At 53.0% G+C, this 57,865-nt stretch overlaps 3 protein-coding genes and 1 long non-coding RNA gene across 4 annotated transcripts; 2 read left to right on the forward strand and 2 right to left on the reverse strand.

Moving 5' to 3' along the window:
- Positions 1-13,495: 13,495 nt before the first annotated feature.
- On the forward strand, positions 13,496-31,446 carry LOC117006686 (speckle type BTB/POZ protein). The gene is made up of 9 exons (XM_033079242.2): positions 13,496-13,602; positions 14,478-14,599; positions 17,321-17,472; positions 18,180-18,307; positions 22,881-23,058; positions 23,691-23,746; positions 24,275-24,397; positions 28,395-28,537; positions 31,091-31,446. Exons 1-9 carry the CDS (start codon positions 13,525-13,527, stop codon positions 31,233-31,235), a joined length of 1,125 nt encoding a protein of 374 aa, XP_032935133.1. The 5' UTR covers positions 13,496-13,524; the 3' UTR covers positions 31,236-31,446.
- Positions 31,255-32,920, reverse strand: LOC117006247 (myosin light chain kinase 2, skeletal/cardiac muscle-like). Its single transcript, XM_042779912.1, has 3 exons — positions 32,904-32,920; positions 31,785-32,004; positions 31,255-31,710 (listed from the first exon to the last, which is right to left on the reverse strand). Exons 1-3 carry the CDS (start codon positions 32,918-32,920, stop codon positions 31,255-31,257), a joined length of 693 nt encoding a protein of 230 aa, XP_042635846.1.
- Positions 32,921-37,628: 4,708 nt separating this feature from the next.
- LOC117006562 lies at positions 37,629-38,643 on the forward strand. Its single transcript, XR_004420007.1, has 3 exons — positions 37,629-37,934; positions 38,235-38,267; positions 38,386-38,643. It is a non-coding gene; the product is annotated as an uncharacterized LOC117006562 (long non-coding RNA).
- Positions 38,644-40,820: 2,177 nt separating this feature from the next.
- Positions 40,821-43,054, reverse strand: NXPH3 (neurexophilin 3). The gene is made up of 2 exons (XM_033078612.2): positions 42,761-43,054; positions 40,821-41,582 (listed from the first exon to the last, which is right to left on the reverse strand). Exons 1-2 carry the CDS (start codon positions 42,827-42,829, stop codon positions 40,890-40,892), a joined length of 762 nt encoding a protein of 253 aa, XP_032934503.1. The 5' UTR covers positions 42,830-43,054; the 3' UTR covers positions 40,821-40,889.
- Between the last annotated feature and the right edge of the window lie 14,811 nt (positions 43,055-57,865).

The raw sequence follows: 57,865 nt of genomic DNA on the forward strand, positions 1-57,865 counted from the left end.
CTCCCGGTTTTTTTCTGCCTCCAAATCCCAATTTTCTCCCGTTCTGACTCAGCCACCAGCAGGGGGAACTCTGCCTTCAACCATTCCCAAAAAAACACCGGGAGAAACCCGGAAAAATCCGCTCCTGTGCTCTCCCCGCTCCGGAGCCAAGCCCAGCTGCAAATCCACATTTCCTCCAGGTTTTATTTTGTGTTTATTCCATCCTGGAGCCGGTTTGGAGCTGGGATCCTCCCCCTGCTGCTCCCAGGGAAAAATTCCCGCTGGGATTGTCCCGAGGGATCAGAACTGAGCCCGCAGCTGCTCCGGGCTTGGGGATTGAGCCGAGCCCGGCACCCCCAGGAGGGAATTTGGCAGCTCTGCCCCCTCTCCTTTCATCTCCCAGCTCCTCCTGCAGCTCCAGCAGCAGATGGTTCAAAAAAAAACCACCAAAAAAAAATTAAAAATCCCAAATGTTTGGAGAGGATTGAAATTTTGGGGGTTTTGGAGGTAATTCTGGAGGAGTGAAGGTGGGGAAGGAATTGTTGTTGGTCCCCTGGTGTTCCTCTGAAATCCCCCCAGGAGGTTTTGGGGACAGCAAGGGAAGGTTTGCAGGCTGGTGAATGATTTCATGGTTTGATGCTTTGCTTCCCTGCAGGTTTGGTTTAATTGTCCCCACATGGAAGCAAATATTGGGATTTTTTTCCCTTCAGAAAATCCCAGTTTGGAGCCCCCAGGGGCACCTGGGGCAGGAGCTGAGGCCTCTCCCCATGGGCAGCAGAAAACTCTGCTCCAAACCCCCCAAAACCAGAATATTTCACAGCAACAAACCCCTTATTTGTTCATTTTTGTGGCTGGGAAAACAAACCCCAGGAAAGGTTTGGGTTGGGAGGGAGTGGGAGGGAAAAAATCTGATTTGGGGGATTTGGGGACAACACCCTGAGCCCCCCCAAACCCGCAGGTTTGGGGAGAAGGAAACAATTCCACAGCAGGATCGGCTTTTAATGAGTCCAGGATCAAAAGCAGCCTGGAAAACAAGAGCAGCCTCATCAGGAGCTGCCGCTAACGAGCAGCCAAGCCCCGCTCAGGGCTGGGGGAGCTGCTGAGGAGCCAGGCTGAGTTCCTCCTCTCCTCCAAAATCAGCTTTGATGCGCCTCCAAGCCAGGTAAAAATAGCAACCCGGCAGCTTCCCTGCAATTAAAACCTCCGGGGCAGCGCTGCTTTGAAGCAATGTTTGTTTTTTTCCCCAAACAAAAGTGGATTTTGGTGGTGGCAGCGAGGATGGATGAAGGTTTCTGGAGGGAATTTGGGGTGGGAGAAGTGCAGAGCTGGGAGCTGGGGCTGGGCTCAGCAGGAATTCTCTGCTCCTGGGGTTGGCACTGTGCTGGATTTGTCAGGGTTTGGGATTTGGGCGCCTCCAGCACAGAATTCCAGAGTGGATTTGGCTTGGAAGGAGCTCAAGGCTCATCCAGGGTCATTCCAGCTCGTCTGGAATTCCATCCCAGCCCCTCCTCACCCTCCCAGGAAATCAAAATCCACCTGAAGGAGAATCCTGAACCCTCTGCATTCCTTGGAATGCAAGGAGCCGTTCCCCACACGTGTAAAACAGACATCAATATTTGATTTATTTCTGTAAAAGACACCGATGTTTTATTTATGCACACAAACAAGCTGCTTAACCTCTGTCCCCTTGAGGGAGGGGACATTTCCCTTCCTCCCTTCATTCCCAGGGAAGGGAGGGTGGCACTCTGCCTCTGCCTCGGGTTTTGGGATAAATCCCTGGGTGTCAGTTCCCAGGTTTTGGGGTGAATCCCTGGGTGCAGCTCCCAGGTTTTGGGGTGAATCCCTGGGTGTCAGTTCCCAGGTTTTGGGGTGAATCCCTCCTGCAGCTCCCAGATTTTGGGGTGAATCCCAGCTGAAGTTCCCAGATTTTGGGGTGAATCCCTGGTTGCAGCTCCCAGGTTTTGGGATGATTCCCTGGCTGCAGCTCCCAGGTTTTGGGGTGAATCCCACCCCCAGCTCCCAGGATTTGGGGTGAATCCCTGGGTGCAGCTCCCAGGTTTTGGGGTGATTCCCACCCCCAGTTCCCAGGTTTTGGGGTGAATCCCTGGGTGTCAGTTCCCAGGTTTTGGGGTGAATCCCTGGGTGCAGCTCCCAGATTTTGGGGTGAATCCCTGGGTGCAGCTCCCAGATTTTGGGATGAATCCCTGGGTGCAGCTCCCAGATTTTGGGGTGAATCCCTGGGTGCAGCTCCCAGATTTTGGGGTGAATCCCTGAGTGTCAGTTCCCAGGTTTTGGGATGATTCCCTGGCTGCAGCTCCCAGGTTTTGGGGTGAATCCCTGGGTGTCAGTTCCCAGGTTTTGGGGTGAATCCCTGAGTGTCAGCTCCCAGGTTTTGGGGTGAATCCCTGGGTGCAGCTCCCAGATTTTGGGGTGAATCCCTCCTACAGCTCCCAGATTTTGGGGTGAATCCCTGGGTGTCAGTTCCCAGGTTTTGGGGTGAATCCCACCCCCAGCTCTCCATCCCCCTTCCCTGCAGGTTTTGGGGTGAATCCCTGGCTGCAGTTCCCAGGTTTTGGGGTGAATCCCACCCCCAGCTCCCAGGTTTTGGGGTGAATCCCTGGGTGCAGCTCCCAGGTTTTGGGGTGAATCCCTGGGTGTCAGTTCCCAGGTTTTGGGGTGAATCCCTGGGTGTCAGCTCCCAGGTTTTGGGGTGAATCCTTGGGTGCAGCTCCCAGGTTTTGGGGTGAATCCCTGAGTGTCAGTTCCCAGGTTTTGGGGTGAATCCCTGGGTGCAGCTCCCAGGTTTTGGGGTGAATCCCTGGGTGTCAGTTCCCAGATTTTGGGGTGAATCCCTGGCTGCAGTTCCCAGGTTTTGGGGTGAATCCCACCCCCAGCTCCCAGGTTTTGGGGTGAATCCCTGAGTGTCAGATCCCAGGATTTGGGGTGAATCCCTGAGTGTCAGTTCCCAGGATTTGGGGTGAATCCCTGGGTGTCAGTTCCCAGATTTTGGGGTGAATCCCTGGCTGCAGCTCCCAGGTTTTGGGGTGAATCCCACCCCCAGCTCTCCATCCCCCTTCCCTGCAGCTTTCCCAGCCCTTCCACGGCTCAGGGGCTCCAGGCTCTGCCCATCCTCAGTCCCCGTGTGAGCACCGGGGTGAGGTGACAGAGCCGGGGCTGCTGTGACAGGAGAATCTCCCGAGGGGCAGGAGCAGCAGGAGCTCTGAGAGGGATGGGAACACCCAGCACCAGCGGGAGAGGATGGATTCTTAATTGGCTGTAGCTAAAAAATGACCTCTGAACAGCGAAACCCTCAGAGCCGGTGCTGTCCGCGCTGTTTAACGATTTAAATCTAACACGAGCCCAAGGCAGCGAGGATTCCATGGCAATAATTCCATGGCACAGCACTCCCGGTGCTGTCCAGATGGGAAATGAGCTCCACAGGTGCCCCTGGCACGGGCACGGCGAGCAGCACCTTGCTCTGGCTGCACGAATTAAAACCTCATTAAATCTCCCCCGTGATTGAGCCGGGCTTTGTTTGGAGCGCGGTTTGTTTGGGTTCCTAACAGAGCCGGCGAATCCAGGAAATCATGAAATCGCTGCGTTTTCATCCTCTCCTGATCGGGGAGTTTAATTAGCGCTGCATTTTCAATAGCTCTGATGCCGACGTGCCGCAGATCCTCCCTGGATAAGGGGATAATGATTGGAATCCTGTCCTGGAGGCTGGGCTGCTCCTGCTCATCGCGGCTGGCAGCTCAGCCTCTCCCTAATTACATTTCTGGAGTTTTAGTAAATTGAAAGGGAAAACGCAGGAACAAAATAATTAAACCCGAAGAGGAAGTGAATATTAAAAAGCAGCAGCTAGTTAAAATTCTCGCACGCAGCTCCTCTCAGAGCTGGGTTTAATCAGCTTCCCGTGGAAATCAGATTGAGAGGGGTGGCACCTCCAGACCTGGGCTTTGTGTCCCTTGTCCCCGGGAATTGTCACCTCCCTGCTGCCATCCGGGTGGGAATTGTCCCTGGAGCTGGGAATTCGGGGCTCTCCCTCCCCACACACCAAAATCCCCATCGGAATATCCAAGGTTCCAACACCTGGAACCGTTTGTTTATCACACAATTGTGTCCCAGACGCGAAGAAGTGACAATAATTCTCTTTCAGGGGGACAGAGCTGAGCCTGAAGAACTTTTGCAAAGGGAGGAGAGGTGAAATTCCACCTCCTTTCCCACAGATGCCCAATTTAATTTCCCACTTCCCGGGAACAAGAGAATTTTGATCAGGAGAAGCTGAAACAGAACTTGACTTCCCCAGTGCAGAGTGACACTTGGCCAGCGCTGGATTAAAGGAGAATTTCTGTTTGTTCTGCTTGCACAGAGGAGGAGGGGGGGGATCTCTTTGTTGTCTGCAAAACCGCTGCTGTAATTTCCTCTGCTACTCCAGCTCTGAGCAGAAACACATCACTGAAAACTCACATCTTAGGTGGGAATAAAAATCGGGAATGGGGAGGGGGTGAAAAGCAGTTTCCAGGGGAAATGGGAATGCAAACACCAACCCTGCTGCTCTGTCACCACAGGCAGCACTTGGGGACACGAAGGAATGCAGCAGCATCCAAGGATTTCAGGGTTTGGAGCAGACACTTGCCAGGAAAACATTGTGGAGAATATTCCCAATAATCCAGGAGCCAGCTGGCAGTGGGATGTGGAAGCCCCTGGCCAGCAGCAGCAGTTCTCACCTGGGAGAAGGAGAGAGAAAACAAAAATATTTTGCATTTCCCATCTCAATAAGCGTGGCTGTGCTGTGGGAGCCTCGGTAATTTGGTTATTGGGGTGGTTTGTGATGGAATTAATTCACCCTGAGGCTGGAAGTGGCAAGAGGGGAAGGCTGGCTCTGGATAAGCTTCTCTATAAACATTCAGGTAATTAAGGATTGGTAATAATGACATCTTTGCCTCACTGGTTACAAACCACTACAAAGTACCAGAAAGAGCCATACCAACTAATTAATTGCTTCCTTTGCTGAAAGTGTAGAAATAAGTAAAAAAGTTCTGTGTCAGGGTGGGTGTGGGGGAACTTTGTCAGCCACACACGAGCCTGGGCCAAGAAGAAAGCAAGGCCTGACTCGATAACGCTGATAAAACAGGGGTGGAGTCTTATTTTTCATTATGTTTTTGGAGGGTTTTGGTTAACATTTCCTCACAGAGTTGTGAGGGGAAACAGCACCCGCCATTTCCTTGGGCAGTGAGGCCCTCATGGAGCTGTGAGGGAAGGGGAAATGGTGCTCGCCATTCCTCAGGCAGCCAGGCCTTCATGGAGCCATGAGGGAATGGAGTAATGGCTCCCACATTCCCCAGGCAGCCAGGCCCTCATGGAGCCGTGAGGGAAGGAGAAATGGCTCCCACCATTCATCAGGCACATGTCCCCTCACAGACCCATGAGGGAAGGGAAAATGGCGCTTGCCTTTCACTCAGGCTGGTGTCCCCTCATGGAGCCATGAGGAGAGATGGCTCCCGCCATTCCCTCAGGAAGGTGTCCATGAGGGGAGATGGCTCCCGCCATTTTCCAGGCGGGTGTCCCCTCACGGAACTGTGAGAGGAGATGGTTCCTGCCATTTTCTCAGGAAGGTTTTTGTGAGGGGAGATGCCTCCCGCCATTCCCTCAGGAAGGTGTCCATGAGGGCAGATGTCTCTCGCCATTCCTTCAGGAAGATGTCTGAGGGGAGATGGTTCCCGCCATTCCCTCAGGAAGGTGTCCATGAGGGGAGATGGCTCCTGCCATTCCTTCAGAAAGGTTTTCACAAGGGGAGATGGTTTCTGCCATTCCCTCAGGAAGGTTTTTGTGAGGGGAGATGGCTCCCGCCATTCCCTCAGGAAGGTGTCCGTGAGGGGAGATGCCTTCTGCCATTCCCTCAGAAAGATGTCTGAGGGGAGATGGCTCCTGCCATTTCGCAGGCAGGTGTCCCCTCACGGAGCCATGAGGAAAAGGGCCATGGCACACCTGCAAACCCCCCTACAGACGGAGGGAAGGCGCAGCCGCCCGCGAGGGCCGTGTGGGGCAGGGCTCTGTGGCAGACATAGTGACGGTGGAACAGCACAGTGACACAGGGGACAGCGAGGGGACAGCAAGGCACACGGCGCACGCTGCGCGGCGCTGCCGGACGAACATTCACCAGCGGGGCAGGGCACGCCTGCCACAAAGTGATCTGTTTGTGAAAGCGCAGCGGGGACGGCACCTGCCACAAAGAGAGATCTGAGGGACAGCGCGTGCGCAGCACCGGCCCGGCCGCGCGTGCTCGCGGCCCCGGGAGAGCTCTCGCGTTATAAAGGGCGGTGGGCGTGGCCGGCGGCGTCAGCCCCGCAGTGCGCGTGCGCAGCCGCGAGCGGAGCGCCGGGCAGCGCCATCTCCCGGCCCCCCCCCGCCGGCCCGGCCCTGCGCGCATGCGCGCTGAGCTGCTGCGGGCACCTGCGCAATAGTGATCCCCGGGTCGCGCTCGGCGGAGACCGGCCCGGGAGGACATGCTGCCAAATAGTGATCCGTGGCTGCTGGTGGTCTCCTGAGGGGGCTGCGGGGTCCGGGGGCTGTCCCCACACACCGCACCTGCCCCGGCAGCGCTCCCCGCCTCCCTCCGGCCTCCCAGCAGCGCCGCACCGCCGGTGGGGCCGCTCCTCGGGCCGCGAGGTGAGAGCGCAGGGGAAGGAGTTGGTGGTGGGGGGGGGGGCGGTGAGCGCAGGGCCTGAGGGACGGGGAGGGAGAGAGGGGGGGCAGCGGGGAAAAGTTGGGGGAAAACATGGAGCGAGCATTGCTGGAGAGGGGCAGAGGGGCTGTGGGGTGCCTGGAGCCGTGAGGGAGCCCCAGAAAGGGGAGCAGGCCCGAGGGGCAGCGCTGGGATGGGGATGGAGCAGGGCAGGACTGACAGGCCGGGCCTGGCCGGGACCTGCAGCACCTCCCCGGGCAGGAGGGAAGCGGGAATGGCCGGGAATGAGGGCCGGGAATGAGGGCCGGGATCGCCGCTGCTGCTGCCCAGGCCGGGGTCGGGCCTGCGAGGCTGCTCGGAGGAAATGGTGCATCATCCTGCAGCGTGCTAAAGGGAAATAATTCCCTTTGCCGGCTGCGTTCCTGCCGCTCCCAGGGGACAGCAGAGTGCCTGGAGTGGGACAGGGATTGCCTGGCCCTGCCCTGAGTTCTGAGAGGGGCAGGAGCGGCTCAGGTGGGAGATGTGCTGTCAGCACTGCTGGACGTGTTTGTGTTGTGCTGCTAGAGCAAAAGAAACACTTTTCTCTCATTTTCTCCTTTTTTCACTTCGCCTTTGGAGTTCCATGTGGTGGCTTGTCAGAGTCTGAAGAATGACACTTATTTATGCTTTACAAAACAGAACTCTAAACCCTGAATTATTTAAGTAAAACATCCACCCGATTTCTCTTGCAGTGACATTTTCCAACCAGCTGCCCGCAACGATTCGGTGTCATTTTATCCCTGGTTTTGTTGTCACCTGAAGAAACAACAGATTTTTATTTTTTTTCCCCTTTTTGGAAGTTTGTTAGGGTGGGACTGAGCTCGGGACAGCCCAGCAGGAGTGCTCAGAGATGTCCTGCTGTCCCTGCCTCCGTGACACAGAGCTGTGCCCATCAAATGGACACAGCCTGGAGTGCAGAGCCTGTTCTAAATCCGCCTCTTTCCACCCCAAAATCTCGGGGATTTGGGCACAAACACAGGTCAGGGAGGGGGGTTAAAGTCAGGCCATCACTGCTGGCCCAGCCCACACCAAAGTTTTACAGAACATTGTTCCTTGTGCCAGCCTCACTCCACATTCCTGCTGTATTCCTGATGAACCAAACCCAGTAAACCCAGCAGCTGCTGCCCCAGTTTGCACTGGGGTTAATCTGGTTCTGCAGGGGCTGAGCTCGTTCCCAGCGGGGTTTTTCAGTGCCAGCCTCACTCCAGCGTGTCCCTGTGGGGTTTGCTGCTCACTGCTGGCCCCTGGGAGCTCGGGATCGTCCCAGTCCCCAGTGGTTTTATCCCTGCCAGGTGGGGCAGGCGGCTGGGAATGCTCCAGTTCCTGTGCTGGGGGAGTTCCTGGGGGTTCTGTGGGATTCCTGCTCCTTGGGGATTCTGTGGGATCCCAGCTCTGTGGGAATTCCTTGGGGATTCTGTGGGATCCCTGCTCTGTGGGAATTCCATGGATCCCAGCTCCTCAGGCATGCCGTGGATCCCAACTCTGTGGATCCCAGCTCTCTCAGGAATTCTGTGGATCCCTGCTCTGTGGATCCCAACTCTCTCCCAGGAATTCTGTGGGATCCCTGCTCCTCAGGAATTCTGTGGATCCCAGCTCTGTGTGATCCCTGCTCTGTGGGAATTCCCTGGATCCCAGTTCTCCCTCAGGCATGCCATGGATCCCAGCTCTGTAGGAATTCCATGGATCCCTGCTCTCTCTCAGGCATGATCCCAGCTCCTCAGGAATTCTGTGGATCCCATCTCTGTGGGAATTCTGTGGATCCCAGCTCCTCAGGAATTCCATGGATCCCAGCTCTGTGTGATCCCTGATCTCTCAGGCATGCCGTGGCTCCCTGCTCTGTGTGATCCCAGCTCTGTGGATCCCTGATCTCTCAGGCATTCCATGGATCCCAGCTCTCCCTCAGGCATTCCATGGATCCCAGCTCTGTGGGAATTCCATGGATCCCAGCTCTCCCTCAGGCATGCCGTGGCTCCCAGCTCTGTGTGATCCCAGCTCTGTGGATCCCAGCTCCTCAGGAATTCCCTGGATCCCAGCTCTGTGGATCCCTGATCTCTCAGGAATTCCCTGGATCCCAGCTCTGTGGATCCCAGTTCTGTGGATCCCTGATCTCTCAGGAATTCCATGGATCCCAGCTCTCCCTCAGGCATGCCGTGGCTCCCAGCCCCGCCGTGGCTCCCAGCTCTGTGGATCCCTGATCTCTCAGGCATTCCCTGGATCCCAGTTCTCTCAGGAATTCCGTGTATCCCAGCTCTCCCAGCCCCGCTGTGGCTCCCAGCCCCGCCGTGGCTCCCAGCCCCGCCGGCCGTGCCGCTCCTGGAGGAAGGATTATGTAAGATCTCTGTGACTCCTCCAGCCTCGCTCTGCTCTGCCGGGCTTTGCCGCTCGGTGCAGGGAGGAAACACGGCAGGAACGTGTCAGAAAATGGAGAGAGCCCAAAACAAACACCCGGGAAGGGCCCAAACCCCCGACAGAGACAGAGCTGCTCCCTTCCCTGTGCAACAAAAACGTGTGGACAGAGCTGCTCCCTTCCCCGTGCAGCAGCACCAGCAGCACCTGAGGGGCAGGAACCTGTGGGATTGAGGAGCTGCAGGAACAGCTCAGAGGCTGATCTGGAAATAGATTCCATCCTTTTGTGGTTTTAAATGTCCATTTCCTGACTGATGTAGGGGGAGAAGGAGTTGGGTGATCTTTGGGTGATCATTGAGTGCTGAGCTCTTCTCTCCCTGTGGCAGGAGGGATTTTGGGGATTTAGGGAGAAGTTCTTCCCCCCCAGAGGGTGGTGGGGCACTGGAGCAGGGAATGAGCACATCCTGGGGGCTGCAGGAGCTCCCAGGGGTGGGATTTGGGGATTTGGGGATTTTGGGATGTGCTGTGCAGGGCCAGGAGCTGGGGGTGATCCCCATGGGGTTTGTGCTGTTCCATCAGAGCTTCTGGAAGTCTCTGTGCTGCTGAGGAGGAGGAAAACACAGAGCTGGAGCTGGGGGAGAGGGGGCTGGGCTTGTTTTGGGGTTTTCTCCACGTTTTCAGGGCTGGAAAGGCCCCAAAGCACCGAGTGTGCCTGGGGAATTGTTGGGAATTCCTGGCAGGGAATTCTCTGGCTGCAGGCACTGCTGGGACCTGAGGTGTCGCTGGCCTCAGAGCTCCAGGGATCTTTGAGCATCTGTGGAGTTTATAAAGTTTATTTTTAGGCATCTGTGGAGTTTATAAACTTTATTTTTAGGCATCTGTGGAGTTCATCAAGTCGGGATGATGGCAGGGATTGAACATTCCCATCTGGGAGTGCAGCTTTGGCCGTGGATGCAGCAGAACCTGCTGATTCCAGAGCAGTCAGGGCTGCAATTCCCACATTAAAGCTCAGCTTTTCTCAGCCCGTGCTGCAGATCCTCCTGGGAAGCTCTGGCCTGGGATTTAAGCAGGGTTTTAGGCACAAACACAAAGTTTAAGTTGTGCACTCGAGGCTGGGCCTGGTGTCACACTGGGGCTGTGAATTAAACCCAGCAGCTTTGATCCAAGCTGGGATAAAATAAATCATTTTCCAGCAGCAGGGAACGGCCTTGTGCACACCTGGGGCAGGGTTAAACCCAGCTCAAGGCAGAGTTTAATCTGCAGTGGCTCCTTTTAGGTGTTAGGGGTCTTGTAAGGTCAGCAATATATGTGAAAATGCACAGGAGTGCTCAGGAGAGACATTTAATTGTGTCCATTCTATTCATTGTATTAATTGCATTAATTAATTTTGGGTCAGCTCCGTGGGGTCACTCCCTGGCCCATCCCCACAGCTCTGCCCTTTCATTCCCTACCTTTTTCCCCCTTTTTTCCCCGTTTTTTCCCCTTTTTTCCCCCTTTTTCCCTCTTTTTTCCCCCCTTTATTTCCCTTTTCCTTTCCCCCTTTTCCTTTCCCTGAGTAAATCTGGAAGAAAACTCCCCAGGAATTTTCCTGCCTTTCCTAGGAGTGAGTTCCTTTATCCTGAGAAGATTTTTGGAGTAAACCTCTATGATTTTTGGGGTAAAACTCTGTAATTTTTGAAGTAAAACTCTGTGATTTTTGGGGTAGAACTCGGTGATTTTTGGAGTAGAACTCTGTAATTTTTGGAGTAAAACTCTGTGATTTCTGGGGTAAACCTCTGTGATTTTTGGGGTAGAACTCTGTGATTTTGGGGTAAAACTCTGTGATTTTTGGGGTAGAACTCTGTGATTTCTGGGGTAGAACTCTGTGATTTTTGAGGTAGAACTCTGTGATTTTGGGGTAGAACTCTGTGATTTTTGGGGTAGAACTCTGTGATTTTGGGGTAAACCTCTGTGATTTCTGGTCTCTGTGTGGAACTCCTGTGCCAGGTGAGGTCTGGGCACTCCCAGGGTGACAAGGGGACATTTCCTGTTCGGATCCAACATCGGGAAGTGCTGGTGGATGGGGTGAGAATTGCTCTGGTTTTAACTCACTCCCAGCCAGGAGATGCTGTTTCAGTGCATTCCAAACTTATTTTGTTGGTTTTTTTTATATATAACTCAAATAAAAGCTGCATTTTCACAGCTCACAACCCCTTGTGTGGCAAGGAGTAAAGAGGTGCAAACTAAAACCCAAACCACTGAAATCACTGCGATTTCAACAACAAAATCCCATTTCTCAGCCTGCTCTCATGCTTCATTTCCCCCCTCCTCCTGCTGCAGCCTTTCCATCCCTGAGCATCTTGCAGCTCAGCATGCAGACAGGTGGCCAGTCCCCAAATCCCTGCCTGCTCTGCCCGCTGTGGGAGGTGCTGCAGGACACAAAGCCACGAGCAGAAGGCTCAGCCTGGCTGTTCCTGTGCCAGACCCTCGGTTCAGGCTCAGCTCAGACCCTCAGTTCAGGCTCAGCCTGGGCTGTTCCCTGTGCCAGAGCCTCAGTGCAGGCTCAGCTCAGACCCTCAGTGCAGGCACAGCTCAGACCCTCAGTGCAGGCACAGCTCAGACCCTCAGTGCAGGCTCAGCCTGGCCTGTTCCTGTGCCAGACCCTCAGTGCTGGTTCCACCCTGGGCTGCTCCTGTGCCAGACCCTCGGTGCAGGCTCAGACCCTCAGTTCAGGCTCAGCCTGGGCTGTTCTCTGTGCCAGACCCTCAGTGCAGGCTCAGCTCAGACCCTCAGTTCAGGCTCAGCCTGGGCTGTTCCCTGTGCCACATCCTCAGTGCAGGCTCAGACCCTCAGTGCAGGCTCAGACCCTCAGTTCAGGCTCAGCCTGGTGTTCCCTGTCCCAGCCCCTCAGTGCAGGCTCAGCCTGGTGTTCCCTGTCCCAGCCCCTCAGTTCAGGCTCAGCCTGGGCTGTTCCCTGTGCCAGCCCCTCAGTTCTGGTTCCATCCTGGGCTGTTCCCTGTCCCAGCCCCTCAGTTCAGGCTCAGCCTGGGCTGTTCCCTGTCCCAGCCCCTCAGTTCTGGTTCCATCCTGGGCTGTTCCCTGTCCCAGCCCCTCAGTTCAGGCTCAGCCTGGGCTGTTCCCTGTCCCAGCCCCTCAGTTCAGGCTCAGCCTGGGCTGTTCCCTGTCCCAGCCCCTCAGTTCAGGCTCAGCCTGGGCTGTTCCCTGTCCCAGCCCCTCAGTTCAGGCTCAGCCTGGGCTCTCCCCTGTCCCAGCCCCTCAGTTCAGGCTCAGCCTGGTGTTCCCTGTCCCAGCCCCTCAGTTCAGGCTCAGCCTGGTGTTCCCTGTCCCAGCCCCTCAGTTCAGGCTCAGCCTGGTGTTCCCTGTCCCAACCCCTCAGTTCAGGCTCAGCCTGGGCTGTTCCCTGTCCCAGCCCCTCAGTTCAGGCTCAGCCTGGGCTGTTCCCTGTCCCAGCCCCTCAGTTCAGGCTCAGCCTGGGCTGTTCCTGTCCCAGCCCCTCAGTTCAGGCTCAGCCTGGGCTGTTCCCTGTCCCAGCCCCTCAGTTCAGGCTCAGCCTGGTGTTCCCTGTCCCAGCCCCTCAGTTCAGGCTCAGCCTGGTGTTCCCTGTCCCAGCCCCTCAGTTCAGGCCCCAGCCCAGCCCTGGGGCTGCCCTGGAGCCTTTCCATGGAGCAGCACCCTGGGGGTGTGTGCAGGGCACTCAGGAATTTAACCCTGCAGCTGGTTTGGTTTGTCCTCATTGTGATGGTTTCTGTCTCCGTTTCTGTGCTGGTTGTTGTTGGCTCTGATGGTTTCTGGTCTCCCCCCAGGTGCAGCTGAGCCCGTTCCCTGCTGCCTGTTGATGGTTGTTTTGGTTCTGATGGTTTCTCTCTCTCTTGAGCTTGTTCCCTATAGGTTGTTGATGGTTTCTGATGGTTTCTGGTCTCCCCCCAGGTGCAGCTGAGCCTGTTCCCTGCTGTGTGTTGATGGTTGTTGTTGGTTCTGATGGTTTTTGTCCCCCCAGGTGCAGATGAGCTCATTCCTTGCAGGTTGTGGATGGTTGTTGTTGGTTGTTGCTGGTTTCTGATGGTTGTTGATGGTTTCTGATGGTTCCTCTCCCCCTCCAGGTGCAGCTGAGCCGTTCCCTGATGGTTGTTGTTGGTTGTTGCTGGTTTCTGATGGTTGTTACTGGTTTCTGATGGCTGTTGTTGGTTGTTTCTGGTTTCTGACGGTCTCTGCTCTCCCCCCGCAGGTGCAGCTGAGCCGTTCCCTGATGGTTGTTGCAGGCTGTTGCTGGTTATTGCTGGTTGTTGTTGGCTGTTTCTGGTTTCTGACGGTCTCTGCTCTCCCCAGGTGCAGCTGAGCTGTTCCCTGCAGGCTGTTGCTGGTTTCTGATGGCTGTTGCTGGTTTCTGATGGTTTCTCATGGTTCCTCTTCCCCCCAGGTGCAGCTGAGCCGTTCGTGCCCCGTGCCCCGTGCCCCTGCCCTGCCCCAAGCTGGCGATGTCCCGGGTGCCGAGTCCCCCCCCTCCGGCCGAGATGTCCAGCGGGCCGGTGGCCGAGAGCTGGTGCTACACACAGGTCAGTGAGTAACTTACTCCAGGGTTACACACAGGTCAGTGAGTAACTTACTCCAGGGTTACACACAGGTCAGTGAGTAACTTACTCTGGGGTTACACACAGGTCAGTGAGTAACCTACTCCGGGGTTACACACAGGTCAGTGAGTAACCTACTCTGGGCTTACACACAGGTCAGTGAGTAACCTACTCTGGGCTACACACAGGTCAGTGAGTAACTTACTCTGGGGTTACACACAGGTCAGTGAGTAACTTACTCTGGGGTTACACACAGGTCAGTGAGTAACTTACTCTGGGGTTACACACAGGTCAGTGAGTAACCTACTCTGGTGCTACACACAGGTCAGTGAGTAACCTACTCTGGGGTTACACACAGGTCAGTGAGTAACTTACTCTGGGGTTACACAGAGCAGTTACACACAGGTCAGTGAGTAACTTACTCTGGGCTTACACACAGGTCAGCTGAGCCCTGGAGTTACACAGAGAGCAGTTACACACAGGTCAGTGAGTAACTTACTCCAGGGTTACACAGAGAGCAGTTACACACAGGTCAGTGAGTAACCTGCTCTGGGGTTACACACAGGTCAGTGAGTAACCTACTCTGGGCTTACACAGAGAGCAGTTACACACAGGTCACACACAGCGGTTACGCTGTAGTTACACACTGCACTTACAGCACTTACACACTGCAGTTACACAGAGAGTTACACACTGTAGTTACACACAGCACTTACACTCAGCAGTCACACTCAGCAGTTACTCAGCAGTTACTCAGCAGTCACACAGTGCAGTTACTCAGCCGTTACTCAGCTGTTACTCGGCCGTTACTCAGCCCTTACTCAGCCCTTACTCACCCTTTCCTCCCCCGTGTCCCCCAGATCAAGGTGGTGAAGTTCTCCTACATGTGGACCATCAACAACTTCAGCTTCTGCCGGGAGGAGATGGGGGAGGTGATCAAGAGCTCGACCTTCTCCTCGGGGGCCAACGACAAACTCAAGTGGTGAGAGGGGAGGGGCTGGGATGGGAGATGGGATTTGGGATTTGGGATTTGGGATCTGGGATCTGGGATTTGGGATCTGGGAGATGGGATCTGGGATTTGGGATTTGGGATCTGGGGTCTGGGATTTGGGGAGAGCAGGGAGGGGCTGGGATGGGAGATGGGATTTGGGATCTGGGATTTGGGATCTGGGATCTGGAATTTGGGATCTGGGATTTGGGATCTGGGATCTGGGGAGAGCGGGGACAGGCTGGGATCTGGGATCTGGAATTTGGGATCTGGGCTGGGATTTGGGGTCTGGGGAGAGCAGGGACAGGGATGGATTGGGATTTGGGATCTGGGATCTGGGGAGAGCAGGGACAGGGAGGGATCTGGGGTTTGGGATTTGGGGAGAGCGGGGACAGGCTGGGATCTGGGGTTTGGGATCTGGGGAGAGCAGGGACAGGGGATGTGATCTGGGATTTGGAATCTAGGGAGAGCAGGGAGGGGAGGAATCTGGGATTTGGGATCTGGGATTTGGGATCGGGGGAGAGCAGGGACAAGGAGGGATCTGGGATGTGGGCTGGGATCTGGGGAGAGCAGGGACAGGCTGGGATCTGGGATTTGGGGTGGGATTTGGGATTTGGGGAGGGATCTGGGGAGAGCAGGGACAGGGATTTGGGATCTGGGGAGAGATTTGGGGAGAGCAGGAACAGTGTTGGGATCTGGGGAGAGCAGAGACAGGGGTTCACCTTTGGGGTGGGATTTGGGGTCAGCAGGGACAGGGAGGGATCTGGGATTTGGGATCTGGGGAGAGCAGAGACAGGGGTTCAGCTTTGGGGTGGGATTTGGGGGTTGTGGGACACAGGAACCCATGGGAACATCCAGGGATAGGGGTTCAGCTTTGGGGTGGGAATTGGGGTGGGATTTGGGGCACCCCTGGGCTGTTCTCCCCGTGCTGAGCAGTTCAGAATTCCCCACACACAGCCCAGGATGAGCTGGAGCTGTGGGCACAGGCAGAGCTCTGTCCTTGGGCTCTGCTCTCCTTTGCTGCTGTCACCTCTGTCACCTCTGTGCCCTCCCTGCCACATCTGGCTCTGAGGTTTGCTCCCTGCCTGTGGGAGCTGTTCATTATCCTGGTGCTTTTTGTTCCTGCTGCCTCTCAGGTCGTGGAGGAGCCTCTTCCTGCCTTTTCTTCACACAGGAGGAGTTTTTCCTTTTAACCCTGCTTGTTCTTATTTTTTTTTAAAGAACAACCAACCTTCCAGAAATCCCTTGTTCCTTGCAGTTGCCTCCTGTGGAATTTTTTCTCTGCAATTGTTGCACTTCCTCCAACCCATTCCTTCAGTTTTATTTATTTCATTTTCTTTTTGTGAGGATTGGTGTCTCAGCCATCCCAGCCCTTCTCCCTGGGGATTTTTTTGGGGTTGCCCAGAATTCCTGGGTGGTTTTTTCAGTGTGAGGGTGCAGCTGTTCCCCAGCTGTGCTCCTTTCACCCCCTGTGCTCCCCTGGGGCTGAGGAGGTGTCACCAGCCCTGCTTGGCTGTGGAAATGTGGGAATCCCAAATGGAAATCCCATCTGTAACCCTGTCCTGTGGGAATCCCACATGGAAATCCCTCATGGAAATCCCTGCCCTGACCCTGTCCTGTGGGAATCCCACATGGAAACCCCACATGGAAATCCTACATGGAAATCCCACATGGAAATCACACATGGAAATCCCATCTGTAACCCTGCCCTGAGGGAATCCCAAATGGAAATCCCACATGGAAATCCCACATGGAAATCCCATCTCTGACCCTGTCCTGTGGGAATCCCACATGGAGATCCCACATGGAAATCCCACATGGAAATCCCACTTGGAAATCCCATCTCTGACCTGTGGGAATCCCATATGGAAATCCCTGACCCTGCCCTGTCCTGTGGGAATCCCACATGGAAATCCCTCATGGAAATCCCTGCCCTGACCCTGTCCTTTGGGAATCCCACATGGAAATCCCACATGGAAATCCCACATGGAAATCCTATCTCTGACCTGAGGGAATCCCACATGGAAATCCCACATGGAAATCCCATCTCTGACCCTGTCCTGAGGGAATCCCACATGGAAATCCCATCTGTAACCCTGTCCTGTGGGAATCCCACATGGAAATCCCACATGGAAATCCCTGATCCTGCCCTGAGGGAATCCCACATGGAAATCCCATCTCTGACCCTGCCTATGTGGAAATGTGGAAATCCCACTTGGAAATCCCTGTCCCCCTGCAGGTGTGACAGTCCCATTTCTGTCCCTCCCCTGCAGGTGTTTAAGAGTGAACCCCAATGTCCCTGTCCCTGTCCTGTCCCTGTCCCTGTACCTGCAGGTGTGACAGTCCCCCTGTCCCTGTCCCTGCAGGTGTTTAAGAGTGAACCCCAAAGGCCTGGATGAGGAGAGCAAGGATTACCTGTCCCTGTCCCTGTCCCTGTCCCTGTCCCCTGCAGGTGTGACAATCCCCCTGTCCCTCCCCTGCAGGTGTTTAAGAGTGAACCCCAAAGGCCTGGATGAGGAGAGCAAGGATTACCTGTCCCTGTCCCTGTCCCATTTCTGTCCCTGTCCCTGCAGGTGTTTAAGAGTGAACCCCAAGGGGCTGGATGAGGAGAGCAAGGATTACCTGTCCCTGTCCCTGTCCCTGTACCTGTCCCTGTCCCTGTCCCTGTCCCTGTCCCTTGCAGGTGTGACAATCCCCCTGTCCCTGTCCCTGCAGGTGTTTAAGAGTGAACCCCAAGGGGCTGGATGAGGAGAGCAAGGATTACCTGTCCCTGTACCTGCTGCTCGTCAGCTGCCCCAAGAGCGAGGTCAGGGCCAAGTTCAAATTCTCCATCCTCAACGCCAAGGGGGAGGAGACCAAGGCCATGGGTGAGTGAGACCCCTGAGAGGGGACAGAAATCCTTCTGGGCTGGGTGAGACCCCTGAGAGGGGACAGAAATCCTTCTGGGCTGGGTGAGACCCCTGAGAGGGGACAGAAATCCTTCTGGGCTGGGTGAGACCCCTGAGAGGGGACAGAAATCCTTCTGGGCTGGGTGAGACCCCTCTTTGTGTGAGTGAAACACTTCTGGGGAGGGAGAAATCCTTCCTGGGGTGGGGGAAACCTTTCTGGGATGAGTTAAACCTCTCTGGGGTGAGTGAAAACCCTTCCTGGGGTGGGGGAAACCTTTCCTGGGGTGAGTTAAACCCCTCTTTGTGTGAATAAAACCCCTCCTGGGGTGAGTTAAACCCCTCCTGGTGTGAGTTAAACCCCTCCTGGGGTGGGTGAAACCCCTCCTGGGGTGAGTTAAACCCCTCCTGGGGTGGGTGAGACCCCCGTGGGTGGGTGAGACCCCTGTGGGTGGGTGAAAGCCCCTGCTGGGCTGATGTAGGCCAGGCTTTGTGCCCTGGGCTGGGTTAAGCCAGGCTTTGGGGGGTTGCTGGGCCCTGGGCTGGGTTAAGCCAGGCTTTGGGTGTTGCTGGGTTAAGCCAGGCTTTGGGGGTTGCTGGGCCTGGGCTGGATTAAGCCAGGCTTTGTGCCCTGGGCTAGGTTAAGCCAGGCTTTGGGGGTTGTGGGTTAAGCCAGGCCTATCCCACAGAGAGCCAGCGCGCCTATCGCTTCGTGCAAGGCAAGGACTGGGGATTCAAGAAGTTCATCAGGAGAGATTTCCTGCTGGATGAGGCCAACGGGCTCCTGCCAGATGACAAACTGACCCTGTTCTGTGAGGTGAGTCCTGCTGCCAGCCCTGGGCAAGTCAGCCCTGCAGCCAGCCCTGGGCAAGCCAGTCCAGCCCTGGGCAAGTCAGTCCAGCCCTGCAGCCAGCCCTGGGCAAGTCCTGTCAGCTCCAGAGAGCCCTGGGCAAGTCCTGCAGCCCTGGGCAAGTCAGTCCAGCCCTGGGCAAGTCCTGTCAGCTCCAGAGAGCCCTGGGCAAGTCCTGCAGCCCTGGGCAAGCCAGGCCAGCCCTGAGCAAGTCCTGTCAGCTCCAGAGAGCCCTGGGCAAGTCAGTCCAGCCCTGGGCAAGTCAGTCCAGCCCTGCAGCCAGCCCTGGGCAAGCCAGGCCAGCCCTGGGCAAGTCAGTCCAGCCCTGGGCAAGTCCTGCCAGCCCTGGGCAAGTCAGTCCAGCCCTGGGCAAGCCAGTCCAGCCCTGGGCAAGTCAGTCCAGCCCTGGGCAAGTCCTGCAGCCAGCCCTGGGCAAGTCAGTCCAGCCCTGGGCAAGTCAGTCCAGCCCTGGGCAAGTCAGTCCAGCCCTGGGCAAGTCAGTCCAGCCCTGGGCAAGTCCTGTCAGCCCTGGGCAAGTCAGTCCAGCCCTGGGCAAGTCCTGTCAGCCCTGGGCAAGTCAGTCCAGCCCTGGGCAAGTCCTGTCAGCCCTGGGCAAGCCAGTCCAGCCCTGCTGTCAGCCCTGGGCAAGTCCTGGCAGCTCCAGAGAGCCCTGGGCAAGTCAGTCCAGTCCTGAGCAAGTTCTGGCAGCCCTGGGCAAGTCCTGGCAGCTCCAACCAGCCCTGGGCAAGTCCTGGCAGCCCCAGAGAACCCCTGGAAGGTCCTGGCAGCCCCAGTGAGCCCCAGGCAGGTCCTGGCAGCCCTGGGCAAGTCCTGCAGCCCCAGAGGGCCCTGGGCAAGTCCTGCAGCTCCAGGCAGCCCCAAGGAGCTCCAGGGAGTCCCAGGCAGGTCCTTTCAGCCCCAGGCAGGTCCTGGCAGCCCCCAGGAGCTCCAGCAGCCCCAGGAAGGTCCTGGCAGGCCCAGGCAGGTCCTGGCAGCCTCAGGGAGCCCCAGGCAGGTCCTGGCAGCTCCAGAGAGCCCCAGGCAAGTCCTGCCAGCCCTGGGCAAGTCCTGCAGCCAGATCTGGGCAAGTCCTGGGCAAGTCCAGTCCTGCAGCCAGCCCCAGGCAAGTCCTGCAGCCCCAGGGAGCCCCAGGCAGGTCCTGGCAGCCCCAAGGAGCTCCAGGGAGGCCCAGGCAGGTCCTGGCAGCCCCAGACAGGTCCTGGCAGCCTCAGGGAGCTCTGGGAGCCCAAGGCAGGTCCTGGCAGCCCTGGGCAAGTCCTGCAGCCCCAGAGAGCCCTGGGCAGGTCCTGGCAGCCCCAGGAAAGTCCTGGCAGCCCCAAGGAGCTCCAGCAGCCCCAGGCAGGTCCTGGCAGGTCCTGCCCTCCCCTCACTCAGCTCTCAGGGGCTCACACTCACTGCTGGATGTCCTGACCCTGCCCTGGCTGGGCCTTTTCCCTCCCTGTTCCCTCCCTCTGCTTCCTGCTTGGTGTTCCCTGGAAGGGAGATGGGATTGGGCAGGTCTGGGATCATTCCTGGTGTTCCCTGGAAGGGAGATGGGATTGGGCAGAGTTGGGATCATTCCTGGTGTTCCCTGGAATCCCTGGAAGGGAGATGGGATTTGGGCAGGTCTGGGATTATTCCTGGTGTTCCCTGGGATGGAGATGGGATTTGGGCAGGTCTGGGATCATTCCTGGTGTTCCCTGGGATGGAAATGGGATTTGGGCAGGTCTGGGATCATTCCTGGTGTTCCCTGGGATGGAGATGGGATTGGGCAGGGTTGGGATCATTTTTGGTGTTCCCTGGAATCCCTGGGATGGAGATGGGATTGGGCAGGTCTGGGATCATTCCTGGTGTTCCCTGGAATGGAAATGGGATTTGGGCAGGTCTGAGATAATTTTTCAGTGCTTTGGTTGTCCCTGGTGGAATTTGGGCAGGTCTGGGATCATTCCTGGTGTTCCCTGGAATCCCTGGGATGGAGATGGGATTGGGCAGGTCTGGGATCATTCCTGGTGTTCCCTGGGATGGAGATGGGATTGGGCAGGGTTGGGATCATTCCTGGTGTTCCCTGGAATCCCTGGGATGGAGATGGGATTTGGGCAGGTCTGGGATCATTTCTCAGTGCTTTGGTTGTCCCTGGTGGGATTTGGGCAGGTCTGGGATAATTTTTGGTGTCCCCTGGACTGGAAATGGGATTTGGGCAGGTTTGATAATTTTTATCTTTTTAACTGCAAACCTCTTCCTGGAACTCCTTTTTTCTCTTTTTTTTTTTTATTTTTTTTTTTCCAGAAGAGAGCAGAACAAGTTGTTCTCTCCTTGCATCTCCTTCACTGTTTTTTTCTTTTTTCTTTTTTTTTATTTCTGGGAGTCTTTTCTCTGGCTGTGTTTCCTTTCAGGAATAAAAGAAGGGCTTCAAAGTCCTTTGACAGCTGGGATTTTTTTGGGGGGGGTTGTTTTGTTTTTGGGGTGGGTTCATTTCAGCTTTTAGCCACCATCATCATGCACATGTTTAAATGAACAAACATCTCCAGGCTGTTTGATCAGCAGCACAAATTCCTGGGCATGGAATGGAGGGAGCACAAAATGGGAGGAGAGAGGAGAGCCTGGCATGGCACAAACAAATCCTGTCCTCTGTGGCACCAGGGCTGCATCCCCTGCCCTTTGATTTGCCTTTTTCCTTTTTCCTTTTTCCTTTCCTTTGATTTTTCCTTTTTCCTTTCCTTTGATTTTTCCTTTTTCCTTTCTCCTTTTATTTTCTTTGCTTTTTCCTTTGCTTTTTCCCTTTTCCTTTTTCCTTTGCTTTTTCCTTTTTCCTATCATTTGATTTTTCCTTTTTCCTTTGCTTTTTCCTTTGCTTTTTCCTTTTTTCTTTGCTTTTTCATTTTTCCTTTCATTTGATTTCTTTCCTTTCCTTTCCTTTCCTTTCCTTTCCTTTCCTTTCCTTTCCTTTCCTTTCCTTTCCTTTCCTTTCCTTTCCTTTCCTTTCCTTTCCTTTCCTTTCCTTTCCTTTCCTTTCCTTTCCTTTCCTTTCCTTTCCTTTCCTTTCCTTTCCTTTCCTTTCCTTTCCTTTCCTTTCCTTTCCTTTCCTTTCCTTTCCTTTCCTTTCCTTTCCCTCTTTCCTTTCCCTTTTTCCTTTCATTTCCTTTTTGCATTTTCATTTTTCCTTTCTTTGCTTTATCCTTTCTCCTTTTCCCTTTGCTTTTTCCTTGATTTCCTTGGATTTGATTGTGATTTAGGATATTTAACTCCTCTGCAGTGGGGTTTAATTGTGTTTTAGGATATTTAAAGGATATTTAACTCCCCTGGAGTGGGGTTTAATTGTGATTTGGGATGTTAACTCCTGTCAGGAGAAGCCCAGGGCACTGTGGGGTCCCACCCTGCCCTGTGGGGTCGGGGCTGGGCCCTGGGGATCCCCACCCTGCTGTGCTGCCTGCTGCATTATTGATCAGGGAGCAGAAACTGGGTCAGGTGTGGTGGCTGGAAAAAATCAGCAAAGAGCAAAAATCCTGGAAAAACCTCCTGGAGAAACCTCCTGGAGAAACCTGCTCGTGGAGTGTGGGGCTGGGAGGGGAACTGCTGGGGTTTGGGGTTTGGGGTTTGGAGTTTGGGGTGGTGCAAGGATTTCCTCAAAGAATCCTCTAAAAGTGGGGGATTTTGAACCCCCTGTGCCTGAATCGAGGGCTCTGCCTTGCCTGGGGTCTGTGGGTACCCTGGGCTGTGTGGGGCTGAAAAGGAAACATTTTGGGATTTGGGGTTTGGGGTGGTGCTGGGATCTCCTCAAAAATCCTTTAAAAGTGGGGAATTTGGAACTCCCTGTGCCTGAATTGAGGGCTCTGCCTTGCCTGGGCTGTGTGGGGCTGAGAGGGAAACCTACTGGGGTTTGGAATTTGGAATTTGAAGGTTGGGATTTGGGGTGGTCCAAGGATTTCCCAAAAAAATCCTTTAAAAGTGGGGAATTTGGAACCCCCTGTGTCTGAATTGAGGGCTCTGCCATGTCTGGGCTGTGTGGGTGCTCAGGGCTGTGTGGGGCTGAGATGGAAACATTTTGGGATTTGGGATTTGGGGTGGTGCAAAGATTTCCCCAATGAATCCTCTAAAAGTGGAGAATTTGGAACTCCCTGTGCCTGAATTTGGGGCTCTGCCTTGCCTGGGATGTGTGGGTGTTCTGAGCTGTGTGGGGCTGGGAGGGAAATCTGCTGGGATTTGGGGTGGTGCTGGGACCTCCCCAATGAATCCTTTAAAAGTGGGGAATTTGGAACTCCCTGTGTCTGAATTGAGGGCTCTGCCTGGGGTGCTCTGCCCTGTGTGAGCACCCCAGGGTCTGTGGGTGCCCTGGGCTGGAGCAAAACTGTGTGGGGCTGGCAGGGAAACCTGCTGAGATTTGGAATTTGGAGTTTGGGGTTTGGGGTGGTGCAGGAATCTCCCCAAATAATCCTTTAAAAGTGTGGAATTTGGAACTCCCTGTGCCTGAATTTGGGGCTCTGTGGGTACCCCGGGCTGTGTGAGCACCCCAGGAGCCCTCCCTGAGCGTGGCTGTCCCCAGGTGAGCGTGGTGCAGGACTCAGTGAACATCTCAGGGCAGAACACCATGAACATGGTGAAGGTGCCCGAGTGCCGCCTGGCCGACGAGCTGGGCGGGCTCTGGGAGAACTCGCGCTTCACCGACTGCTGCCTCTGCGTGGCTGGCCAGGAGTTCAAGGGCCACAAAGCCATCCTGGCAGGTACTGGGGGGACAGGGATGGGCACAGAGCCGTCCTGGCAGGTACTGGGGGGTCAGGGATGGACACAGAGCCGTCCTGGCAGGTACTGGGGGGTCAGGGATGGACACAGAGCCATCCTGGCAGATACTGGGGGGTCAGGGATGGACACAGAGCCATCCTGGCGGGTACTGGGGAGGGTTTGGGGTCAGGGAATGGGGAGATGGACACACAAAGCCATCCTGGCAGGTACTGGGGGGTCCTAGGGGGTCAGGGAATGGGGGGATGGACACACAAAGCCATCCTGGCAGGTACTGGGGGGGACAGGGGGAGGGTTTGGGGTCAGGGATGGACACAAAGCCATCCTGGCAGGTACTGGGGGGGTCCTGGGGGTTCAGGGAATGGGGGGATGGAGCCACAGAGCCATCCTGGGTGGGGCAGGGAGGGGTTTGGGGTCAGGGAATGGGGGGATGGACACACACAGCCATCCTTGGGGGGTTCTTGGGGAACCAGGGTGGGGTTTGGGGTCAGGGAATGGAGCCACAGAGCCATCCTGGCAGGTACTGGAGGGATCTGGGGGGTTTGAGGTCAGGAATTGGGGGGCTGGAGCTGTGCCCAGAGCCATCCTGGCAGCTCTGTCCCCTGTGTCCCCACAGCGCGATCCCCCGTGTTCAGCGCCATGTTCGAGCACGAGATGGAGGAGAGCAAAAAGGTGAGGCTGGGGGAGGGGAACTGCTCAGGGATCCTGCTATGGGAATCCTGTTCAGATCCTGCTCAGGGGATCCCCTCAGGTGGATCCTTTTTCCTCTCCCTTTTCCCCCTTTTTTCCTCTCCTCCTTTCCCTCGATTTCCTTTTCCTTTCCTTTCCTTTCCTTTCCTTTCCTTTCCCCTTTCCCTTTTTCCTTTAATTTCCCTTTTTCCTTTCCTTTCCCTTTTTCCTTTCCTTTCCCTTTTTCCTTTCCTTTCCCTTTTTCCTTTCCTTTCCCTTTTTCCTTTCCCTTTTTCCTTTCCCTTTTTGCATTTTCATTTTTCCTTTTTCCATTCCCTGCCCCCCCAAACCCCCCAAATCTCCTTTTTGGGCTGTGGGAGCCCTGGCTGCCCCTCCCAACCCCCCAAATCTCCTTTTGGGCTGTGGGGAGCCCTGGCTGCCCCTCCCAACCCCCCAAATCTCCTTTTGGGCTGTGGGGAGCCCTGGCTGCCCCCCCAAACCCCCCCCAAATCTCCTTTTTGGGCCCTGCAGAACCGGGTGGAGATCAATGATGTGGAGCCCGAGGTGTTCAAGGAGATGATGTGCTTCATCTACACTGGCAAGGCCCCCAACCTGGACAAGATGGCAGATGACCTGCTGGCAGCTGCTGACAAGGTAAATCTGGGGATTCTGGGGGAATTTTTGGGGAGCTGGGGGAGCCTGGACCCACAGCTGGAGCACCAGGACTGCCCCAGCACATCTGGAGCTGGGATTTCTCTCATTTTTGCTGCTCATTTTTGCTGGAGCTTCCCATTGAACCTGCAGGAATTTTCTGCTCTGCTGCTCCATTTTAAGGATTTTTGGGAGCTCCCAGAAGAGGCTGCCCAGGCTGATCTGAGCAGGAATCACAGAGGGAGGATTTTCCAGCTGGTTTTTCCCAAATCCCAGGAGCTCTGCTGGGGCTGGACAAACAATCCTGGGGCTCTGCAGATCCTGGAGTGGGAAATGGAGCTGCTGTTCCTGCTGCACTGCAGGTCCTGGAATTCCCTGGGGGTGCTGGAATTCCCTGGGACAGCTTCTGGAATTCTCTGGGAGCTTCTGGAATTCTCTGGAGCTTCTGGAATTCCCCGGGAGCTGCTGGAATTCTCTGGAGCTTCTGGAATTCCCTGGGGGTGCTGGAATTCTCTGGGAGCTTCTGGAATTCTCTGGGAGTGCTGGAATTCCCTGGGAGCTTCTGGAATTCTCTGGGAGTGCTGGAATTCTCTGGGACAGCTTCTGGAATTCCCTGGAAGCTGCTGGAATTCCCTGGGACAGCTCCTGGAATTCCCTGGCACTGTGGAATTCCCTGAGAATAATAAAAAAAACCCAAGAATTTAAAAAAAACCCAAAACCAAATCAAACAGGAATAAAAAAATAGGAATAATAAAAAACAGGAATAAAAAAAAGCAGGAATAAAAAAAACCAAAGAAAACCAAACAGGAATAAAAATATAGGAACAATAAAAAAGTAGGAATTAAAAAAACAGGAATAAAAGCCCCAGGAATTAAAAAACCCAAACAAAACCAAACAGGAATAAGAAAATAGGAATAATAAAAAAGCAGGAATAAAAAGAACAGGAATAAAAAAAAGCAGGAATAAAAAAACCAAACAGGAATAAAAAAATAGGAACAATAAAAAAGCAGGAATTAAAAACCCAGGAATTTTTAAAAAATGAACAAACCAAACAGGAATAAAAAAATAGGAACAATAAAAAAGCAGGAATTAAAAAAAAAAAAAACAGGAATTAAAACCCCAGGAATTTAAAAAGAAACAAACAAGAATAAAAAAATAGGAACAATAAAAAAGCAGGAATTAAAACAGGAATAAAAAAAGCAGGAATAAAAAAACCAAACAAAACCAAACAGGAATAAAAAAAGTAGGAATAATAAAAAAGCAGGAATTAAAAAAAACAGGAATAAAAAACCCAAAGGAATTTTATAAAAATGAACAAACCAAACAGGAATAAAAAAATAGGAATTAAAAAAAAACATTAATAAAAAAGCAGGAATTAAAAAAACCACAGAAATGAAGAACTCCTCCAGGAAAACACATCAAGCACCCCAGCTTTACCCCAGGGGCTGGAGCAGCTCCCCCAGAGCCCTGCTGGCCCTCAGGGACGAGCTCTAATTAACCCCAAATGGAGCAAACCCAACCTGAGGAGCTCCCAGAGCAGCAGGGAGAGGGCAGAGCTGGAATTTAAACAGCAGAAAATTGAAATGTTGCTGCTGGGAGCCTCAGTGGCCACTCTGGGTGTGATTAAAAAGGAGATTTTGAGGCAGAAATGGGAGTGAGGAGGAGGAGGAATGTTCAGCTGCAGATTTATTTGTGCTCTGGCAGGAATCACCAAAGTCAGGCTGGCCCATGAGCTGCTGTGTTTATTGAGGTTCAGCAGCAAACAAATCTGGTTTGGCCTCTCAGTGTGCCAGAGAAAATTCCCTGGAGGATCAGGCAGGGCTGGGGACAGGGCCAGGAGCTGGGGCTGAGCCTTTAAATCAATCAATCAATCAATCCATCAATCAATCAGTCAGTCAATCAATCAATCAATCAATCAATCAATCCATCAATCAATCACTGGGGCTGAGCCTTTAAACCAATCAATCCATCAATCAATCAATCAATGGGGCTGAGCCTTTAAACCAATCAATCAATCAATCAATCAATGGGGCTGAGCCTTTAAACCAATCAATCAATCAATGGGGCTGAGCCTTTAAACCAGTCAATCAATCAATCCATCAATCAATGGGGCTGAGCCTTTAAACCAATCAATCAGTCAATCAATCAATCAATCAATCCATCCATCCATCCATCAATCAATGGGGCTGAGCCTTTAAACCCAATCAATCAATCAATCAATCAATGGGGCTGAGCCTTTAAACCAATCAAACAATCAATCAATCAATCCATCAGTCAATCCATCAGTCCATCAATCCATCAATCAATGGGGCTGAGCCTTTAAACCCAATCAATCAATCAATCCATCAATCAATCGATGGGGCTGAGCCTTTAAACCCAATCAATCAATCAATCAATGGGGCTGAGCCTTTAGATCCTGTCCTAGCAGGGAATCTAAAACCAATCAATCAATCCATCCATCAATGAATGGGGCTGAGCCTTTAGATCAGGAAATCTAAAACCAATCAATCAATAAGTCCATCAATCAATCAATCAATGGGGCTGAGCTTTTAGATCAGGGAATCTAAAACCAATCAATCAATCCATCAATCAATCCAACCATCCATCAATCAATCCATCAATCAATGGGGCTGAGCCTTTAGATCAGGGAATCTAAAACCAATCAATCCATCAATCAATCCATCAATGGGACTGAGCCTTTAAACCCAGCCCTAGCAGGGAGCCTAAAACCAATCAATCAATCAGTCAATCAGTCCATCAATCAATCAATCAATAGGGCTGAGCCTTTAGATCCAGTCCTAGCAGGGAATCTAAAACCAATCCATCAATCAATCCATCAATCCATCCATCCATCAATCCATCAATCAATCAATGGCACTGAGCCTTTAGATCCCCATCCCCTGAGGTGTTCCCTGCTGTGATAATTCCATTTTTTCCCCCCAGTATGCCCTGGAGAGGCTGAAGGTGATGTGTGAGGATGCAGGGTGATTCCAGCTGTGATTCCAGCTGTGATTCCAGCTGTGATAATTCCATTTTTTCCCCTCAGTATGCCCTGGAGAGGCTGAAGGTGATGTGTGAGGATGCAGGGTGATTCCAGCTGTGATTCCAGCTGTGATTCCAGCTGTGATAATTCCATTTTTCCCCCCAGTATGCCCTGGAGAGGCTGAAGGTGATGTGTGAGGATGCAGGGTGATTCCAGCTGTGATTCCAGCTGTGATTCCAGCTGTGATAATTCCATTTTTCCCCCCAGTATGCCCTGGAGAGGCTGAAGGTGATGTGTGAGGATGCAGGGTGATTCCAGCTGTGATTCCAGCTGTGATAATTCCATTTTTTATCCCCCAGTATGCCCTGGAGAGGCTGAAGGTGATGTGTGAGGATCCAGCTGTGATTCCAGCTGTGATAATTCCATTTTTTCTCCCAGTATGCCCTGGAGAGGCTGAAGGTGATGTGTGAGGATCCAGCTGTGGTTCCAGCTGTGATAATTCCATTTTTATCCCCAGTGTGCCCTGGAGAGGCTGAAGGTGATGTGTGAGGATGCAGGGTGATTCCAGCTGTGATTCCAGCTGTGATAATTCCATTTTTCCCCTCAGTATGCCCTGGAGAGGCTGAAGGTGATGTGTGAGGATCCAGCTGTGATTCCAGCTGTGATAATTCCATTTTTTATCCCCCAGTATGCCCTGGAGAGGCTGAAGGTGATGTGTGAGGATCCAGCTGTGATTCCAGCTGTGATAATTCCATTTTTTCTCCCAGTATGCCCTGGAGAGGCTGAAGGTGATGTGTGAGGATCCAGCTGTGATTCCAGCTGTGATAATTCCCTGTTTTTCCCCTCAGTATGCCCTGGAGAGGCTGAAGGTGATGTGTGAGGATGCAGGGTGATTCCAGCTGTGATTCCAGCTGTGATAATTCCATTTTTCCCCTCAGTATGCCCTGGAGAGGCTGAAGGTGATGTGTGAGGATCCAGCTGTGATTCCAGCTGTGATAATTCCATTTTTCCCCTCAGTATGCCCTGGAGAGGCTGAAGGTGATGTGTGAGGATGCTCTCTGCAGTAACCTCTCCGTGGAGAACGCAGCTGAGATCCTGATCCTGGCTGACCTGCACAGTGCAGACCAGCTCAAAACCCAGGCTGTGGACTTCATTAATTAGTGAGTAATTGCTCCAGGATGGATTCACCCTTCCCTTTCCCCTTTTCCCTTCCATTTTCCCTTTTCCTTTTCCCTTTTCCTTCCCCTTTTCCATTTTCCCTTCTGTTTCCCCCTTTCCCTTTTCACTTTCCCATTTTCCTTTCCCCTTCCCTTTTTTCTTTCCCCTTTTCCTTTTCCCTTCTGCCTTTTCCCTCCCCTTTCCCCTTTTCCCTTTCCCTTTGCTCTTTCCCCTTTTCACTTTCCCTTTTTCCTTTTCCATTTTCCCTTCCCTTTTCCATTCCCTTTTCCCTTCCCTTTTCCATTTCCCTTTCTCTGCTCACCCCAAACCAAGGCCAGGCTCTTCCCCACCCCAAGCTTCCAGAAGATTCCCTGGGCTCAGCAGAGCTCCCAGCCCAGCCCTTGCTGAGTTCCCTCCCTGTGCCCTATGGATCATCCCCAATTCCACCCTGGGATTGTCCAAACCCAGCTTAGAATTGTCCCAACCCAGCTCAGAATTGAGAATTGTCCCAACCCAGCTCAGAATTGTCCCAACCCCAGCTCAGAATTGTCCCAACTCAGCTCAGAATTGTCCCAATCCCAGCTCAGGATTGTCCCAAACCCAGCTCAGAATTGTCCCAAACTCAGAATTGTCCCAACCCAGCTCAGAATTGTCCCAACCCAGCTCAGGATTGTCCCAAACCAGCTCAGAATTGTCCCAAACCCAGCTCAGAATTGTCCCAACCCAGCTCAGGATTGTCCCAAACTCAGAATTGTCCCAACTCAGCTCAGGATTGTCCCAAACCCAGCTCAGGATTGTCCCAAACCAGCTCAGAATTGTCCCAAACCAGCTCAGGATTGTCCCAACCCAGCTCAGAATTGTCCCAAACCAGCTCAGAATTGTCCCAACCCCAGCTCAGAATTGTCCCAACCCCAGCTCAGAATTGTCCCAACTCAGCTCAGGATTGTCCCAAACCCAGCTCAGGATTGAGAATTGTCCCAAACCCAGCTCAGAATTGTCCCAAACCCAGCTCAGCCTCGTCCCTGGGGCTCTCCAGCCTGGAGCTGCTCTGGGATCAGGGAATTGTGATCCTGGATCCTCCTGGGACAGCAGGAGGAGCTCTGAGCTCCTTCCAGCCCAGAGCATTCCCTGATTTGATGCTGAGGGATTGATTGCAGCTCTGCCTGCAGCAGCAGATGGAAAATCCCTGCCAGGCCTGGGCTGTGCAGGGTTTGTGTCACTGGTGCAGCTCCTCCTGTGCTTTTTATATTGATTTAAAGCATCCCTGGGCTGGGAGCAGGACTCTGCATCCTCCTGGGATCCCAGTCTGTTCCTGTTATCCCAGTCCCTTATCCCAGTTTGTTCCTGTTATCCCAGATCCTGATCCTGGTTTTTCCTGGTTATCCTACTCCTTAATCCCAGTTTGTTCCCCATTATCCCAGTTTGTTCCTGCTTATCCCAGTGCCTTATCCCAGTTTGTTTCTGGTTACCCCAGTCCCCACTCCCAGTCCCCCCAGTCCCCACTCCCAGTCCCCCCAGTCCCCATTCCCAGTCCCCCCACTGCCTAGTCCGCATTCCCAGTCCTGCCATTCCCAGTTCTCCCAGTTCTCCCAGTTCCCCCACTTTCCCCACTCCCTCTCCCAGTCCCCCCATTCCCTGCTCTCCCCATTCCCAGTCCCCCCAGTCCCAGTTCCCAGTCCCTGACCCCTCTCTCCCCATTCCCAGTCCCCCCAGTTCCCATTCCCAGTCCCCATTCCCAGTCCCCCCAATCCCCCCAGTCCCCACTCCCAGTCCCTGACCCCTCTCTCCCCATTCCCAGTCCCTCCAGTCCCCCATTCCCATTCCCATTCCCATTCCCATTCCCAATCCCCCCAGTCCCCCCAGTCCCCATTCCTAGTTCCCTGACCCCTCTCTCCCCATTCCCAGTTTCCCCAGTCCCCATTCCCAGTCCCCCCAGTCCCCATTCCCAGTCCCCCCAGTCTCCCCAGTCCCCCCAGTTCCCCCAGTTCCCATTCCCAGTGCTTGACCCCTCTCTCCCCCTAACCCCATTCCCCATCCCCATTCCCAGTCCCCCCAGTCCCCCCAGTTTCCCCATTCCCTGACTGCTGTCTCTCCCCATTCCCATTCCCAGTCCCCATTCCCAGTTCCCCCTCCCATTCCCTGACCCCTGTCTCCCCATTCCCAGTTCCCATTCCCAGTCCCCCCAGTCCCCGTTCCCAGTCTCCCCAGTTCCCCCAGTCCCCATTCCCATTCCCTGACCGCTGTCTCTCCCCATTCCCAGTCCCTGACCCCTCTCTCCCCATTCCCAGTCCCCATTCCCAGTTCCCATTCCCAGTCCCCCCAGTTTCCCACTTCCTGTCCCAGTCCCCCCAGTTCCCAGTCCCTGACCGCTGTCTCTCCCCATTCCCAGTTCCCATTCCCAGTCCCCCCAGTTCCCATTCCCATTCCCATTCCCATTCCCAGTCCCCATTCCCAGTTCCCATTCCCATTCCCAGTCCCCATTCCCAGTTCCCATTCCCAGTCCCAGTTCCCATTCCCATCCCCATTCCCATTCCCTGACCGCTGTCTCTCCCCAGCCACGCCTCGGACGTTCTGGAGACCTCAGGCTGGAAGTCCATGGTGGTGTCACACCCGCACCTGGTGGCCGAGGCGTACCGCTCGCTGGCCTCGGCACAGTGTCCCTTCCTGGGCCCGCCCCGCAAGCGCCTCAAGCAATCCTAAACTGCTCCCTGAGCCGAGCTTAGCGCTGCGCCTGAGAGCAGCGGGGACAGCCCGGCCTGTGCTCGGGCCAGGACTCTGCTCGGACAGCTCGGCCTGTGCTCGGACAGCCCGGCCTGTGCTCGGGCCAGGACTCTGCTCGGACAGCCCGGCCTGTGCTCGGGCCAGGACTCTGCTCGGACAGCCCGGCCTGTGCTCGGACAGCCCGGCCTGTGCTCGGGCCAGGACTCTGCTCGGACAACCCGGCCTCTGCTTGGGCCCGGCCTGTGCTCGGACAGCCCGGCCTCTGCTCGGACAGCTCGGCCTCTGCTCGGACAGCCCGGCCTCTGCTCGGACAGCCCGGCCTGTGCTCGGGCCCGGACTCTGCTCGGACAGCCCGGCCTGTGCTCGGACAGCCCGGCCTGTGCTCGGACAGCTCGGCCTGTGCTCGGACAGCTCGGCCTGTGCTCGGGCCAGGACTCTGCTCGGACAGCCCGGCCTGTGCTCGGGCCGGGACTCTGCTTGGACAGCCCAGCCTGTGCTCGGGCCCGGCCTGTGCTCGGACAGCCCGGCCTGTGCTCGGACAGCCCGGCCTGTGCTCGGGCCCGGCCTGTGCTCGGGCCCGGACTCTGCTCGGACAGCCCGGCCTGTGCTCGGGCCCGGACTCCGGACTCTGTCCCACAGCGCCGAGAAACTTTGGGGAAAGGGGGGAGGGTGGGCTCGGGGCTGCGCCGTTCCTGTGTCTGTGTTGTTCCCCTGCACCCCTGAGCTGGGACCGGCGCGGGGGCTCGGCCTGAGCCCGGCTTAGGGGCTGAGCCTGAGCCTAGGCCTGAGCCTGAGCCTGTCCCGGGGCTGGGGGCTGAGCCCGAGCCTGAGCCTGGCCTGGGGGCTGAGCCTGCCCTGGGGGCTGAGCCTGAGCCTGAGCCTGTCCCTGGGGCTGAGCCTGGGCCTGAGCCTGGCCCAGGGCTGGGACTGAGCCTGGCTCGGGTCTGGGGGGCAGGGAGAAAATCCCACCCGGAGAGGAGCTCCAGGAGGATCGATGGCAAAAAAACTTGGGTTAAAAAGGGTGGTTCTCAAAGGGCTGGGCTGGGTTTAGCTGGGCTGAGCTGGGCCAAGCTGAGCTGGGCTGAGCTGGTTTAACACTCATGTCCCCACTGCAAACAGACAAAAACAAAACCAACCCAGGATCCCAAAGCTCCCAAAGCCCCTCTGGTGAGAAACGAGCTCAGAGCCCCAGGGCTGAGCTAAGCTGAGCTGAGCTGAGCCGAGCTGAGCTGGGCTGAGTTGGGCCAAGCTGAGCTGGGTTTGGCTGGGCTGAGCTGGGCTGGTTCAGCACTCCTGTCCCCACTGCAAACACACAAAAACAAAACCAACCCAAGCCCCTCTGGTGAGAAACCAGCTCAGAGCCCAGGGCTCTTAGGCCAGGCCTAAGCCCCAGCAGTGCCAGTGCTGCTCCAGCTGCTGGCCCAGGGCTCTTAGGCCAGGCCTAAGCCCCAGCAGAGCCAGTCCTGCTCCAGCTGCTGGCCATGGAACGTTCTGGGCTCTTGTCCTGCTCCTTCCCCTGGCTCTGGATTTTGTCTGGAGAGCCCCAAGGCCAAAGCTGGGCCAGGATGGATTGCAGATCTCAGATCTCAGATCTCACTTCAGCTCTCACTCTTTGTACCTGGCCCTTTCTATCTCCTCACTTCTTACAGCAGAGATCTTTCCATAGCTGGGAACTCTTTTTGTTGGATTTTTTTTTTCTTTTGGAAAAAAAAAAACAAAAAAATATAAATAATTCCTATTTTGTACCTTGTGGTATCTCTGGCCTTTTATTTTCTCTTTGTTGTTATTTATTTGTTAAATTTGGATTTTAAGCCTCCTCAGGTTCTGCTCGTGGTTCCTGGAAGCCAGGTGAGATTTTATTTTATTTTATTTTGTTTTATTTTATTTTTTTTATTATTTTATTTTTTATTTTATTTTATTTTAAACTCTGGGTTTTTAAAATTTTATTTTTTTTTTTTTCTTTTATTTTTTTAATTTTATTTTATTTATTTTTTATCTTATATTATTTTTATTTTATTTTATTTTATTTATTTTTATATTTTATTTATTTTATTTTATATTTTATTTATTTTATTTTATTCTTTATTTAATTTTAAAATTTTATATTTTATTTTATTTTATTTTTTATTTTATTTTATTTTATTTTATTTTATTTTATTTTATTTTATTTTATTTTATTTTATTTTATTTTATTTTATTTTTATTTCACTTATTTATTTCTTTCTTCTCCCAGGAGCAGCTCCCTGGAATTATCCCAGCAGGAAAAGGTGAGGATTCCAAACTGGGCAAACTGGGAGAACTGGGACAGCCCCAGTGCTGGGATCCCAAAAATCCCCCCCCAAAAAATCATTTATGGGATGCTGGGATTGGATTTTCCTGGAAAAATCCTTTGGGATTTTGGTAAAATCCAGAATTTTGGGGTGGGAAAAACAAATCCCACAAATCCTGGGGGAATTCTTGGGAAAATCCTTTGGGGTTTTGGTAAAATCCAGAATTTTGGGGCTCTCACTTTGTAAATCCTGCAGGATTGTAAATCCTACTCTTGTGGGTAATTAAAATCTCCTAATTAAATTAAATTAAATTAAATTAAATTAAACTAAATTAAACTCCATCTGGCTGGGCCCAGCGAGCCAAGGAGGGCCTGGATTAAAGATCCCAAAGTTGATTAAAGATCCCAATTTTAATTAAAGATCCAAATGTTGATTAAAGATCCCAAAGTTAATTAAAGATCCCAAAGTTAAAGATCCCAATGTTGATTGAAGATCCTAATTTTAATTAAAGATCCCAATTTTAATTAAAGATCCCAATTTTAATTAAAGATCCCAATTTTAATTAAAGATCCCAAAGTTAATTAAAGTGTTAATTAAAGATCCCAATGTTTGCTGTGACCTGGGATCAGCAAAATCCAAAATCCAGGGAAATCCAAGGGGGTGAGCAAAGTCCAGGAATTCTCTGGAATTTTCTGGAATTCTCTGGAATTCTTCCCAGAAAAAAAATTAAAATTAATTTTCCTTTCCCCTTTTCCTTTCCCAGCTCCACCCTGGGATGCTGCAGAAGGTTTGGGATGAAATTCCTGAGGATTTTCCTCCCAGGATCCGTGGATTGGAGGGAAAACAATCCTGGAAGGTGCTGGAAAAACGGGAATGTTTGATGGGAATTGTGGGATAATTGTAAATTCCAGGGATAATTGGGAATTCTGGGATAATGGGGAATTCTGGGATAATGGGAATTCTGGGATAATTGGGAATTCTGGGATAATGGGAATTCTGGGATAATCTGGAATTCTGGGATAATTGGGAATTCTGGGGTAATGGGAATTCTGGGATAATTGGGAATTCTGGGATAATGGGAATTCTGGGATAATCTGGAATTCTGGGATAATTGGGAATTCTGGGGTAATGGGAATTCTGGGATAATGGGAATTCTGGGATAACCTGGAATTCTGGGATAATTGGGAATCCCAGGGATAATGGGAATTCTGGGATAATGGGAATTCTGGGATAATTGGGAATTTCAGGGATAATTGGGAATTCTGGGATAATTGTTCATTCAGGGATAATTGGGAATTCTGGGATAATTGGGAATTTCAGGGATAATTGGGAATTCTGGGATAATTGTTCATTCTGGGATAATTGTTCATTCTGGGATAATCTGGAATTCTGGGTTAATTGGGAATTCTGGGATAATTGGGAATTTCAGGGATAATTGGGAATTCTGGGATAATTGGGAATTCAGGGATAATTGTTCATTCTGGGATAATTGGGAATTCTGGGATAATCGCTCCCACTTTGCCTCCCCCACCGCTCCTGGGGATGGGTTTGGGATGCAGGTTTGGATTTGGGATTTGGGGTTTGGGATTTGGGGTGCAGGTTTGGGATTGGGGTGCAGGGATTTGGGATTTATGGTTTGGGATGCAGGGGTTGGGATTTGGGATGGAGGGATTGGGATGCAGGTTTGGGGTTTGAGATGTGGGATTTGGGGTGGGAGTTTGGGATTGGGATTTGGGGTTTGGGGATTGGGATTTGGGGTTTGGGATGCAGGTTTGGATTGGGGTTTGGGATTGGGATGCAGAGATTGGGATGCAGGTTTGGAATGCAGGGATTGGGATTTGAGTTTTGGGATGCAGGTTTGGATTTGGGGTTTGGGTGCAGGGTTGGAATTTGGGTTTTGGGGTTTGGGATTTGGTGTGCAGGTTTGGGATGTGGGATTTGGTGTGCAGGTTTGGGTTTTGGGATGTGGGTTTTGGGATGCAGAGATTGGGTTGCCGGGTTTGGGATGCAGGGTTTGGATTTGGGGTTTGGAGTGTGGGTTTGGGATTTGGGATTTAGGGTTTGGAGGGCAGGTTTGGGGTGCAGGTTTGGAATTTGGGGTTTGGGATTTGGGGTTTGGGTGCAGATTTTGATTGGGATTTGGGATTTGGGATTTGGGATGCAGGGATTGGGTTGCCGGGTTTGGGATGCAGGGATTGGATTTGGGGTTTGCAGTGTGGGTTTGGGATTGGGATGCTGAGTTTGGAATGTGGGATTTGAGGTGCAGGTTTGGGATGTGGGATTTGGCATGCAGAGATTGAGATGCAGGTTTGGATTTGGGGTTTGGGATGTGGGATTTGGGGTTTGGGATTTGGGCTTTGGGTGCAGGTTTTTGGTGCACGTTTGGGTTTTTCCTCGGGCGCTGCTGCTCCCACAGCTCCCGGAGCAGGAATTCTCCAGAACTCTCAGGAACTCTCAGGAACTCTCCAGAACTCTCAGGAATTCTCCAGAACTCTCAGGAACTCTCCAGAACTCTCAGGAATTCTCCAGAACTCTCCAGAACTCTCAGGAACTCTCCGGAACTCTCCAGAACTCTCCTCCCCGTGGTCCTGGTCTCCTCAGAGCCGCAGCTCCGTGTCCCTCGGAGCCTCCTCCCACCCCCAATTTCCCAATTTCCCAACTTCCCAATTTCCCAATTTCCCAATTTCCCAATTTCTCCAACTTCCCTGTGCTTTTGGGGCTTTATTTTCCCTTTTATTCCTTTTTTAATTTTTTTAAATTTTATTTATTTATTTATTTATTTTGATGTGTCACCCCAAGGGGATTTCCACAATTTTTGCGTCTCCTCCCTCCAGCAAACCCCAAACCTCAGGGAATTTTTGGAATCCCCCACATTTCCCCCCCTCCTCTCCCTCCCCTCTCCCACCCCAAACATCTCTCCTGATATTTCCTGGAAATTTCCAGGAGCTTTTCCCAAACTTTGGGGGCTCCTGGCCGGATGTGGGAGCTCCTGAACGGATGGAATTGGGAAATAAAGGAATAAATAAATAAATTTTGGGAATTTTTGAAACCCTTCTCCAGGGTCAGGACCTGTCCTGGAAGAGCAGGGAGGAATTTTGGGTGCTCTGGATTTGGGGAAATTTGGGGGGAAAAAGAAGGAATTGGCTTTTTTTGGGTTTTTCTGGAGGAGGGGAAGCAGGAGCTGGAAATTTGGATGGCTGGGAAGGGGAGGAGGTTGGGAATGCCCCAAAAATAGGAGCCTGAAATTTGGATATCCGGGATTTGGGAACACCTGGCAGCTGGGGATGCCTGGATAGGTGAGAGACTGAAATGGGGATGGCTGGGAGGGGGAGGAAATCGGGAATAGCACAGAAAAATCAAGGAAAATGGGAATAGCACAGAAATGGGGGAAAATGGGAATAGCAGAGAAATGGGAACCTGGGGTTTGGATTCCTGGGAAAAGGAGGAAATCTGGAATAGCACAGAAACGAAAGGAAATTTGGAATATCACAAAAACAAGAACCTGGGATTTGGATTCCTGCAAAGGGAGGAAATTTGGAATATCACAAAAACGAGAGGAAATTTGGAATAGCATAAAAATGGGAACCTGGGGTTTGGATTCCTGGGGAAAAGAAGAAAATTTGGAATAACAAAAATGAGAACCTGGGGTTTGGATTCCTGGGAAAAGAAGAAAATTTGGAATGACACAGAAACAAGAGCCTGGAATTTCAATTCCTGGGAAAGGGAGGAAATTGGGAATATCACAAAAACGAGAGGAAATTTGGAATAACATAAAAATGGGAACCTGGAGTTTGGATTCTTGGGAAAAAGAAGAAAATTTGGAATAACAAAAATGAGAACCTGGGGTTTGGATTCCTGGGAAAGGAGGAAATTTGGAATATCACAAAAACAAGAACCTGGGATTTGGATTCCTGCAAAGGGAGGAAATTTGGAATAACACAAAAATGGGAGCTTAGGTTTGGATTCCTGGGAAAGGGAGGAAATTTGGAGTAACACAAAAATGAGAACCTGGGGTTTGGACTCCCGGGAAAAGGAGGAAATTTGGAATATCACAAAAACAAGAACCTGGGATTTGGATTCCTGGGAAAAGATGAAAATTTGGAATAGCACAGAAATGGGAACCTGGGGTTTGGATTCCTGGGAAAAGAAGGAAATTTGGAATAACAAAAACAGGAACCTGGGGTTTGGACTCCCAGGAAAGGGAGGAAATTGGGATTTGCAGCAGCTGGAAGGGAGTTTGGGAGCCTGGCAGGTCCTGGCAGCCCAAAGCCGAGCCCAGCCCCAGGCCCTGGCAGCCCAAAGCCGAGCCTGGCAGGTCCTGGCAGCCCAAAGCCGAACCTGGCAGGTCCTGGCAGCCCAAAGCCGAGCCCAGCCCCAGGCCCTGGCAGCCCAAAGCCGAGCCTGGCAGGTCCTGGCAGCCCAAAGCCGAACCTGGCAGGTCCTGGCAGCCCAAAGCCGAGCCTGGCAGGTCCTGGCAGCCCAAAGCCGAGCCTGGCAGGTCCTGGCAGCCCAAAGCCGAACCTGGCAGGTCCTGGCAGCCCCAAGCCCAGCCCCAGGACCTGGCAGCCCAAAGCCGAGCCTGGCAGGTCCTGGCAGCCCAAAGCCCAGCCCCAGGCCCTGGCAGCCCAAAGCCCAGCCCCAGGCCCTGGCAGCCCAAAGCCCAGCCCAGCCCCAGGTCCTGGCAGCCCAAAGCCGAGTCCAGCCCCAGGTCCTGGCAGCCCAAAGCCGAGCCCAGCCCCAGGTCCTGGCAGCCCAAAGCCGAACCTGGCAGGTCCTGGCAGCCCAAAGCCGAACCTGGCAGGTCCTGGCAGCCCAAAGCCGAGCCTGGCAGGCCCTGGCAGCCCAAAGCCCAGCCCCAGGCCCTGGCAGCCCAAAGCCGAGCCTGGCAGGTCCTGGCAGCCCAAAGCCGAGCCTGGCAGGTCCTGGCAGCCCAAAGCCCAGCCCCAGGCCCTGGCTCGCGGCCGTCCCTCGTTCCCAGCCCTGCCCACATTCCATGAAATCTCGGCCGTGCCTCGGTGCCACCTCGGTGCTTTATTCCCGTTCCAGGGCACGGGGCGGGCTCTGATCCTGCCCTGGGAACCGAATCCCGGGACAGGGATCGGGGTGGGAGCTGGACTGGGATCAGTGTGGATCCGGGACAGGGATCGGGGTGGGATCGGGGCTGGGATCAGGGTATGGATCTGGGACAGGGATCGGGGAATGGATCTGGGACAGGGATCGGGGTATGGATCAGGGCTGGGATCCGGGACAGGGATCGGGGTGGGATCTGGGACAGGGATCGGGGTGGGATCTGGGACAGGGATCGGGGAATGGATCCGGGACAGGGATCAGGGCTGGGATCAGGGTATGGATCTGGGACAGGGATCAGGGTATGGATCTGGGACAGGGATCGGGGTATGGATCTGGGACAGGGATCTGGGACAGGGATCAGGGTATGGATCTGGGACAGGGATCAGGGTATGGATCTGGGACAGGGATCGGGGTATGGATCTGGGACAGGGATCTGGGACAGGGATCAGGGTATGGATCTGGGACAGGGATCAGGGTATGGATCTGGGACAGGGATCTGGGACAGGGATCAGGGTATGGATCTGGGACAGGGATCTGGGACAGGGATCAGGGTATGGATCTGGGACAGGGATCAGGGTATGGATCTGGGACAGGGATCGGGGTATGGATCTGGGACAGGGATCTGGGACAGGGATCAGGGTATGGATCTGGGACAGGGATCTGGGCTGGGATCAGGGTATGGATCCAGGCTGGGATCAGGGTATGGATCTGGGACAGGGATCGGGGTATGGATCTGGGACAGGGATCTGGGACAGGGATCAGGGTATGGATCTGGGACAGGGATCTGGGACAGGGATCAGGGTATGGATCTGGGACAGGGATCAGGGTATGGATCTGGGACAGGGATCAGGGTATGGATCTGGGACAGGGATCGGGGTATGGATCTGGGACAGGGATCTGGGACAGGGATCAGGGTATGGATCTGGGACAGGGATCAGGGTATGGATCTGGGACAGGGATCTGGGTTGGGATCAGGGTATGGATCTGGGACAGGGATTGGGGAAAGGAGCTGGAAAAGGGATCAGGGTAAGGATCCAAGCTGGGATCCAGGACAGGGATCACGGCTGGGATCAGGGACAGGAGCCGGGACAGGGACTGGGGGAGGGATCAGGGACAGGATCCAGGACAGGGATCCAGGCAGGGATCCAGGACAGGGACTGGGGAAACGATCCGAGTATGGATCCAAATTTGGATCCAAATTTGGGCAGGGATCTGGGCAGGGATTAAGGCAGAATTTGGGTATGGATCCCGGCAAGGATCCAGGCAGGGATTTGGGCAGGGATCAGAACAAGGATTAGGACCGGGATCAGAACAAGGATCAGGACAGGGATCAGGACAGTGCCCGGAGGAGCCCCGCTCATCCCCCGCTGTGCCCGCACACCGAGCCCGCCCGGGATCGCGGCCCCGAGCCCCCGAACCGCCCCCGGCACCGGCCCGGGTGGGGACAGCCCCGCTGGTCCCGGCTTATCCCCATCCCGGGAGCTGGGAGAGCTCATCCTGGGAGCTGGGAGAGCTCATCCCCATCCCGGGAGCTGGGAGAGCGCATCCCCATGGATCAGCTCCTCCCCATGGATCAGCTCCTCCCCAGTTGCTGCAGCCCCGGGTTTGGGGGAGCGGGACTGCCCTGGTGGCACCGCCGGGTGCTTTCCCCCTTCCCGAGCTCTCCAGGTGTCCCGACCCTTCCTCCTTTACCCGGAGCCACCAACCCCACCCCAGTGTGACCCATTACAGCACCGAGGAGGCTCCGTGTCCTGTTCCTGCACCCCAAACCCATCCCAGTCTCTCCAGACCCCAGTTCTGTGTCCTGTTCCCGTACCCCAAACCCATCCCAGTCTCTCCAAACCCCAGTTCTGTGTCCTATTCCCGCACCCCAAACCCATCCCAGTCTCTCCAGACCCCGGTTCTGTGTTCTATTCCCACATCCCAAACCCATCCCAGTCTCTCCAAACCCCAGTTCTGTGTCCCATTCCAGCACCCCAAACCCATCCCAGTCTCTCCAAACCCCAGTTCTGTGTCCTATTCCCACATCCCAAACCCATCCCAGTCTCTGCATCTCCCAGCCCGGTTCTGTGTCCTATTCCCACACCCCAAACCCATCCCAGTCTCTCCAAACCCGGCCCAGCTCTGGCGCTGTCGCTGCCCCTTTTCCCACGGGGTAAAGCAGAATTTTTCTCCTTTTCCTCCCCACCTACACCTCGCAGGGAGCATCCCCCGCTCCAGATCCACCCCCATCCCTCCCCCCCGCCCCGAGAATCGCTGGAATCGCTGCTCCAGGCCGGGAACTGCGGGATCTTCACCCCGAGGGGAAGTAGGGCCGGCTGTGGCTGTGGCTGTGGAAGTCCGGACACACCTTCTGCGCCAGGCGGTAATCGCTGCTGTAGAAGGTGATGTACACGCACACGGCTCGGAAGGGCTGCGAGCACAGCCAGGCCGCCCGGCTCTGCGTGTGCTCCTGCGAGCACGTCTTGGCCGGGTCGAAGGTGCACAGCGAGGTTTTCCTGGCCCGGGCCACCTGCTCAGACTCCACCCGGCAATTCAACACCTTGGACTCCTTGGCCTCGATGAAGATTTGCTGCTCCAGGTCGAACTGCACGGCCTTGGTGGGAGGCACGAGGCTCACCGAGATGTTGCCGTGGCCCGTGGAGTTGTGCTGGAAGAAAACGCTGACGGTGCCGTTGCCGTGATCCACGACCTTGCCCGTGATCAGCAGGTTCAGCTTCACCGTCTTGATGTTGGAGTAGAAATCTCCCCAGCCGAAAAGCTTCTGCAGCCTGCCCGGGGCCGCCGCCGGGTCCCGGTTCTGCAGAACCGCCCCGAGCTGCCCGGAGCCGCTGCCCGGCCCCGCGAGGCTCCGCTCCGGCTTCGGGAGAGGCTTTGGGGGCAGCAGCTCCGGCAGCCCCCGCAGCTCCCTCGGCTCCCGCAGCTCCCGCGGCTCCCGCAGCTCCCCCAGCCCCGGCTCGCCCGGAGCCGCTGGAGCGCAGCACACCTGGACAGGGACAGGGAACATCTGGGGCTGGGGGTGTCACCGAGCCCTGCCCAGCCCCTTCCCCATTTCCCCCCATTCTCGGTTTTGTTTTCTCTCTCATTTCCCAGCGCTGCTCCCTGCGGGATGCTCCGGGCTGGGTGTGCGGGGCCGGGACGGTCCCGGTTCGGTCTGAGCGGGCTCCGGGCACAGCTCCGGTACCCGGGACAGGCTCGGGGCTCAGCTCCGGTACCCGGGACGGGCTCGGGGCTCAGCTCCGGTACCCGGGACAGGCTCGGGGCTCAGCTCCGGTACCCGGGACAGGCTCGGGGCTCAGCTCCGGTACCCGGGACGGGCTCGGGGCTCAGCTCCGGTACCCGGGACAGGCTCGGGGCTCAGCTCCGGTACCCGGGACAGGCTCGGGGATCAGCTCCGGTACCCGGGACAGGCTCGGGGCTCAGCTCCGGTACCCGGGACGGTCCCGGTTCGGTCTGAGTGGGCTCAGGGCTCAGCTCCGGTACCCGGGCCAGGCTCCGGTGCCCTCCCCGCGCCCTCAGCCCCATCCCCTGCCCCGGCACGGCCCCTCCAACCCCGCCAGGGCCCGGGGACACCCGGGATGGGGGTACAAGGGACGGGACAAGGGACGGGACAAGAGACGGGACAAGAGACGGGACAAGGGACAGCAGAGCGGAGCTGCCACCCCGGGAGCTGTCCCCGCTCTCCTCTGCCAACTCCGCTCCCGGAACCCCCAAATCGGCCCCTCCAGGGGGGCTGGGGGCACCCAGGGGTGCTGCAGCTCCATCGCCCGGGGCAGGGGGACCCAGCAAAGCCCCGAGTGCCCAGGGCTGGGGAGGCAGCGGCGAGCGGAGCCCAGAACCGGCCCGGCCCCGGCGCTGCCCCAGCGCTCCCCGGGCTCCCGAACGGGGCTGGGGACGGGCGGGTTTTGGGGGTGATCCGGAGCCTCCCCCTGCCCAGCCCTGCCCGCTCCCCACAGAAGTTTTGGGACGCGTTGTTTCCCCCGGGGATGCGCAGGGACGCGGGGATGGATTCGGGGATGGATTCGGGGATGGATTCGGGGATGGATTCGGGGATCGCTGCCCGCTCTGCCCCCCGGTGCCCGCAGCCCCCGGTGCCCCTGCCCCGCTCTCCCGGTGCCCCTGCCCCGCTCTCCCGGTGCCCCTGCCCCGCTCCCCGGCGCTCACCAGCAGCGCGATGCCGCCCTGGAGGAGCAGGAGGAGGAGGAGGAGGGCGCAGCTCCGAGGAAGATGCATTTTCCAGCCGGCGCCGCCGCCTTCTCCGCGGCTCCGCTTTCGGGGAGGGTTTCTCCGGGATTTTCCTCCGTTTTCCGTCTTTCCCTCCCTTCTCCTCCAGCGTCAGCGAGGGGAAGGGGGGGTCCCCCAGTCCCTACGGCCCCCCCGGCCCATGGTGGCCCCGGCAGCTCCGGCCCCGCGGGGCCGCTCCGGGCGAGGCGCGGCGGCTTCACCTGCGGCCGCTGCTGTCCCCGAGTCCCCTCCGCTGTCCCCTCCCCTGTCCCCCTGCCCGCCCGGCCCCCCTCCCGGGCCGCTCCCCGCCCTCCGCTCGCCGGAGTCTCGGGGAAACTCCGCTGCATCCTCTCTCCCTGCATCCCTGCTCTCTCCATCCCCTCTCCCTGCATCCCTGCTCTCTCCATCCTCTCTCTCTGCATCCCTGCTCCCTCCATCCTCTCTCTCCATCCCTTCTCTCCATCCTTTTCTTCATCCCCTCTCTCTCTCCATCCCTTCTCGCTTCATCCCTGCTCGCTCCATCCTCTCTCCCTTCATTCCTTCTCTCTCCATCCTTTTCTCCATCCCTTTCTCCATCCCCGCTCTCTCCGGCCCCGCTCCCGCCTCCCCCTCCAGGTTCGGGGCCCGAGCGGCACCTCCGGATTAACCCTTTGGTGCCCGCGGCCCAGCACAGCCCCCCGAGGGGGTCCCCGGGGGCTCGGGGGGGTCCTGGAGCTCCCTCGGGAGGAGCGGCCCAGGCTGGGGGGGGAACTGGGAGAACTGGGAGCGAACTGGGATAGGGGATAACCCGCGGGGGTGCTCGGCTCTGTCCTCGGTACCGCCCCCTGGCCCGGGTTCGGCTCGGCTCGGGATCGGCTCTGGCCTGGGATTGGCTCTGTCCCGGGATTGGCTCTGTCCCGGGTCTGGCTATGTCCCGGGTCTGGCTCTGTTCCGGGTCTGGCTCTGTCCCGGGTCTGGCTCTGTCCCGGGATTGGCTCTGTCCCGGGATTGGCTCTGTCCCGGCTGGGATTGGCTCTGTCCCGGGATTGGCTCTGTCCCGGCTGGGATTGGCTCTGTCCCGGGATTGGCTCTGGCCCGGGATTGACTCTCTCCCGGGATTGACTCTGTCCCGGCTCTGTCCCGGCTGGGATTGGCTCTGTCTCGAGTTCGGTTCTGTCCTGGGATTGGCTCTGTCCCGGGATTGACTCTGTCCTGGATTCGATTCTGTCCCAGGTTCGGCTCTGTCCCGGGTCTGGCTCTGTCCCGGCTGGGATTGGCTCTGTCCCGGGATCGGTTCTGTCCCGGGATTGACTCTGTCCCGGCTCTGTCCCGGGATTGGCTCTGTCCCGGGATTGGCTCTGTCCCGGATGGGATTGGCTCTGTCCCGGGATCGGCTCTGTCCCGGGATTGGCTCTGTCCCGGGATTGGCTCTGTCCCGGGATTGGCTCTATCCCGGGATTGGCTCTGTCCCGGCTCTGTCCCGGCTCTGCCCCATCCCTCCCTCTGCTCCCCTCGGTCTCGTTTATCCCGAACCAGGACAGGGATAGCTCAGATCCCCGAGCAGAGGCCCCGGTCGGGATCCGGGTTGGTTTTTATCCCGGGTCGGGATCCGGGTTGGTTTTTATCCCGGGTCGGGATCCGGGTTGGTTTTTATCCCGGGTTGGTTTTTATCCCGGGTTGGGATCCGGGTTGGTTTTTATCCCGGGTTGGGATCCGGGTTGGTTTTTATCCCGGGTTGGTTTTTATCCCGGGTCGGGATCCGGGTTGGTTTTTATCCCGGGTTGGGATCCGGGTTGGTTTTTCTCCCGGGTTGGGATCCGGGTTGGTTTTTATCCCGGGTTGGTTTTTATCCCGGGTTGGGATCCGGGTTGGTTTTTATCCCCGGTTGGTTTTTATCCCGTTTCTCCTTTTCCCTCCTTTCAGGACAAGCTGGAACACCGGGAATTCACTTGGCACGGACCAAACCCGGGATTTCCCCACCCTGAGGAGCAAACCCGGATTTTTTACATCCCTTTATTTCCTCTCCTCATCCCCTTTCCCTGGGAAGCCAAATCCGGGAGCGAATTCCCAGCAAATCCAGGGAAATCCCCTCGGGATGGGCGGGTTTGGGCTGGGGGAGATTTTTGGGTGCGGATCCGAACCCGGAGCAGCCCCGGAGCCTCTTCCGGGCCCTTTCCCGGAGCTTTTCCCGGCGCTTTTCCCGGAGCTTTTCCCGGAGCTTTTCCCGGAGCTTTTCCCGGAGCTTTTCCCGGAGCTTTTCCCGGAGCTTTTCCCGGTTTTCTGTTGCCCTCTAGCGGGAGGAGAATCCGGGATTCGAGGGGACCCCAAATCCGCTCTGATTTTTGGGAAGCGTTTTCCTCACCTGATGCAGAATTCGGGATGGGGAGGAGGAGGCACAGACGGAATTTTGGGGTGCGGGAGAAGTTTTGGGTTTTTTTTTTTTTTTTCCTGGCAGGATCCTCTGGGATGTCCCCAATCCCTGGGAGCAGCTCGGGATAACCCGAGGGGTTTCAGTTCCTTCCACCCCAAACCATCCCGGAATTCCGCGATTTTCCTCCCGGGCACATTCCAGGGGATCCCAGAGGATTTTTTTTTGGGATGTTCGGAGGAGGAGGGGGCGCATCCCGATGTCCCCAGAGCCGGAACAGCCGCAGGGTCCAGGTGCCAAATTCCACAAATTCCACAAATTCCACAAATCCCCAAACACCCCAAATTCCTCCAAATTCCCCCAATTCCCCCAAATCCCCAAATCCCCCAAGTCCCCCAAATCCCCTAAATCCCCCAAATTCCCCCAAATTCCCCCAATTCCCAAACCCCCCGAATTCCACAAATCCTCAAACTCCTCCAAATTCCCCAAACTCCCCCAAATTCCCCCAAATTCCCCAAATTCCTCCAAATTCCCCCAAATACCCCAAATACCCAAAATTCCCCAAATTCCCCCAAATATCCCAAATTCCCCAAATTCCCAAAATTCCCCCAAATTTCCCCAAACTCCCCCAAATCCCCAAATCCCAAAAATCCCCCAAAATTCCCCAAAATTCCCCCAAATTCCCCCAAATTCCCCCAAATTCCCCCAAATTCCCCCAAATTCCCCCAAATTCCCGCAGCCCCGGGATGCGCCGGGAGAGGCGGCACCGCCCTGGAGGAGGTCTCGGGATTTAAAAGGATTTAAAAGGATTTAAAAGGATTTAAAAGGATTTAAAATCATTTATTTCCAGCAATCTCATCCCTCAGTAATTAATCCAGAAGTTGATTAAGAGCGATGGGCGCTCCCAGCCGGATTTTTGTGTGGATTCCGGGCTGGATCCCAAACCAGAAATTCAGGAATTCTCCCTAAAAAAAGGAGGGAGCGGAGCCCAGGGAGCGAATCCCTGCGATTTATCGGGATAAATCCCCCTCCTGCCGGGAAAATTCCTGTTTATCCCGGGAAAATTCCTGTTTGTTTATCCCGGGAAAATTCCTGTTTATCCCGGGAAAATTCCTGTTTATCCCGGGAAAATTCCTGTTTGTTTATCCCAGGGCGATGTTTGTGCAGGGATGAGTCTTGGAGCGGAAAATTCCGCTTTTTTTTTTATTCGAAATAAAACTTTAATTCACCCAAAACTCCCTCCTGGAACCTCGAAACCAAAACCTCGAGGGGAGTAAAATCCCAAATCAAAATCCACAAAGCATCCGGCCCGATCCAAGGGAGAAACCCGGGATAAAAATGGGGAAAAATGTGGAAAAAATGGTAAAAAGGGGAAAAAAAAAGGGAAAAATAGGGAAAAAATGGGGAAAAATGAGAAAAAAAGGGTTCGGGGCCGGGGACACCTCCAGGATTCCCAGCCCTGGGAAGAGCAGGGATTGGGATTCAAAATCCAGGAAAATTTGGGGAATTCTCGGCCCTCGGGAAGGGGATGGACAAACCCCAAAATTCCCGGTCTGGGGTTGAGGCTGCAGCAATTCCAGAGGGTCCCGAGGAGCTGCAGAAATCTCAGAAATCTGGGAACGCTCCAGGGCGGGGGCGGCGCTCGAGGTTCCGCGCCGGGGATCGAATTCCTGGGAAAAAAATAAAAATACAAAAAAAAAGGAAAAAAAAAAGGAAAAAAGAATCCCTGGGCCAGAGGTTCTGGGATTTGGGGATTTGGGAATTTGGGGATTTGGGGGTGTTGGGAGGGGGATCCTGGTGGGACTGGGGGGGTTCAGGGCCCTCCTTCCCCTCGGCTTTGGGGGATCCCCAAAAATCCCGAATTTTCTGGGAATGTCCCAAATATCCTCGGGGTGGCAGCAACCTCTGACCCCATCCCGAGGGAGGGAGGGGCCGATCCCAAATTCCCCAGGGTGATCCCAAATTCCCCAAGCTGATCCCACATTTCCCACACTGATCCCAGATTTTCCAGGCTGATCCCAAATTTCCACACTGATCCCAAATTCCCCACACTGATCCCAAATTCCCCAGGCCGATCCCAAATTTCCACACTGATCCCAAATTCCCCAGGCCAATCCCAAATTCCCCAGACTGATCCCAGATTTTCCAGGTCAATTCCAGATTTCCAGACTGATCCCAAATTTCTCAGACTGATCCCAAATGTCCCAGACTGATCCCAAATTTCCCAGATTTTCGAGGTCGATCCCAGATTCCCCAGACTGATCCCACATTTCTCAATCTGATCCCAAATCCCCCAGGCTGATCCCAAATTCCCCAGGCCGATCCCAGATTTTCCAGGCTGATCCCAAATTCCCCAGACTGATCCCAAATTCCCCAGGCCAATCCCAAATTCCCCAGACTGATCCCAAATTCCCCAGACTGATCCCAAATTCCCCAGGCCAATCCCAAATTCCCCAGGCTGATCCCAAATGTCCCAGGTCGATCCCAAATTCCCCAGGCTGATCCCAAATGTCCCAGGTTGATCCCAAATCCCCCACACTGATCCCAAATTTCTCAATCTGATCCCAAATTCCCCACACTGATCCCAAATTTCTCAATCTGATCCCAAATCCCCCAGGCCGATCCCAGATTTTCCAGCCCTTGCACATTGGAGTTTTTTGGAGTTTTTGGGATTTTTTTTTGTGTTTTTGGGGTTTCTGGACTCATCCCATCCCTCTTCCCTCTGGGAAAATTCCTGTGGGTGAGTCCTGGGGCCTGGAGTGACCCCACAGTGACCCCACAGTGACCCCACAGTGACCTCCCTGCCTGGATTTTTTTTTGCGGGGTAGGAAGGATTTTTTGGGGTTTTTGAGGATTTTTTTTGGGTATTTTAGGATTTTTGGGATGGGAAGGATTTTTTTGAGTGAGAAGGATTTTTTTTTGGGGGTGGGATTTCCCCCCGCAGCTCCCCAGGGCCTCTCCCCTTGTGGTTTTTGAGGTTTTTGTGAATTAAAGTGACAAATTGTCCGTTGGACGCTGCAAATCCCAAATCCCAGGGGATCCCCAGCCGAGATCCCGGCCAGCAATGAGACAAAAATCAATTTTCACTCCAGGAAATCGAGCAAACTCGATTTTTCCCTTTGTCAAAACCTTTTTTTCCAGTTTTTTTTGCTCATTCTTTTTTCCCAAAGGGTTGGGCTGAGGAAATTTAGGGAGAGAGGGACGGGAACAAACCCAGCTGGAAAAAAACCACGGAATTCAGAGCTGAAATCTGTTTTTTGGATAACAACAAATGAAAGCTCAGCCCCTTTCCAGAGAATTCCTCCGGCCTAATTGGATTTGCTTCCCCCGCTCCCGGTTTTGTTATTTATGGAAAACATCTGTCCGAGGCTGGCAGCTCCCCGGGCTGGGAATTTGGGGGAAAATTCGGGGATTTTCTACGGGAAAAAACATCAAAAAAAATTCGGGACCTCTGTGGGGGCTGCCAGGACCCCCAGCAGGGCGAGGAAAATCCCAAATTCCGTGGGAAAAATGAGATTTTCCCGGCTGGAAAATGAATTTTCCTCCCCCTCGCTGGTGTTGGGATAAATCCAGGAATGATTTTTCCAGGTAAAAATCGGGATGGGATCCCAGCAATCGTTAACCCCGGGTTAATTAACCCAATTAATGCCGGGATTTGGGGATTTCCCTCCCGGATTTTCTGGATTTTGGGGAGTTTTCTGGAGATGGAGCCGAAATTCCAGAGGGAATTTTCACATTCCCAGCTGAGAATCCCCGAATTTGTGGGGTAGGAAAGGGAGGGAGGGAGGGAGGAAATTCCAGAAATTGAAATTCCCAGAATCTGAAATTCCCAAAATCTGAATTTCCCTGGGTTTGGGATTCCCAAAATCTGAATTTCCCAGAATCTGAAATTCCCAAAATCTGAAATTCCCAGAATCTGAAATTCCCAGGATTTGGGATTCTTGGAATTTGGAATTTCTGGGATTTGGAATTCCTGGGATTTGGGATTCCTGGGATTTGGAATTCCTGTGATTTGAGATTTCCAGGATTTGGGATTCCCAGAATTTGGGATTTCCAAGATTTGGAATTCTTGGAATTTGGGATTCCCAGAGTTTGAAATTCCCAGAATCTGAAATTCCCAAAATCTGAAATTCCCTGGATTTGGAATTCCCAGAATCTGAAATTCCCAGGATTTGGGACTCCCAGAATTCAGAATTCACAGGATTTGGGATTCCTGCAATTTGGAATTCTTGGAATTTGGGATTCCCAGAGTTTGAAATTCCCAGGATTTGGAATTCCCAGGATTTGAGATTTCCAGAATTTGAGATTTCCAGGATTTGGAATTCCCAGATTTTGGGATTTCCAAGATTTGGGATTCCCAGAATTCAGAATTCCCGGGATTTAGAATTCCCAGAATTTGGGATTTCAAAGATTTGAGATTTCCAGGATTTGGAATTCCCAGATTTTGGGATTTCCAAGATTTAGGATTCCCAGAATTCAGAATTCCTGGGATTTGCAATTTTCAGAATTCGAGATTTTCAGGATTTGGGATTCCCAGAAGTGTCCCCAAGGTGTCCCAGGGGATTTGGGATCCCTGGATTTGGGGTCTCCAGATTTGGGATGTTCTGGGATGTTCTGGGATATTTCTGGAACGTTTTAGGACACTTTTGGGTTTCTTTAGGACATTTTTGGGATGTTTTAAGATATTTTGGAGTTATTTTAGGACATTTTTGGAAAGGTTCAGGGTGGTTTGGGTTGTTTTAGGACATTTTTTGGCTGGTTTAGGCCATTTTTGGGTTGTTTTAGGATATTTTGGGGTTGTTTCAGGATATTTTTTTTGGCTGTTTTAGGGCATTTTTGGGATTCTCTCCTCCCACATCCAGGGCTGGCTCCGTGACCCTGCCCTGACCCCTGAGGGTTGGGAATTCTCTCCTGGAAGCCAAAGGGACTCATCCCAGCTCCCCCTCAAATTATCCTAATTAATTATCCGAATTAATTATCCGAATTAATTATCCGAATTAATTATCCGAATTAATTAATCCAGTTTTCCATGGAGCATCCCTGGAGCCGGACTTTATTTCCCTTTGGGATTCTCGGTGCTGGGAGCTGGGAATGGGATTTTTATTGGGAATGGGATTTTTATTGGGAATGGGATTTTTATTGGGAGTGGGATTTTTATTGGGAATGGGATTTTTATTGGGATCACTCCAGGATTTCCAATGGGAATGGGATTTTTATTGGGAATGGGATTTTGATCAGGATCCAGTCCATGTTTTCAGTGGGAACGAGATTTTTATTAGGAATGGGATTTTTATTGGGAATGGGATTTTTATCGGGATCCAGGGAATTTGGGCCGGGTTCCATCCCATGGGACATTCCTGGGGAATTTATTCCTGAGGTGTTTATGGGAAATGGGTCCGGTCAATCGCTCAATCAATCAATCAATCAATCAGTCAATAAATCAATCAATAAATCCAGAGCCCAGGGAGGAGGAAATTCCAGGAATTTTGGGAAATTCCCGGGGAGCTGAGCCAGGAATGGCCCCAAGGGATCCCCAGGAAAGGGGGAATTTAATCCTAAATATTGCAAATATCCAAAAAATCCCAAAAATCAAAAATGTCCCAAATATCCCAAATATCCCATATATCCCAAAAATCCCAAATATCCCAAAAATCCCACAAATCCCCCGGAATTCCCCTTTTATCCCCCACTCCCCTCCCCACTTCAGTTTCGAATCCAAGCCCTGGCAGCGCAGGGAGGGTCGGAAACTCCGATATTTTATTTTATTTTATTTTATTTTATTTTATTTTATTTTATTTTATTTTATTTTATTTTATATTTTATTTTATTTTATATTTTATTTTATTTTATTTTATATTTTATTTTATATTTTATTTTATATTTTATTTTATTTTATATTTTATCTTATTTTATTTTTTATTTTATTTTATATTTTATTTTATTTTATTTTATATTTTATCTTATTTTATTTTTTATTTTATTCTATTCTATTCTATATTTTATTTTATTCTATTCTATTCTATTTTATTCTATTTTATTCTATTTTATATTTTGTGTTTTATTTTATTTTATTTTATTCTATTTTATTCTATTTTATATTCTATTCTATTCTATTCTATTCTATTTTATATTTTATTTTATTTTATTTTATTTTATTTTATTTTATTTTATTTTATTTTATTTTAATTTCTTTTGTCCAGCAGGATGCCGGGTTTCCATTTCACGTCTCCCAGCCCGGATTCCTCCTCTCCCCGCAGCTGACAGGAACCAGGGAAGTCTCAGCTGCTGGGAATATTCTGGGAATATTCCCCCAAATCTCCTCCCGGGGCAGGAAATGCGGATCGGGTTTCCCGCGGAGCCTGAGCCGGGCTTTGTTAGGCCGAGGTGATGATTTGGGGGATGATCCCGGCCTGGGGGGGATTTATGGAGCGCTCAGACCCCGCAGCTTTTCCCTCACCTCGCCTGGGATCGTTTTTCCTGCTGAAAAGCTCCGGGATTTTCCTTTCCTTCCGCCACAAATCCCGGCTGGGAAGGGAAAACTTTCCCAGCTCCTTCCAGAGTCACAATTCCCACAGAATTCTGTCCTGGTTCCCACACTAAATCCTGTCCCAATTCCCATAAAATCCTGTCCCTATTCCACAGAATCCTCTCCTGGTTCCCACACTAAACCCTGTCCCAATTCCCATAAAATCCAGTCCTGAATCCTATAGAATCCTGTCCCAATTCCCACAGAATCTTGTCAAGGTTCCCACACTAAACCCTGTCCCAATTCCCATAAAATCCAGTCTGGATTCCTATAAAATCCTGTCCCTATTCCCACAGAATCCTCTCCTGGTTCCCACACTAAACCCTGTTCTGGTTCCCACAAAAAATCCTGTCCTGAACCCCATAGAATCCTGTCCTGGTTCCCATAAAATCCTGTCTGGATTCCCACAGAATCCTGTCCCTATTCCCACACAAAATCCTCTCCTGATTCCCATAAAATCCCAATCTGATTCCCATAAAATCCTGTCCCTATTCTCACAAAATCCTTTTTGGATTCCCATAAGATCCAGTCTGGATTCCCATAAAATCCTGTCCCTATTCCACAAAATCCTGTCCTGGTTCCCATAAAATCCTCTCCTGGTTCCCATAAAATCCTGTCTGGATTCCTACACAATCCTGTCCCTATTCCCACACAAAATCCTCTCCTGATTCCCATAAAATCCTGTCCCTATTCCCATAAAATCCTGTCCCTATTCCCACACAAAATCCTCTCCTGATTCCCATAAAATCCTGTCCCTATTCCCATAAAATCCTGTCCCTATTCCACAAAATCTTGTCCTGAGTCTCACACAAAATCCTGTCCCTATTCCCACTAAATCCAGTCGATTGCTACAAAATCCTGTCCTGGTTCCCATAAAATCCTGTCTGGATTCCCATAAATTCCTGTCCCTATTCCCACTGAATCCTGTCCCTATTCCCACTAAATCCTCTCCTGGTTCCCATAAAATCCTGTCTAGATTCCCACAGAATCCTGTCTTGATTTCCATAGAATCCTGTCCTGAGTCTCACACAAAATCCTGTCCCTATTCCCACTAAATCCAGTCTGGATTCCCATGAAATCCTGTCCTGATTCCCACAAAAAATCCTGTCTCTATTCCCATAAAATCCTGTCCTGATTCCCACACTAAATCCAGTCTGGGTTCCCATGAAATTCTGTCCTGGTTCCCACAAAAAATCCTACACAATCCTGTCCCTATTCCCACACAAAATCCTGTCCCTATTCCCACTAAATCCTGTCCCTATTCCCATAAAATCCTGTCCCTATTCCCATAAAATCCTGTCCCTATTCCACAAAATCTTGTCCTGGTTCTCACACTAAATCCTATTCCAGTTCCCATAAAATCCTGTCCTGAACCCCATAGAATCCTGTCCTGGTTCCCACATTAAATCCTGTCCTGGTTCCCATAAAATCCAGTCTGGATTCCCACAGAATCCTGTCCCTATTCCCATAAAATCCTCTTCTGGTTCCCACAAAAAATCCTTTCTGGATTCCCTCAAAATCCTGTCCTGAACCCCATAGAATCCTGTCTGGGTTCCCATAAAATCCTGTCTGGGTTCCCATAAAATCCTGTCCCTATTCCCACTAAATCCTGTCCCTGTTCCCATAAAATCCTGTCTGGGTTCCCATAAATTCCTGTCCTGGTTCCCACACAAAATCCTGTCCCTATTCTCACAAAATCCTTTTTGGATTCCCATAAGATCCTGTCCTGAATCCCACAGAATCCTGTCTGGATTCCCATAAATTCCTGTCCCTATTCCCACTAAATCCTGTCCTGATTCCCACAGAATCCTGTCCCTATTCCCATAAATTCCTGTCTGGATTCCTACAAAATCCTGTCCCGATTCCCACACAAATCCACCCAAAGGATAACCGATCCCATACAGACCCCAAATTGTTTTCCCTCCATCCCAGGAGACCCCAAATCCCTCCGTGCCCCTCTCAGGTGGCGATTTCGGACTTTTTGGGTTTTTCCTCCATCCCAAATCCTTCTGTTCCTCCTCCCAGGTGAGGATCGGGACTCTTTGAGTTTTTTCTCCATCCTTTTGGGATCCCAAATCCTTCTGCTCCTCCTCTCAGGTGGAGATTTCGGACTTTTTGGGTTTTTCCTCCATCCCAAATCCCTCCTTGTCCCTTCCAGGTGGAGATTTCGGACTTTTTGGGGTTTTCCTCCATCCCAAATCCTTCTGTTCCTCCTCCCAGGTGGAGATTTGGGTTCTTTGGGATTTTCTCCATCCCTTTGGGATCCCAAATCCTTCTGTTCCTCTTCTCAGGAGGGGATTTGGATTCTTTGGGGTTTTCTTCATTCCAGAGGATCCCAAATCCCTCCGTGCCCCTCCCAGAAAGGATTTTGGGTTATTTGGGATTTCTCTCCATCCCTTTGGGATCCCAAAGCCCAGGGCCAGTTGCTCCCAGTTGCTCCCAGGCCGGACTGGGAAGGAGGAAAAGAGAAAAGGGAAAAGGGAAAAGGGAAAAGGGAAAAGGGAAAAGGGAAAAGGGAAAAGGGAAAAGGGTCGGGACCCCAAGCAGGAGGGGATTAAAGGCTCAGCCCCAACTGCAGAGGAGGAAATTGGAATTAAATCCCAATTCCAGCGTGGGGTGGGAGCATTCCCGAGGGTCCTGGAAGGGAAAAATGAGAATCCTGGAAGGGGAAAAGGAGAATCCTGGAGGGGGAAAAGGAGAATCCTGGAAGGGGAAAAGGAGAATCCTGGAGGGGGAAAAGGAGAATCCTGGAAGGGGAAAAGGAGAATCCTGGAGGGGGAAAAGGAGAATCCTGGAAGGGGAAAAGGAGAATCCTGGAGGGGGAAAAGGAGAATCCTGGAGGGGGAAAAGGAGAATCCTGGAGGGGAAAAGGAGGGCGCTGCTCCCTCGGGATATTTTGGGAATTTCTCGGCCTGGGGGGATGAAGCAGCGCCCGCTCTGCTTCCCATTATTTGGGAATGCGGCTCCATCTGGGAGCCAGAGCCGGGAGGGGAGGGGGGAGCGGGGGGAGCCAAAACCGATCCTGATCCTGCCCGGGGCCAGCGCTGGGGTCGGGAACGAATCCAAACCCCAAATCCGGGAGGAACGGTGGGAAAACAAAAATCCAAACCCCAAAACCCGGGAGGAACGGCTGGGAAAACAAAAATCCAAACCCCAAAACCCGGGAGGAACGGCTGGGAAAACAAAAATCCAAACCCCAAAACCCGGGAGGAACGGCTGGGAAAACAAAAATCCAAACCCCAAAATCTGGGATAAAGGACTGGGGAAAATTTCCAAACCCCAAAACCCGGGAGGAACGGTGGGAAAAAAAATATCTAAAACCTGAAATCCAGGATGAACGGCGGAAAAGAAAAATCCAAAACCCGGGATGAAAGCTGGGGAAAAAAATCCAAACCCCAAAATCCGGGATGAACAGTGGGAAAAAAAATTCAAACCCCAAAATCCGGGATTAATGGTGGGGAAAAAAATTCAAACCTCAAAATCCGGGATGAACGACTGGGAAAGAAAAATTCAAACCCCAAAATCCAGGATAAAGGACTGGGAAAAATTTCCAAACCCCAAAACCCGGGAGTAACGGTGGGGAAAAAAAAATCCAAACCCCAAAATCTGGGATGAATAGTGGGGAAAAAACATCCAAACCCCAAAACCCGGGATTAATGGTGGGGAAAAAAATTCAAACCTCAAAATCCGGGATGAACGGCTGGGAAAGAAAAATTCAAAACCCAAAATTCGGGATGAACGGGGAAAAGGATATAGGGGATGGGGATGAATGGGATAATGGAGATGGGAATGGGATTGGGATTGGGAATTGGGATACAGGGAATGGGAATTGGGATACAGGGAATGGGAATTGGGATACAGGGAATGGAAACAGGAATGGGACTGGGATGGGAATGGACAGGGAATGTTCTGGATCTGCAGCCCTGGCCCTCGCCTCAGCTCCCACTGGAGGAAAGACCCAGACTGCCCAAAAAATCTAAAAATAAATCAATAAAAATAATAATAAACAAAAATCAGAATAATGAAAGCAGCCGTGCTCCAGCCTCCAATCCCAACGTTTCCTGTCGAGAAAGTGGTGTGGGAATATTCCTGTGGATAAACATTCCTGGGAATGATTGTTCCTGTGGATAAACATTCCTGGGAATGATTGTTCCTGTGGGGAAACATTCCTGGAATGATTGTTCCTGTGGGGAAACATTCCTGGGAATGATTGTTCCTGTGGATAAACATTCCTGGAATGATTGTTCCTGTGGATGAACATTCCTGGGAATGATTGTTCCTGTGGATAAACATTCCTGGAATGATTGTTCCTGTGGATGAACATTCCTGGGAATGATTGTTCCTGTGGGTGAACATTCCTGGGAATGATTGTTCCTGTGGATAAACATTCCTGGGAATGATTGTTCCTGTGGGTGAACATTCCCATGTAATCCCACACCACGGGATTGGGAATCTCCTGTGGGATCCTCAACCTGGGATCCCAAAATCCCCCAAATCCCTGGATTTGAGCAGCCTGGAAAAGCTGGAACAGCCCCAGGAATCTCCCACTCCCCAAACACCGGGATAAGAACAAAATTAAAAAGTGAAATCCCACCAGGAATGCGTTGAGGGTTTTTTTTCCCATCCTGGATTCCCATTTTTTGGTTTTTTTTGGGAAGCAGCGAGCGGCACAGCGACAGTGATGCTTTTATTGGCATCCCACGGATACACACGGACAAATCCCGACCCCCCCGGCTCATGCTGCCCCAAAACCCCCCCAAAAAATCCTTCAACATCCTCAGAAACCACCCTGGAATTCCACAGGGGGGAACACAGAACGAGCTCAGACTTTGGCTTGGATCCCCCTGGGGTTGGGGGGAATTTTTTTGGTGTTTTTTGGGATTTTATTCCCATTTTTTTTCCCCTGAATTGAGGCAGCCCCGGCTCCTCTGAAATGGGATTTTCAGGGATTTTTTCAGGGATTTTCAGGATTCCAGGGGCTGAAATCCCTCCCCACGCTGGGAGAACCTGAGAGCTGCGTTGTCCTGAGGAGAATTCCCAGCGGGAAGTTTGGTTTGACCCAGGCACTTCCAACCCTCCCTTTGTCCTGGAGCGGCTTCTCCAAAAAATTCCAGGCCAAGGGGGACGGCCTGAAGGTGAGCAGTGATGGAATTCATGGGGAATTGATCCCAAATCCATCCTGAATTAATCCCAAATCCATCCCAAATCCATCCCAAATCCATCCCAAATCCATTCTGAATTAATGTGGAATTTATCCCAAATCCATCCTGAATTGATCTGGAATTTATCCCAAATTAATCTTGGATTCATCCTGAATTTATCCCAAGTTTATCCCAAATTCATCCCAAATTCATCTGGAATTTATCCCAAATCCATCCCAAATCCATCCAGAATTCATCCAAAATCCATCCTGAATTTATCTCAAATCCATCCTGAATTCATGTGGAATTAATCCCAAATCTATTCTGAGTTAATCCTGAATTTATCCCAAATCCTTCCCAAATCCATCCTGAATTGATCTGGAATTTATCTCAAATCCATCTTAAATTCACCCTGAATTTATCCCAAATCCTTCTCAAATCCATCCTGATTTAATCCCAAATCTATCTTGAATTAATCCTGAATTTATCCCACACCACAGGTGAGTTTGGGATTCGGGATTTGGGATTTGGGATTTGGGATTTGGGGATTTGGGATTCAGGATTTGGGGTTTGGGGTTTGGGATTCAGGATTTGGGATTTGGGGATTTGGGGTTTGGGATTTGGGATTTCCAGCAGGGCTTCTCTTCCCAGGACCCCAAATCCCAGCCTGGGCTTCTCCATCCCCCAGAGCTCGGCAGGGATGGAAAATTCCAGAAGATTTTGGAGGATCTGGGAGCTGGAATCCCATGGAATATCCTGGAATATCCTGGAATGTTCTGGAATGTTCTGGAATCTCCAAACCCCAGGAACGAGGTGGGAGTGAAGGATTGGGAATTTGGGAATTTGGGAGTTTGGGAATTATTTGGGATGGGAATTTGGGATGGGAATTTGGGATGGGAATTTGGGATGGGAATTTGGGAATTTGGGATGGGAATTTGGGAATTTGGGATGGGAATTTGGGATGAGAATTTGGGAATTGGGGATGGGAATTTGGGAATTTGGGATGGGAATTTGGGAATTTGGGATGGGAA

Source organism: Catharus ustulatus, chromosome 23 (assembly GCF_009819885.2).
Source record: "Catharus ustulatus isolate bCatUst1 chromosome 23, bCatUst1.pri.v2, whole genome shotgun sequence".
In the NCBI taxonomy this organism is placed as follows: Eukaryota; Metazoa; Chordata; class Aves; order Passeriformes; family Turdidae; genus Catharus; species Catharus ustulatus.

Bases quoted from the DNA above. Each gene is read 5' to 3' on its own strand.
- LOC117006686 (XM_033079242.2), top strand. From the start codon at position 13,525: ATGTCCCGGGTGCCGAGTCCCCCCCCTCCGGCCGAGATGTCCAGCGGG. The intron at 18,308-22,880 runs GTGAGTCCTGCT...GGCTGTCCCCAG, and splicing joins AACTGACCCTGTTCTGTGAG to GTGAGCGTGGTGCAGGACTC. The intron at 24,398-28,394 runs GTAAATCTGGGG...TTTTCCCCTCAG, and splicing joins TGCTGGCAGCTGCTGACAAG to TATGCCCTGGAGAGGCTGAA.
- LOC117006247 (XM_042779912.1), bottom strand. The intron at 31,711-31,784 runs GCCGGGCTGTCC...GCCCGAGCACAG, and splicing joins GCCGGGCTGTCCGAGCACAG to GCCGGGCTGTCCGAGCAGAG.
- NXPH3 (XM_033078612.2), bottom strand. From the start codon at position 42,829: ATGCATCTTCCTCGGAGCTGCGCCCTCCTCCTCCTCCTCCTGCTCCTC. The intron at 41,583-42,760 runs GTGAGCGCCGGG...GTCCCTGTCCAG, and splicing joins AGGGCGGCATCGCGCTGCTG to GTGTGCTGCGCTCCAGCGGC.